The sequence below is a fragment of the Trachypithecus francoisi genome, unplaced genomic scaffold (genome assembly GCF_009764315.1).
Source record: "Trachypithecus francoisi isolate TF-2019V2 unplaced genomic scaffold, Tfra_2.0 Lachesis_group2, whole genome shotgun sequence".
NCBI classification, from domain to species: Eukaryota; Metazoa; Chordata; class Mammalia; order Primates; family Cercopithecidae; genus Trachypithecus; species Trachypithecus francoisi.
In genome coordinates this window covers 119676807-119747860 of record NW_022681465.1, presented here as the reverse complement: position 1 = coordinate 119747860, position 71054 = coordinate 119676807, and the positions used below count along the sequence as shown (strand labels likewise).

At 47.6% G+C, this 71054-nt stretch overlaps 1 protein-coding gene and 1 long non-coding RNA gene across 3 annotated transcripts; one reads left to right on the top strand and one right to left on the bottom strand.

The window, feature by feature from the left end:
- Positions 1–38794: 38794 nt before the first annotated feature.
- LOC117065463 lies at positions 38795–46345 on the bottom strand. Of its 2 annotated transcripts, none has more exons than XR_004429933.1 (3): positions 45221–46345; positions 41220–41286; positions 38795–40276 (listed from the first exon to the last, which is right to left on the bottom strand). It is a non-coding gene; the product is annotated as an uncharacterized LOC117065463 (long non-coding RNA). The 2 variants fall into 2 exon arrangements; XR_004429934.1 differs by lacking the exon at positions 45221–46345 and adding an exon at positions 44289–44486.
- A 123-nt stretch (positions 46346–46468) lies between these two features.
- On the top strand, positions 46469–49582 carry DUSP1 (dual specificity phosphatase 1). The gene is made up of 4 exons (XM_033180309.1): positions 46469–47135; positions 47419–47564; positions 47889–48108; positions 48542–49582. The coding sequence occupies exons 1-4, from the start codon at positions 46769–46771 to the stop codon at positions 48910–48912; spliced, it is 1104 nt and encodes a 367-aa protein (XP_033036200.1). The 5' UTR covers positions 46469–46768; the 3' UTR covers positions 48913–49582.
- The last annotated feature ends 21472 nt before the right edge of the window (positions 49583–71054 follow it).

Here is a 71054-nt window from a genome sequence, read left to right as displayed (position 1 = left end):
TTTTTCCAGGCTTTTTTCTATATATAGCATTTAAAAATAATTATGTGCTATCATTCAGATACCAAAAAGTGTATATAACATGTATGTATAAATTAAAGAATAAATATAGAATGAATATCCGTGTATCCATCACTGAGCTTAAGAAATAGACCATCATCAATATCCAAGAAACCCTCTCACGCCCCACTCTGATCATGCGCCTCTTCCTACCCACCCTGAGTAGCCACCATCTTGAATTTATGTGAATCATTCTATTTTTTTTTTTTTTTTTTGAGACGGAGTCTCGCTCTGTTGCCCAGGCTGGAGTGCAGTGGCACGATCTCGGCTCACTGCAAGCTCCAACTCCCAGGTTCACGCCATTCTCCTGCCTCAGCCTCCCGAGTAGCTGGGACTACAGGCACCTGCCACCACGCCCAGCTAATTTTTTGTATTTTTAGTAGAGACGGGGTTTCACCGTGTTAGCCAGGATGGTCTCGATCTCCTGACCTCGTGATCTGCCCGCCTCGGCCTCCCAAAGTGCTGGGATTACAGGTGTGAGCCACTGTGCCCGGCCTTTTTTTCTTTTTTTTTTAAGACAAGGTCTAGGCCGGGCATGGTGGCTCAAGCCTGTAATCCCAGCACTTTGGGAGGCCGAGGCGGGCAGATCATGAGGTCAGGAGATCGAGACCATCCTGGCTAACACGGTGAAACCCCGTCTCTACTAAAAAAATACAAAAAAAAAAAAAAAAAACTAGCTGGGCGAGGTGGTGGGCGCCTATAGTCCCAGCTACTTGGGAGGCTGAGGCAGGAGAATGGCGTGAACCCAGGAGGCGGAGCTTGCAGTGAGCTGAGATCCGGCCACTGCACTCCAGCCTGGGAGACAGAGCAAGACTCCGTCTCAAAAAAAAAAAAAAAAAAAAAGACAAGGTCTTGCTCTGCTGCCTTTGCTGGAGCGCAGTGGATGATCATGGCTCACTGCAGCCTCGGACTCCTGAGCTCAAGCAATCCTCCTGCCTCAGCCTCCTGAGTAGCTGGGACTACAGGCACGAACCACCATGCCTGGCTAATTTTTTATTTATTATAGAGACAGAGTTTCACCATGTTTCCCAGGCTGGTCTCACACTCCTGAACTCAAGCAATCCTCCCACCTTGGCCTCCCAAAGTGCTGGGATTACAGATGTGAGCCACCACACCTGGCCCCTTTGCTTTTCTTTATATAGTTTTACTGTAGATAGATAGATAGATAGATAGATAGATAGATAGATAGAGTCCCAAAATGATGTAATGTTTTTGACCTTTATATATAATTGGATTGCATTCTTTTGCAATTTGCCCTTTTCATGTATTATGTTTGTGTGATTTGTCCATGTTGACGGTGTAGGTTTAGATCCTTCATTGTCATTGCTGTAGAAGAATACATTGTATGAACACACTGCACTCTACCTCTGCTCCTGCTAATATACACGTGGGTGGTTTCCAGGAATTTTTTTTTTAATCTTTAAAACATTTTATTAAGTTAAATGATTATGAGTATTTTTCTATTGTGATATACACATGTACATACAGCATATACATGTGTATGTGTTGTATACACGTGTATATATGTCTATACTCTCTCTCGGTATATAAACATTTACCATTTTAGCATTTCTTTTCTTTCTTTCTTTCTTTTTTTTTTTTTGGAGACCGAGTTTCTCTCTTGTCTCCCAGACTGGAATGCAGAGGTGCAACCTCAGCTCACTGCAACCTCTGCCTCCCGGGTTCAATCGATTCTCCTGCCTCAGCCTTCCGAGTAGCTGGGACTACAGGCGCCTGCCACCACGCCCAGCTAATTTTTGTGTTTTTAGTAGAGATGGGATTTCTCCATGTTGGCCAGGCTGGTCTTAAACTCCGGACCTCGAGTGATCCGCCTGCCTCAGACTTCCAAAGTGCCAGGATTACAATTGTGAGCAACCACCCCCGGCCTCATTTTAGCCATTTTTAAGTGTATAGTTCAGTGGTATTAAGTACATTCACACTGTTGTGCAACCATTACCACCATCCATATCCAGAATTTTTTATCTTCCCAAACGAAAACTCCACACCCATTAAGCAATAACTCTCCATTCCTCTCTCCCTTCAACCTTTGGCAACCAGCATTCTACTTTCTGTCTCTATGAATTTGACGACTTTAGGAACCTCATATAAGCGGAATGATACAGTATTTATCTTTTTGTGAGTCTAGCTGATTTCACTTAGCATAATGTCCGCAAGGTTCATTCATGTTGTTGCATATGTCAGAATTTCCTTCCCTTTTGAGGCTGAAAGATACTCTATTGTATGTATATACCATATTTTGTTTATTTATTTATCCATTGATGGACATTTGGGTTGCTTCCACCTTTTTTAGCTATTGTGAAGAAAGCTGCTATGAACATCAGCATAAAATATCTGTTTGAGTCCCTGCTTTCAATTCTTCTTCTTTTTTTTTTTTTAACAGTCTCGCTCTGTCACTCAGGCTGGAGTGCAGTGACACAATCTCGGCTCACTGCAACCTCCACCTCTCAGGTTCAAGCGATTCTCTTGCCTCAGTCTCCCAAGTAGCTGGGATTACAGGTGCATACGACCACACCCGGCTAATTTTTATATTTTTAGTAGAGATGGGGTTTCACCATGTTCAGGCCAGGCTGGTCTCGAACTACTGGCCTCAAGTGAGCCACCTGCCGCAGTGTCAGGCCTCTGAGCCCAAGCTAAGCCATCATACCCCTTTGTGACCTGCACGTGTACATCCAGATGGCCCGAAGTAACTGAAGATCCACAAAAGAAGTGAAAATGGCCTTAACTGATGACATTCCACCATTGTGATTTGTTTCTCCCCCACCCTTAAGAAGGTTCTTTGTAATCTCCTCCACCCTTAAGAAGGTTCTTTGTAATCTCCCCCACCCTTAAGAAGGTTCTTTGTAATTCTCCCCACCCTTGAGAATGTACTTTGTGAGATCCACTCCCTGCCTGCAAAACATTTCTTCTAACTCCACTGCCTATCCCAAAACCTGTAAGAACTAATGATAATCCCACCACCCTTTGCTGACTCTCTTTTTGGACTCAGCCGCCCGCACCCAGGTGATTAAAAAGTTTTATTGCTCATGCAAAGCCTGTTTGGTGGTCTCTTCACACGGACGCATGAGACACTCGGCCTCCCAAAGTTCTGGGACTACAGGTGTGAGCCACCACACCAGACCCCTGCTTTCAGTTATTTTGGGTGTATTCCCAGAAGTGGAGTTGCTGGATCATATGGTAATTCTATGTTTAATTTGAGGATTCACCGTGTGTTTTCCACAGTCTCTGCACCACGCTACATTCCCACCAGTAGTGCACAAGAGTTCTAATTTCCCCACATGCTCACCAACACCTGTTATTTTCTGGTATTTTTATTAAAAAAAAAAATTTTTTTTTAATCATAGCCATCCTAATGTGTGTAAAATGGTCCCAGAATTTTATTTATGTTTTTGAGACGAAGTCTCAGTGTCACCCAGGCTGGAGTGCAGTGGCACAATCTTGGCTCACTGCAACTTCTGCCTTCCAGGTTTAAGTGATTCTCCCGCCTCAGCCTCCCAAGTAGGTGGAACTACAGGTGCGCACCACCATGCCTGGCTAATTTTTGTATTTTTAGTAGAAACGGGATTTCACCATGTTGGCCAGGCTTTTCTCAAACTCCTGACCTCAAGTGATCTGCCCGCCTCAGCCTCCCAAAGTGCTGGGATTACAGGTGTGAGCCACAATGCCCAGCTGTTCCCAGAATTTTTAATAAACAACAGCTATGACCATTCTTGTATATATACCCTGATGCACATGTACAAGAGTTTTTCTAGTTACGTAATTAGAATTGGAATCGCTGGGTCATAAGATGTGAGTGTTCTATTTCTAAAGTGGCAGCACCAACGCACAGTGTCATCAAGAGTAGTTGGTCATCACAGTTGCTCCACATCCTAACATTTACAATTGTCAGACTTTCAGTTTTTACCAGTTTGGTGGGTATAGAATGATATTTCATTGTGGTTTTATTTTGTATTTCCATGAATGATAATGAAATTGAGCATCTGGTCATAAGTTCCTTTCTCTCATTTGTTTCCTCTTATGTAAAATATCTGTTTAAGTCTTTTGCCTATTTTTCAATGAGATTATCTTAGTTTTATGAATTGGTAGGACTTTATTTTGGATACTAATCATTTATTGATTATATATTAAAATATCTTCTCTAAACTTATGGCTTATCATTTCATGTACTATGATGTATTTTAAATTATTATCTAAAACGATTTTTTTTTTTGAGATGGAATTTCGCTCTTGTTGCCCAGGCTGGAGTGCAATGGTGTGATCTCTGTTCACTGCAACCTCCACCTCCCGGGTTCAAGTGATTCTTCTTCCTCAGCCTCCCAAGTAGCTGGGATTACAGGTGTGTGCCACCATGCCTGGCTAATTTTGTGTTTTTAGTAGAGACAGGGTTTCGCCATGTTGGCCAGACTGGTCTCAAACTCCTGACTTCAGGTGATCCACCTGCCTTGGCCTCCCAAAGACTGGGATTATAGGCGTGAGCTACCGTGCCGAGCCAAAAACAATTTTTTTTAAGAGACAGTCTGGCTGTGTCACCCAGGCTGGAGTGCAGTGATGTAATCATGGCTCATTGCAGCCTCAACTTCTCAGGCTCAAGAGATCCTCCCATCTCAGACTCCTGAGTAACTGGGACTACGGGTGCATGCCACCACACACAGCTAATTTGTATTTTTTGTAGAGACAGGGTCTTGCTATGTTGCCTAGATTGGTCTTGAACTCTTGGCCACAAGCAATCCTCCCACCTAGGCCTCCCAAAGTGCTGGGATTACAGGTATGAGCCACTGTGCTTGACCTAGGATGTCTTTTAATGAACAGAAATTATTTTATCAAATGTGCCAGTTTTGTTTTTTTTTTTAATCACAAGCTTACTGTTTCAAAAAAAAAGTCAGTCTTTTTCTTTGTGGTTGCATTTTCTGTATTTTGCTTAAGAAATCTGTCTCTACCCTGAGATCATAAAAATATTCTACATTTTCTGCTAAGAGTTTTAGGGATTTATTTTCACATTTAGGACTTTGATCCATCTATAATTGAGTTTTTATGTGTTAAGGGGTATTGTCTTTCCAATTTGGATAGCCAATTGTCCCAGCTTTATTTATGAAATAAATTGTTCTTCGCCCATTAGTCTTCAGGGCATCCTCCACCAGAAATCAGGTATTCTGGATCCATATATGGATCCATTTTGAGGTCCTTCATTCTGTTCCATCATTTGTTTGTCAATCTCTATGTCATTTTCATACTGTCTTAATTGTGATTATTTACAGTACATCTCAATATTTGGAGGTCAATTACCTGCCCAGAATTCTGCTTTGGGCAAGTCTTAGTCTTTCTTGGTCCTTTGCTCCTTCATATAAATTGAAGTTTCAGCTTGTCAAATTATATTAAAAACTGCTTGGGGCTTTTGGTTGAAATGGCATTCGGACGCTGGGCGCAGTGGCTCACATCTCTAATCCCAGCACTTTGGGAAGCTGAGGCAGGCAGATCATGAGGTCAGGAGTTTGAGACCAGCCTAGCCAATATGGCAAAATCCCGTCTGTACTAAAAATACAAAACTTAGCCGGGCATGGTGGCACACACCTGTAGTCCCAGCTACTTGGGAGACTGAGGCAGAAGAATTTCTTGAACCCGGGAGATGGAGGTTGCAGTAAGCCGAAATCACACCACTGCACTCCAGCCTGGGTAACAGAGTGAGACTCCATCTCAAAAAAAAAAAAGAAGAAGAAGAAGAAAAAGAAATAGCATTAGGACAATTTGAAGATGATTGCCTTTCTGTCCATGAACATGGTATGCATCTCCATAGATTTAGGTTTTCTTACAATTTTCTTAAAGAGGTCTTGACAACTGCGCAGGGAAAAACTTTCTCAAACCATGTTTTTCTTCTGCTTTCACACCATCAAAACAATCACCAACATAGCAGAAGACTTCTGTGACCAAATAAATGTGTGGGATTTTCCCCATACACTAAGCAATGGACAAGAGCTGAGTGTCCTCCAATTCAATTTCAACACTATCTGCCTGGAGATAGTGTCAGATACCACAGGGTGAGGGCTCAGTTCCCAAGACTGGCCATCCTCCTGCAACCCAAGAAGAAGAGATGTGTAGGGTGAGGTATAGGGGAAGGGATGCAGGGTTTCCATGCCCTCCCTGGGTATGCTACCCTCTGGGAACCTCCACATGTTCAGCTACTTGAAAGTTCTCCAAACCTCGTCCTCTTGGGTTTTTATGGAAGCTTCATGATGTCAGTCAGCATTCCTTCCTCCAGGATATTGGGCAGGACCCTTTCTGGGGAGGGTCTTACAACCCACAGACAAAAAGATGGGGGAAGATTAGAGTTCTTCCTTGAAGTAAGTGAAATGGGGGCAGGAGAGTTGCTGTTTCCTGAGACCCAACTCACCCAACATCGTAATAAAACAATGTAACTAGGGCTATGGGATTATGAACCAGGAACTGTGGATGAAAATCAATACGGATCTTAACACCATAATGACTTACCTTGGAGACTTAATATTTGTGGTTGCTTTTGTAAATATTATCTTGTATCCGTGTATAGGTTTCCTAAAAATATGCTTATAGTCACACTGCCTGTAATGTGCTTTTCTTTTCCTTATGGTGACTAACCTGCGATTACTGGGCACCCACATTTCTGGTTCTCATTTTGTTGTAGTCTCACTAGGTGTTTAGTTTTCCCCTAACAACTTGAGGTTTGGGGGCTGGGCTCAATGGCTTATGCCTGTAATCCCAGCACCTCGGGAGGCTGAGTGGGAGGATAGCTTCAGCCCAGGAGTTTGAGATCAGCCTGGGCAACATAGCAAGACCCCATCTCTACAGAAAAATAAAAACTTGGCTGGGTGTGGTGGCACACACCTGTGGTCCCAGCTATTCAGGAGGCTGAGGCAGGAGGATTGCTTGAGCTTGGGAGGTTGAGGCTGCAGTGAGCCATTATATCACTACTGCACTCCAGCCTGGACAACACAGTGATATCCCACCTCAAAAAAGAAAAGAAAACAAAACAAAACAAAAATCAAATAAAAAAAGAATTTAGGGTTTTGGGCCTGACAACCTTGAATTGCAATCCTTGCTCTTAGACCACATCTTTAACCCCTCTATGCTTGTGTTTCTCATCTTTAACAAGGAAAGAACGAGGATACCTCCCTCGTGAGGTAACTGTGATGGTTAAATGAGATAATAGATCAAATGCCTAGTATGGTGCCTGGCATGCAGCAAGAGCTCAATGAAAGTGAGCAATATATTACCATTTCTCAACAAAAACTTTTCCTTTTCTTCTATTTTGCTATATATTGATTGTTCCAGCTGAAATCAGTATTCAAAAAATTGGGACAGAAAAATCAGGGTTTCTGTTTTCTTTTGTACCTTCTCTCCCTCTCACACACTATCCCTCCTTCCGCTCATTTGCCAGAGCTAAATACAGATGGTCAGTGCTGGCCTGAGGGCTTACAGACCCTCCAGTTGCTAGCAGAGTGGAGTGTGAGGACACCTCCTCCCTTGAGGATGCCACCTCCAGGCTGGGTCTTGAATCTGTTTCTTCTTCCCCAGCCACACTGCCCGAGTTCAGGTCTCATGGCTGTTCCCTGGTCTCCCTGCCTCCTACCTCGCCCTATCTTGCCACCTGAGCAAACCTTCCCATATCTCAACTATACCACCCAGTGGTGCCACCCTCTGATTAGAGCCTTCCATGGCTCCCTAGTGCCCTCAAGATGAAGTCTAAACTCATTAATCTGCTTGTTTAGGCCCTGTATAATCTGGCGTCCACCTGAATCCACCTTTGCAAAAATCATAACGGTGAGAAAATTATGACAGTAAAAGAGATCTGACCTAACCAACTCCGTCTTGCCTTTAATTTCCAAACTGCTCTTGATCATTCCCGGGTATGGACCAAGTTAACTTTGGGAGAAATTTAGTTTATAGTTTAAATCAAAGGTGTCCAATCTTTTGGCTTCTCTGGGCCGCATTGGAAGAAGAAGAATTGTCTTGGGCTACATATAAAATACATTAACACTAATAATAGCCGATGAACTTAAACAAAAAATGCAAAGAAAAAAAAAACCCTCACAATGTTGTAAGAAAGTTTACAAATTTGTATTGAGCAGTATTGAAAGCGGTTCGGGGCCACGTGTGGCCTGAGGGCTATGGGGTGGACAAGCTTGGTTTAAATGACAGTAGCCCTTCCCAAAAACTAAACCACTTTTGTAAAACTAATGAAAGGCCACTAGTTTAGGAGAATGAGAGGGGCCTGAATTCTGCTAAGGTGTAGACATCATTAAATGATTACCAGCCATTATTCCAGAGGTCACAAGATTTGCAACTTCCCCCCAATTACTCCAGTAAATAACATCACTATTGTAGAACCTAAGATTGGCCTTTTAAGATGTCTTTTCGGAGTTTTGCATTTCTGACAACTGGATGGCCCTACCTGGACCCCTGACTCTCCACTCACCTAGTCCTGAGGCCTCCACCCAGAAGTGGACTCAGTACACGAGGACCATTTTCCTCACCGCTATGATTGCATCCCCATCCAGTCAGCAGCACCCACACCCCAGCCTCCTAAACCGTCTTTAAAATACCCTAGCCTCCAGATTTTTTGGGAGGCTGATGTGCGCAATAAAAAAACTCCGGTTTCCTGTTCAGCAGGCTCTGCGTGTGTAAACTCTGTCTCTATTCCATTCCCCTGGGGAGCAGGCAAGATGAACCCATTGGGTGGTTACATACCTATCACTTACCAAACACCTATTCTGTGTCTTACACATGTTGGTGGTTTGATATACAAAATTGTTGGGTAGAAATCGATCATTCTCTCTCTCTCTCTCGCTCTTTTTTTTTTTTTTTTTAAAGAGACAGGGTCTTGCTCTGTCATTCAGGCTGGAGTGCAGTGGTGTGATCACATAGCTCACTGTAACATCGGACTCCTGGACTCAAGCAATCCTGCCGCCCCAGCCTCCCAAGCAGCTGGGACTGTGGATGGGAACTAACATACCCAGCTAATTTGTGTGTGTGTGTGGTGTGTGTGTGTGTGTTTGTAGAGATGGGATCTTGCTACATTGTCCAGGCTGGTGTGATCACATAGCTCACTGTAACATTGGATTCCTGGGCTCAAGCAATCCTGCCGCCCCAGCCTCCCAAGCAGCTGGGACTATGGGTGGGAACCAACATACTCAGCTAATTTGTGTGTGTGGTTTTTTTTTTTTTAGAGATGGGATCTTGCTACATTGCCCAGGCTGGTGTGATCACATAGCTCACTGTAACATCAAACTCCTGGGGCTCAAGCAATCCTGCTGCCCAAGCCTCCCAAGTAGCTGGGACTATGGGTGGGAACCAACATACCCAGCTAATCTGTGGGGTTTTTTTCGTAGAGATGGGATCTTGCTATGTTGCCCGGGCTGGTCCTGGACTCCTGGGCTCAAGCGATCCTCCCACCTCAGCCTCCCAAAGCATTGGACATTCTTCCATTTTATAAATGAGGACCCTGAGGTTCAGAGAGCTAAAGTAAGTCATCAGAGACCCCACAACTAGAAAGTACAGATGCAAGATTTAAATCCAAGTCTCTTGCTCCCAGGCTGGCTTTGTTTGCAGTGATACTTTGGCTTTCTCACCAGGGGACGAAACCTCAGTTTAAAAAGGAAATAACCCCGGGAAAGGTAACACACTGATTTGAGCTCTTTTACACGTCATCTGCAGAGGTGAGTAAGAGGGTCTGAAAGGGGGCAGGGAAAGGGTAAAGGTTCAAAGAGCGGCCGGAGGTAAAACAGAAAGTGTGCGGGCTGACACTTTTCACCTAAGGCTGAGATCTGGGCTGGGGGCTGGGCTAAACGTGGGGGCAGGCAGTGGTGACGCAGCTAATGGGAGGGGCAGGGCGGGCCGGTGGTGAGGTCAGGGCTGAGCATGACATAAGCCGGGGATGGAGGAAGTGATTATGACCAGGAAATAAGCCTGCTGAAACCACCCTTGGACGGCTGGCAGAATATTCCTGGCATCAATTGACATTTAAAAAATAGTAGTAACTACATCTTAAAATTTTCTGTGCCATTCACAGTGGTTATTATTATTCCTGCTTTACAGAGAAGGAGATTGAGGCTCAAGACAGCCAAGGGGACTTGCTCAGGGCACCCGGCTAAGATGTGACAAAATCCAGAATGCGTTACAGGCCTTCGTGATTCGTCAGGCCTCCCCTTCACTGTGCTTCACTATGTAGTCATCTTGATTCCTCCAAATGTGGCCGCACAATTTGGAGACCACACAAAGATCGTCAGGGTTCTGCTTGATAGAAAATACAGAATACAGAAGAGGCAGAAGGAGAAAGATGCTGGTAATCTTATCATCAGGTGGACACAGTATTAACCTCCCCTCTGTTCTGCCCTTCCACACCCCATGCTCTGGGCACCCAGGACATAATTCCCTGCTCAAATATCCCCAAATCTATTTCCAGGGCCTACCTAGGCCTCTTTCCACATCTGACCAAACAAGAGTAGACCTTGGGCTGAGGGATGACCAAAGGGCAGCTTTGGGGGTGAGGGTGTGGGCAAGGCAAGTTCAGGCTGGGCCGTCCACACAGCTTCCCAGAGGCTGGATCAGGGGCCGGAAGGGAAGGGGTAGGCAGGGCTTGAGGACCTCCTTTTGTTCTGTTTCCTTGTGTCCTAAACTGAGAATGACAGGCCTGGGTGGGGGTATGATGACTGTCTCTCTAAAACCAACATACCTCCAAGGAAGAAGTTGTTCAAAAGTGTGGCAAATGGTAAGCTAAAGCCCCTGAGCCTTCCCCGCAAGTAACCCCTGTAAAGAGTTTTTCGTGAGTCTGAGCAGCCTCCCAGGGACGTCCCGAAGGACCACAGCAATCCAGTTTGGCCCTCAGCCCACTGTTTGTTTTGCCCATTTCTCAGTCTCTTAGCTTTGGAACTGTTAGGAAGAGCAAAGAGAAGCAAGGCGGCCAGAATGCGGTGGAGCTGGGAGGGGCGTTTGACAGACAGCTCAGGGTGGGGCGCCAGGGATGCAGTGGAGAGAGGAGCTTGGGGAAAAGAGAAGGGGCATGTAAGTGGAGTTTTCAGAAGCCCTAATGGGCGTTGTGTGGTGTTACGCCCTCCTCCATCTCTAGAGGAAACCAGCAGTAAAATCTACGTGACCGAGACATCGGGTTCTGGCAATATGGTGGACCTGAATATATATACTCATTATATGTATATTTCATAATAAAGAAAATACTTTTTAAAATCCACACGTTTGGCAATGCTATAGGGTTGAATTTGTGGTTTAGAAGGAGATGGACTCTGGTGGGATTGACCTCAGTTCAGTAGGAGAGCAGCTGAAGGAGCTAGTACCAAGTGGGTATTGAGCGAGCCTGCCTGCCTGCCTGCCTTCCTTCCTTCCTTCCTCCCTCCCTCCCTTCCTTCCTCCCTCCCTCTTTCTTCCTCTCTCACTCTCTCTCTCTCTTCCTCCCTACCATCTACAGATTATCTGTCTATCATCTATCTATCTATCTGTCTATCTATCTATCTATCATCTATCTATCTATCTATGTGTCTATCTATCTATCTTCTATTATAATCTATCACCTACTCACTTTTCATGCACAAAATGGATTATGCTGTTCTGCAACCTAATTTTTAAATTCAGTGCTATCTCTTGGACAGCTACATCAGCCCGTGATGATCTACGACATCCCTTCCAAAGTTGGCTGCATGTGTTAGTAAACATATTCTTGAAGGTTGAAGAGATTCTATGTCCACATGTGGCTTCTGGGCTGGACAGGCCTGCAGTCAACCATTCAATCTTTTCAAAACGCATTTGTCGGATTCTTGAAGTAACCTCCCACCCGGTTTCCTTGTCTTCCTGTGAGAGTTTATTCTTGGTAAGCACTCAGAGTGATTGTGTCTCTCTCCTGCTCACAACCCTCCAGGGGTCCCCATATCACAGGTGCTCACAGGCCCTGCAGCATCCGCATCATCTTGGGGTCTTCACTCCAGTGTCATGTTCTCATTGACGTCTTCCCTGGCTGTCATGTTGAAAATGGCAACCCCTCTCCACCCAAGCGCCCTCCCCCATGCTCCCCTGCTTTATTTTCCCACCACACTCACCTGACATAGCCTATATCTTACGTGTTTGCCGTCTCCCAGCTCCCCTACACTCAGCCCAGAATGCCAGCTCCACAAGACAGATTTTTGTCTGCTGGTTTTGTTCTTTGTTTTTTAGGATTTTTTTTGTTTTTTTTTTTTGTTTTTTTGTTTTTTTGAGTCAGGGTTTCACTCTGTCAACCAGGCTGGAGTGCTGTGTCATAATCATAGCTCTTTGCATCCTTGAACCTCCAAGGCTCAAGCGATCTACTTCAGTCTCCTGAGTAACTGGGTGGGACTACAGGTGCATGCCACCACGCCTGGTTAATTTATAATCATAGCTCTTTGCATCCTTGAACCTCCAAGGCTCAAGTGATCCTCCTACCTCAGTCTCCTGAGTAGCTGGGACTACAGGTGCATGCCACCACACTTGCCTAATTTTTGTATTTTGTTTAGAGACAGGGTTTCGTTACATTGCCCAGGCTGGTTTTGAACTCCTGGGCTCAAGCAATCTTCCTGCCTCAGCCCCCCAAAGTGCTGGGATTACAGATGTGAGCCACTGCACCCAGACCGTCTGCTGTTTGTAAGTCTCGGTTATCCCCAGAACCTAGAACAAGCCTGGCACATCAGGAGTGGCTCACTGGATATCTGTTGAAGTGAATTGAATCTAGAAGCTGATTTCTGCAGGCGTATTGCCTCTTGGCTTGTTATAGAGGAAGAAGAACTTCCCATCATTAAACCATCTACCTCTGACTCTTCTGGTTCTAAGCTGGATTGTTCCCCCTTATTACCATTCTCCCAATTTCTCTCACATTTCATCATATTGAGAGCAGTTAACAGTTGGAATGCTCACCATCTCATTGGATCCCCACATAATATGGTAGAAGAAGAAATGATTATTGTTAAGCTCTATACTGTTACTCCCTGCTTAAAACTCTCCAAATGAAGGACATCCTGCTAAGTGAAATAAGCCAGGCGCAGAAGGATAAATTCTGTGTTCTTACTCAAAAGCCGGAGCTAATAAAGCTGATTCCATAGAGGTGGAGAGTAGCATAGTGGTTACCAGAGGCTGGGAAGAGAAGCGGGTAAGGAGGGTTAGGTTAATGGGTACAAATGGTTAGATAGAATAAATAAGTTCTGATGTTCTATGGCACAGCAGGGTGACTATAATTAACAGGAATTTATTATTTATTTTGAAGCAGCTAGAAGAGAAGATTTTGAAAATTCCCGGTACAAATAAATAATAACTGTTTGAGATGATGGATATGCCAGTTACCCTGATTTAATCATTACACGTTGTCTGCATATATTGAAATATCAAGTGTACCCCATAAATATGTACAATTATATATTAATACCGATGAAAAGTTTTTAATGAAAATATTAGAAAGATCACAAAAAAGTCATCTTAATAGGTCACAAATGAATTTAAAAGTAAAACCTCTCCAAATGGGTCACCAACTCACTTAAATGAAAACCAGGTACTCTAGCCAGGCACAGTGGTGTGTGGCTGTAGTCCCAGCTACTCGGGAGGCTGAGGTGGGAGGATTGCTTGAGCCCGGGAGTTTGAGTCAAGCCTGGGCAACCAAGCAAGATCCTGTCTCCACAAAAATTTTTTTTGAAAAGGTACTTTATCAAGGCCCCTCTTCCCAACAGTGCTCCAGGTGCACTGGCCTCCTTCCACATCCCCAGGCTGCTGACACTTGCTGTACCATCTACCTGGAATATGTCTCTATTAGCTTTCTAAGGTTGGCATAACAAAATCCCATACACTGGATAGTGTGTGATAGTGAAACAACAAAAGTTTATTCCTCACAGTTCTGGAGGCTGGAAGTCCAAGATCAAAGTGCCAGTAGGTTTGGTCTCTCCTTGGCTTGCAGATAACCATTTTCTCACTGTGTCCTCTTAGAGTCTTTTCTTTGTGCTCACGCATCCTTGGTGTCTGTCCTAATCTCTTCTTCTTATGAGGACACCAGTCATTGGATTAGGGCCCACCGTAACGACTCGTTCTAACTTAACTGCCTCTTTAAAGGCCTTATCTCCAAATACATTCACATGCTGAAGTACTGGGAGTTAGGGCTTACACATATGAATTTTGAGGGAGTAACAATTCAGTCTATAACACTGTCCCAAGTCTTCAAAAGCCTGGTTCTAGCTGGGCATGGTGGCTTACGCTTGTAATCCCAACACTTAGTGAGGCTGGGGTGTGAGGATTGCTTAAGCCCAGGAGTTTGATACTAGCCTGGGCAACAAAATGAGACCCTGTGTCTACACAAAAACATAAAACAAACAAACAAACAAAATAAAACAAAATAAAAGTCTGATTCCTTACTCCTCATGATCTAGATATTAGCCTCAGGTGACTTCGCTTCCTGGAAGTCTTCCCTGGTTACCCCCATCCCATCAGTCCCTCTGTACCATAAGGACCTGCTGATTTTTTCCCTTATGTACAATCTATTGTTACTACATTTGCCTATCTGCCTACCTGTTTACTGTCTGTCTCTCCTAGTGGTATCTTGGCAAATGTTTAGCAATCAGCTTTTGGGTGCAGGATGGTTGTGGGTAGCGGGGAGGCTGCCTTATAGCGTCTGCCAATTTCTGTGGTGCAAACATACCCACTGTGGCCAATTTCAAGCTACCAATGTGACGTCACATGGCTATCCAAATTCCTGAAAATCTAAAACAACCTGTTCTTGTGAGCAGGTGCAATCTGGCTCCAACTCTCCCACTACCAGGTAGACTCCCCTGAGGGAGGGGGCCTTGCCTTCTTTGTAGTCAAGTCTCTAAGGTCTAGAATATTTCCTAGGGCAGAAATATGGCTCAACAACTTGAATTCATTCTTGAATGAATAAGTTAAATTCTTAATCCCACTCTGAAGACCTTCCACGAGTTTGCCCTTTTGGCCACCCTCATCTCTTTGCTGGCGCTTTGGCTGCCTGGGCCCCTTTACCTCCTAGATGTTGTGGTGCACCCCTGGCTATGTCCAGGTTCCCCAAAGGCCACATGTCCTTTCACTCCTCTCTGCCCAGACAGCCCTGAACCTGGATAACTTCTATTAGCCTTTCAGATGTAGCTGATGGCAGGCAATGTTGTTCTTAGCCCTGTAGGGTGACACAACCCCTGGGCTCACCAATTCCCTTTGCCCCGATCATGGTGGCTGCTTCTTCCTCTGCCTCCCTTGGGGCTCCTGACCCAAGTTCCTGGTGCACAGCAGGGCTTATGTGAGTGAGTGAAGGCATACGGCAGAATATCAGCTATGGGGCAGGGGTAGAGTCGGTGGGGTGGGGAGGACTCACCTACGGCACAATTTGATCAAAGCCTGCACTTGCCCTGAAAGAATGAAGAAATTCTCCATTCATGAAAGTATGAAGAAACTGATGAGCAATTAAATGCCTGAGCCCAGAGTAATGATGATTAAGGAATGTTGGAAAAGGCATGATTACAAGGCTCTGACAGCATTTGAAAGTTCTAAGTTCCAGTGAGTTCAGGAGAGTGTTTTGGGTGGGTGGGGCCTGACTGTTATCAGAAGATGCCAGGCCCCTCGTTCCTGATCCATTAGATCACCAAGAGCTGAGAGTAAGGCGAGGTGTCACCATTTGTGCCCCACCTTACCTCACTGCCTCTTTTTTTTTTTTTTTTTTTGAGATGGAGTCTCGCTCTGTCACCCAAGCTGGAGCTCAGTGGCACGATCTTGGCTCACTGCAACCTCTGCCTCCCGGGTTCAAATGATTCTCCGGCTCAGCCTTCCGAATAGCTGGGATTACAGATGTGTGCCACCACGCCTGGCTAAATTTTTTACATTTTATTTTTAGTAGAGAGGGAGTTTCATCATGTTGGCCAGGATGGTTTTGAACTCCTGATCTCAAGTGTTCCACTCACCTCGACCTCCCAAAATGCTGGGATTATAGGTGTAAGTCACTGTGCTGGCACCTCACTGCCTTTTGAGAAGTAATTTGACCTGAAGGATGAGAAGGACCATGGGAAGATGTGGGGAAGGGGGTTCTTGCTGATGGGTTCTTAAGGCAGGAGAGTGTGTTCCGTAAAATAGGATAATAATAAGGATTGCCTCCTACAGTGACAGAGAGGATGGAATGAGATATCACCAGCACAGTGCTTGGGACAGAGCTCACTTTACGGTAAGCACTGAATGCAGGAGGACAGTGTTCACATGCATTTGTCCACCAGAATGTCACCTTCCTGAGGCAGGGCCTCTGTATCTGTCCCAGCTATATTTCCGGAGCCTAGAAACAGTGCCTGGCACCCGGTTGGCACTCAATACATGCTTGTTGAAGGCATGAGTGGGCCAATTACATAACCATCTTCTGGTAACAAACCCAGGGAGAGCGCTCCAGTACCCTGGCGCTTGGTTCCCACCGCTCAGTGCCGCAATCTGCTTATTTCCCCACTCGCCCTGCGCAGTCCTGGCAGGCAGTGACCGCATGCAGCTGATGACTCGGTACTTCTCTAAATGCTGCCTGGGGCTGGCGGAATCTCCAGGGCCCGGCTCATCGGGGTGAGCTGATGACTTGGGGCCCAGTGCGGCCCACTTTCCTGTTAGCTGAACCCGGGTCAGCGGGCTGGCTCAACCTTCAGGTTCTGTATGGGGAAGGGAACAGAACATTCGGCCCCAGGCAGGAAAGACGTTGCACAGGCCCCTGAGAAGCAGGAAACAAGCCCTGGCCTGTCCCACTCCACTGCCTCTCTTTGTTTGGAGCTCACTTCTCTCCTCCCTCTGACCCTGAGGCTGCCCTCATCCTGGAAGATGATGAGGCTGTCACAAGGAATATAGGCTTAGAGCTGGGGGCAAATTGATGGACGATCTAACAATAGCAACCTGTCGGACCCATGCTCAGTCACTTAACTGAGCACTTTCTCGGTGTCTGGTCCTATGCTAAATGAAAAGGCTTGATTTCACTTACTCTAAACAGACACCCAACTGCTTCCCAAATACTCTGTTCTTTGATGCCGCTGGGCCTTCACCTGGGTCGTTCTTGTTTAAAATGCCCTTCCTGGTAAATACTCATCCTTCAGCACCCAGCTCCTCTATCACCTCCTCTCAAAAGCCTTCCCCAGCTCACCCAAGACAGTAAAACCATAGTCTCTCCTGGGCCCCCCAACATTTGGGCTTGCGCATCTGTCTCTCACTGCGCTGTGGAACCTCCAAAGCCCAGGCGGGGCCCCATTCTCCTCCTGATCCTGGGGTCCTTCTCCACGCCCAGCACACAACAGGGGCACTGCAGATGTTGGCTTCTCCCTTCCCAGTCCCCGGCCACTTCCTCTCCATCTCTCGTACGCCCCTCATCCATTTGTCTGCTTATCATATTTTTGTTTTAAATCTTAGAACAATGCTTATCATCATGGTATAGTTATTTGTAAATGTAAGTCGAATGACACAGATGAATCAATGAGCTTCTGGCAGAACACCAGACTGGAGGTGTTCAATTAGTTGCCTATAGAATCCATGGTCACTTCCAGCAAGAAATCATCAGAAGAGGTAGAGAAGGAGAGGATGAGGCCAGGACAAGGAGGAGAATGGGAGAAGGTGCTGGAACTAACATTTTCTGAGCTATATGTGTCAGGCATGTTTTGTTTATTTCTCACCAGAATCCTGTGATGTGGATATTATGATCCGCTTTCTTATGGATGGAAAATGAAGGCACAGAGAGGTGAGGCGACTTGCCCAGCATCACATAGCAAGTGAGTGGCAGAGCTGGGGTTTGAGCCCCATCTACCAAGCTCCACCAGTTGGACAGCGAAGGTGGAGTGTGCCTGTCGCAGCAGAGCGCGCAGAGAAGCAAGGCAAGACTGCAAGACACTGCCCGGAGAATGAATGGGTTAGACGCAGACCCCGGGCTGCGCAGTCCCTGCCTTCCAGATGTTCTCTGTCATGGCTCCGCCCCAGACTCCTCCAACACGCTTAACCACTTTCCCTGGAGACCACTCTGCTTTTCAAGGAGCTTTTTTCTAATATTGACCCAACCTAAACACTTCCCTTTCACTTGCTGGACCAAGGTTTGGGTTACCTTGACCCCTCAGGATTGCACAACTCCCACTGAAAGCTTCAGGAACCCACAACTTCTCAATAATGCTGAACTGGGGGAAATTTCCCAGTAATGACCTCCTCCGCCTGACTAATGCTTCTTAGTTCAGCAATGCAATGTCCTATTTTTAAGGAACCCAGTCATTTGGTTTAGATTCTTTATTTGTTTTATTTTAATGACCTTCTGAATCATTCATTTTTCTACTTTTGAACTGATTCACTCTTCGCCACTTCCTTGTATAGAAATCCAACCCCTCCTTTAGGGCTCAGCACCAACACCCACCTTCTCCCGAAAATTATCCTCATACCACCCTCTCTCCAGGAAGAAGTATTCCCTCCCTCCCCCATTTCTGTGCCATTCATCTGGTATTATATTGTCATGATCATTATCATAATGATGATAATAGTAATAATAACGATATGCCAGCTATTTGGGTCATTGCTTTTCGTTTATATCATGACCCCAGGAAGAAAGTGAGTATTATTTACATTTTCCAGAAAATGAAACTAAGCCTCAGGGAGTTTATACCTTTTGCTCAAGGTCACACAAAGTAAGTGATGCAGCTGAGGTGCTAGCCAGGGGAACCTGACTCTGAAGAGAGTGTCTTGAAAGGCGGCTGTTTGCATGGGGTGCCTGGCACTATGACTGGGGCTTGGGGTGATTGCGCTTGCAATATGGATGACAGACAAGACAGAATTTGAGGAGACTGGGGCTTGGGGTGATTATGGTTTTGATGTCTGTCACCCCCCGCTGGAGAGTGTGAGCTCCACGAAGTGTTGTGTTTCCTGTTGCACTGTATGTAATCAATATCTGGGAGCAAATAGCTGATGTTCCATAGGCATCGACCCATGGCTGGAGGACTTCCTGTCCTTTCTATAGTGGTAGCAGCTGGAAGCCTTACACGGTTTTGCATTTCTTACATCAACTGCTTGGTAGCAATCTTGATCAATGCTCATTGAATGAAGGAAGTGAGGGACAGGCATGGGCTTAGGGGCTTCCAGTGAGCTTATTTTCTAGCTGAAAACATTCGGTAGGAAGTTTTCTAGAATGATCTCTATCGCTTAGGATGACTACTGTCAGATAAGACCTCCTCATCACTTTTTTCAAGTTAAAGTAACAAAATTTTATAGACTAAGGATTCATTTGAGTTTATGCAACACGCATTTATGGATATCTACTGTGGGCCAGGCCCTGCACTCAAAGACCAGTGCTGGAGACAGCTGTGTGAGCAAGCAGCCAGGCAGAGGGCCTTTGGGTGTCCACCCTCGCTCTCACTCCTTCGGGGAGGCAAGCTCCCCAGTGCCCTGAGAACAGGCAGAGTTGGAACCTCGGAAACGGAGAGAGAGGGGACAATGGCCCTGTCTGGTCAAAGAAGACCAAGCAGTAAAGATCTCAACCTCGTCTGGGCACAGTGGCTCACGCCTATAATCCCAACACTTTGGGAGGCTGAGGCGCGCAGATCACAAGGTCAGGAGTTCGAGTCCAGCCTGGCTAACAGGGTGAAACCCTGTCTCTACCAAAAATACAAAAATTAGCCGGGCATGGTGGCCCATGCCTGTAGTTCCAGCTACTCGGGAGGCTGAGGCAGGAGAATGGCTTGAACCCGGGAGGCGGAGCTTGCAGTGAGCCGAGATCGCGCCACTGTACTCCAGCCTGGGTGACAGAGCGAGACTCCATCTCAAAAAAAAAAAAAAAAAAAGATCTCAACCTCCCAGCAGTCCCTGAGAAAGGAAACCAAGCAGCAGTGGGAGGCCTGGAGGCTGGCTCATCTCTCGTGGGGCATGAAGAGGGCAGGCCTTCGCCATGAAGGGGTCACAGAAGAATTTGATGAGGTGGAACAGGTCTAGGAAGGATAATAAAAATGAGAGACCAGTTGGAGGTGGCACATGGAGACAAAGAGGTCCCCTTATCCCTCAATGTCATGCTTTTCTCCTCAAATTCTGTCTCGTCTGTCATCCATATTGCTAGCCCTGCTTTCTTCTTGTCTTTTCCTGATACTCCTGTACCCAGCCTTTCACTTGGAACCTCGAAGGGATGCTTTGTCTCTGGGAGGGCTTCTGTTCCCAGCATCTCATTGGCTTTTTGGTTTGGGGGCCCAAACTGCAAGCTTCACCTTTTGACAGGAGTGGTCTCTCGGGGAAGCAGAGAGCCCAGTGGTTAAACCTGGCCTCTTGGAGCCGAGCTGCCTGGGCTGGAGGGTCACCTGACAATCTGCTGACATCTGTGGGGCGGCAATATTCACCCAGCACTTCCTCTCCTGTTTCCACCCTAAGGACAAGGGAGAGCATCCCCCTTTGGCAGGCCACATGACAAGAACATTCCATTGGCATGCAAGGGACCCCCACATTTGGAGTGAGCAATTGGCCCTCTTTAACTCAAGAGCATCTTGACTGCTGGATTTGGCCAGAAGGGCAGGGATCCCTGCCCTGCTTCTTCTCGTGTGCAAGGAGAGACTCAGAAACGCTGGTGAAGTAATAGTAATAGCAGTAACAGTACTAGCAGCAAATACTTACTTGGAGTTCACTGTGGGCCCAGCACTGTGCCATGGCCTTCCCCATTTCGTCTTGTTTGCATTTCTCTGTATTGGGATTAAGAGCATGGACTCTGAAGCCAGACAGCCTGGCTGTGAATCTCAGCTGTGCCACTTACTGGTTCAGGCAAGCTACTTTACCACTCTGGGCCTCAGTTTCTTCACCTATAAAATGGGGTGAGTAATAACACCTGATAATAGATCCTTTACACATATTAAATGGCATATAAATATTACTATTCCATTTCAAAAAATCTAATATCAACTTTCTCTTTCCTTAGCTTATGAAAGGTAAATATTTAAAAGAGAAAGCTGATAGAGAGAATGGTTCAGTTTTCAGAGCTTCAGGCAAAAGGGAAGGGACTTTTGCAAGAAGGAAGACATCAGAGTGGATCATTGTGGTCTGCATTTCCAAATGGGGAAACAGAGGCTCAGAGAGGGTGAATTAGTTGCCTGAAATCACACAGCCAACAAGCAATAGAGAAGGATTTGAACTCGGACCTATCTGATGTCACAGCTCATGTCTTTGATTCCGATGCTATATAGCCAGTCCTGGTGGCCATGGAAAGATCGGGCTCCTGGCCCCACATTGAAAATGGAAATATGAGTCACTGGCCATCCCTAGGGGAAGCTGGGGAGTGAGAAGAGCTGAACTATGGGGCAGAATGTTCCGCCAGATGCTGGAGAATGGCTGCCAGCACCAGTCAGTCTCCTTCACGCTGAGGAAAGGGAGGAGGAGAGAGCATGGAGGAACAGGGGTCGCAATCCATCAGAGCGCAGCCTGGAATGGGGCCACGACTTGGTGGGTGATGTCAGCCTCACACATCTGGCCTCTGGAATGCTGGGCCTTGGAGGACGGGCCCAAGTTTCTGCTTCTCCATGCAGGAGGTTCCTCCTCTGAAATAACCCAGGCTGCTTTGTCGAGAAAAATCTCTGGCTTTCTAGGCTCTCCTAGACCAACGCAGATGATGATGTGTGAAATGTGCCTTCAGTGCCTGCTGATGAAGAGTAGGTCTCTGTAGAGAAAGCATCAAAAGAACAAAGGTTCGGGGTCAGCCACTCTGGGATGGATTCCTGGCTGTGTGAGCCAGGCCAGTCCCTTGGTTTTCTTTTCTTTTCTTTTTTTTTGAGACGGAGTCTCACTCTGTTGCCAGGCTGGAGTGCAGTGGTGTAATCCCGGCTCACTGCAACCTCCACTTCCTAGGTTCAAGCGATTCTCCTGCCTCGGCCTTCCAAGTAGCTGGCATTACGGGTGCCCGCCACCACACCTTGCTAATTTCGTATTTTTAGTAGAGACGGGGTTTCACCATGTTGGCCAGACTGGTCTCGAACTCCTAACCTCAGATGATCAGCCCGCCTCGACCTTCCAAAGTGCTGGGATTACAGGGGTGAGCCACTGCACCCAGTCACCTTTGTTTTCTTGTCTGTGAAATGAGGCTCCTCTTCCTCTTACGCAGGGTCTGGAGAAGAGATGGCGTGTAGAACACTGGCACCGGCTAGATGTCCTGTCAATGCTTGCTGACTACCTGTCTGAATCCATGAGCAAATGAGTGGGCGTGATGTAAGGCGTCCCAAAGCACTAGCGTGCCTGGGTAGGGGGCTACCCCCTTGCTGACTGGCCTTGTTTGAGATATCGTGCCTGACCTCCCTCTTCTGGGTCCAGTTACCACTTTTCTCCAAGGAAAACAAGGTCTTATCTGGCCTCTTGAGCGAGGAGAAGCTCAGCCTTTTTGCTCCTGTTCATGCCCATTGATGGGGCCTCACCTAAGATCTGATGCTTGCAGTGGTTCTACCCGGGAAAGTTGGGGACTGGCCGGTGTGACTTAATGAGATCAGTGATTCATTTTGGTCCCAAAAGGAACAAAAGCCCAGGTCTTCCCAAGGCCCCTCTGCTGTAGCTGGCCTGGTCCCTCCGTCAGGGAATGAGTCACCATCTTTCTCTTCGGTGCTCCTATTTTCACTTTGCCTGGGCCTTCGGAAAGCAAACAGCAGCTTCCTCTTTTCTTTGCTCTTGGGGGTAAAAGGTGATAGATAATAGAGGCCTGAAAAGAGCAAGTAAGTCGGCCTTCCATGGCGGCTGCTGGAAGGACAAGGCTTCTCGGTGAGGGACCTTTGACCCAGTGATCTCTCACGTGGTTCCATGATCTCTCACGTGGACCTTTGAACCACGCATCTCTCACGTGACCTTTTCCTCTGCCTGGCTGAAGGCAGGGCCTGCAGGCTGAAGTCCAAATTCCTTACCCAGAAGTGGAAAAACAACCCACCCTCTCCAGTCTGCTGGAATTTTAAAAAGCGTCCTTGATAATATTATCTGCCTGGGGCACCACTCAATGATTCCCAGCTTGGATAAACCATTTGACCTCAATTTCCTCATCTGCAAAACGAAGATCCTCATCCCGAGCCAGCAAATTGTCACAGGCCACAAAGAAGATAATGTGGGTGCAGCACAGAGCAGGTGACCCATGTGGGATGAAGCCCCTGCTTGGGTTTCAGGGAGGAAGGAGCAGTGGAGAGTGTATGGCCTTCCATGATCTGCGCCTTTCTTCCCTAGAGCTCAAGTTTATCTGGAGGTCAGACCTCTGGCCAAAGGCTAGACCCTTGGTTACCTGGAGTTCACTGTAGGCCCAGAGTAACTGAACAGGAATTCTGAGGAGGAACTGGGAGTCACAAAGCCCAGGCACATTTCTTTGAAGCCTCAGCTGAGACCATTGGCATCAAAGAAGATAGAGAGTAAAGGCAGAATGTCCTCAGAGGCCATCATCTCAAACAGTGGGATGTGGGCTGAGTCACTTCCCCTCCCTGGGCAGCGGGTTTTGGTTTTTCTTTAATCAGTAAATGGGAGATGAAAATTCCTCCCTCACAGAGCAGTGGGATTTGGGCATGGTTTGGTGATTACGTCCAAATTGGCAGAATGAGGGCATCTCATCATGTGGAACCTGCTTTGCTCATCCTTATGGCAGGGATGATCATAATTCCTCCCCAGAAGGGAGTTGTAATGATTAGGTAAGACGCTCGTGCCACGCGCTCATGGCTGGTGGATCCAAGCATGCAGTAACTGATAGCTACCGTGATACAAACCACCAAGTTCGGTCTCTGGCATGTAACAGGTGTTCAATAAATGCTCACTACTGTTGAGGATAACGATGCTATTAACGGAAGACACAAAAATAGAATAACGGAGTCTGTGCCATCAAAGAGGCAGTGGAGATCACAATCTTATTTTAGATCATCCCCTACCTTACCACGAGAATGTGGAGGCCCCGAGGGGAGAGATGCCCCGCCCGAGGCTGCTGCAAACTACAGGCAGAGCCAGGATGGAAGCCCTGCTCCACTCCCCAGGGCTCTTGGCTGACCCCACTTCACCCAGCAGACTGGGGCCATTTAGAGTAAGGAGGCTCATGGGCCTCAGTGCCCCCACCCCTGGGAACTGCTGGGTGCCCAGGACAGGAATGAAGGGGCTTCAGAAGGACTGGAGTCATCTGGAAAGATCCAGAGGGAATTAACTGTAGCAGCAGAGGCCAAATGCAACGACTTATGCCTGTAATCCCAGCACTTTGGGAGCCCAAGGTGGGAGGATTGCTTGAGGCCAGGACCATCCTGGGCAACATAGTGAGATCCTGTCTCTGCAAAAGACCAAAAAACCAAAAACATTAGCCAGGCATGGTGGTGCATACCTGTAGTCCCAGCTACTTGGGAGGCTGAGGCAGGAGGATTGTTTGAGCCCAGAAGTTTAAGGATGGAGTGAACTAGGATTGCCACTGCCCTCCAGCCTTGGTGACAAGAGCAAGGCCCTGTCTAATAAATAAATAAATAAAAATTAAAAAAACAGCAGCAGCAGGGAAGAGCTGATGCCCTTCAGAAAGCTCTGCCCCAGTGAGTCGAGGTAACAGCCCCTCTTTGGCAGTGTGGCTCTCTGGGACCGCACATGCATATACAGGCACGTGCATGGCTTGGAGCCAATGATGGTGGAGGGCAACAATGGCCACCACTGGGTGAGTGCTGACTGTACTCTGGGCCATGCCAAGTGCATACATCTCACTAATCCTCATGGCAACCCTATAGGGTCAGCACTCCAGGACCCAGCAAACTGAAGCACAGAGAGGCTAAGGCACTTTCCCAAGGCCCCACATTTGGTCCCTGGTAGAGCTGGGATTTAAACCTGGACAGTGTGGCCCAAAGCCCATGACCCTTTACACAAGCCTGCTACCCTAATAAATCACGCCTGTGCCACCCTCCTCACTGACTCACATGGTTTCCACCTCTGTGACCTCAAGCTTTCCTTGAGGGCAGCCCTGTGAGGCTCCAAGGGTCCTGCCCCCTGCGCCCAGCGCCAAGTAGGGTCTCACTTGCGCAGCAGGTATTTCCAAGCCCTACCACATGCCAGCGCCTGAACCAGGGAAGATCAGCTTGGTGCTGGCAATCATGGGGCAGAAATCAACCTGTCCACAGTCTGTCCTCTCTTGGGCACTGGAGGTGGGCAGGGTGGCCTCAGTTGGAGTCCCCAGCCAGGTGAGGGGCATGGCTGGGGTCAAGAGCCAGGCATCCTGGTCCCTGCCGAATGCCTGCTGGGCACCTTGGCCAGTCCCTGCCCCTCACTGGGCCTTGCTTTTCCCTATCAGGATGAAGCAGCTGGGTGTGGGTGGGGGTGGTCCTGGCAGGCTCTTTGAGCTGGCCAAGGCAGTGGGGCTGGGACCTGCCTGAAGCCCCTGACCTGGCTGGCATCAGCCTTGGGCTCTGGTCTGAGAATCCAGCGGGCAGCCCTTAGCGGGTTCTTCTGGGCCAGAGCAGGCAGCCTGCTCCCAGGCTGGCCCCACTCGAGTCTCAGGCCATGCCTCGGATCCTTGGTTGGCCCCATCACACGCTGGCTCACAAGGTGACATCAAATATCCCTACGAGTCCCTCCTCTGAGCTGAGGCCCTCACACCTTCATCCTGACCTAGGAAAGTTCTCCTTCTGTCTGTGAACTCAGGAAGTTCAATGGCAGCAGAACGTATCCGAAGACACTGGGTCTGCTCTTCAAGGTCCCTTTGCAGACACTTCCCCATTTCCAATTAATAATGGCAGGTACCATTTATTAAGCGTTGCAGGTGTAAGGGGACTTTATATGCGCCTCTTGCCCTTGAATCCTCACAATCCCCTTTGTGGTACTATTACTATGATTGTATTTTACAGATAAGGAGACGGAGGTTCCAAGAGGCAGAAGCAATCAGGCAGTAACAGAATGGAGAAGTGAGAGAGCTGGCAAACAGTGGGGATGGGGGGACGGAGGGGAGTCCTCACCCCAGAGCCCAGGGAATTTCCTTCCTATATCTGCACTGTTGTTCTCTTGCCATTCAGAGTACCGACTCTGCACCAGGCATCCTGCTAGATGCTGGTGCTAGGATGCACAGTGAATGGGCCAGGCCTGACCCCTGTGTGAGCCACAGTCTACCAGAAGCCCCTAAAGTGCTGAGAATACTAATCAGAGGCCAATGAGACTTATTTTTGCCTCTACTCAACTACCCTCAGCTCTACCATCCGCCAGCCGCATGACCTTGGACGGTTACCTTCCCTCTCTGTGCTTTAGTCCCGTGAAAATAAAAATGACAGAAATATTAATTTCCACCTCACTGGGTGATTGCAAGGAATGAATAGGAAATGCACGTCAATCAGTAATACCAGTGCCTGGCCCAGAGAAGGTGCTCTGTGCCCCATCTAGGTCTGTCTTTGTTCCAGCTGCAAGCATGCTCTACCAGGCTGCTGTCATTGCCAACTCCATTTGACAGCTGAAGAAACTCAGGCTCTGAAGGGTGAAGTGGCTCATCGAAGGCATAGGCTAAGAGGTGAAGCTGAAATAGAGCCCTCCAGGGACCCAGATGCATGCTTTCTTTCCCTGGAACCCCTGGGCATCTGTACACCTGTGACCCTTCCCTCTGGGTTCTGAGTCACCTCAGAAGGAGTGGGAGGTGAGGGGTTAAGCAGGCTGCTTGGCACTGAAGCAGAAATCTCAGGAAGTACCGGGCTGAGAGTACTTCTAAGAAAGAGGGAGGCAGAAAAGGACATACTCTTCCTGGCCTCCGTGGGCAGAGGTCAGCCTGGCTCCTGGCCCAGAGGCTTGCCCTCAAGGGGCCCCGGCCTACAGCCCAGCTTGGCTCAGCATACAAATGAAGTATTTGATGCCCCATGGTGGACCTCCTCCTTCCAGATTCTTCTCCAGGCCTGCCTCTCCTGGCCTTCCTGGGTAGATGCCTAAGGCTGAGGCCTGGGGCAAGATGACCAGGGCTGGGAAGAAAGCCCTCAGGCCCCTCCACCATTCAGGCGTTCTGAAAGCACTGTGAGGCCTGCACGTCGGGGTCAGGTGACTTGGCTCTGCTCCTTTTGCAGGGAGGGCCCTGGTCATGTGACCAAATGGCTCAACCCCATAGTTCTTGTCCATAAACAGGAGAAATAATAGTATTGCCTCCTGGGATTGGGGGAGGCCTTCATTTCTCTAAGTTCCTGGCCTGGCAGGTGCTACGCTTCTGGTTGGGGAAGCACTTGCTGGGACCCTGCTCCAACAGGCTTAGGGCTGGAGTGGGGATTTCCCACTGCTTTCCCATGCTTCAGGTTTCCAGGGGGTCTTCCTTAGGCTGTAGAGTTACCTGGCTCCTGCTCTGTGTCTAGCCAGGAGAGCCCGAGGCAGAGTCCCAGGACGGTGTGGGAGGGGAACTGAGCCTCAGGATGCCAGGAATTTCAGAGTCCTAAAATTCAGGAGCTTGTGTGACTTAGGACCAGCACTGAGGGACCCTGAGCCTGGCCTTGGTGTCCCTATCAGCAGCCCAAGGACCCTGATCTGGCCCTCACAGAGCGCCACATGTCTTTTACCCTAGATAACAGCCCTTGGAGCGTTCTCCGTACCCACTGCCTGGAGTTTTCTCTGGAACACCCAGAGGCGGGGCCTGGTGGCTGTGTCAGTGTGAGCTCACTAGAATGACTTGTCTCCATGACCTTGATCTAGTGGAGTACCAAGGCTAGCTGACTCAGGAACCCAGGACCACCCCCAACCCCCAACCCCCACCAGTGCCACCAGCCCCCAGGGCCTCCCCAGCTTTTCTGTTACCACAACCCACGGTGGGATCCAGGCTGCTTAGGGACTCTTGAAGGGGTTTTGGAGGGCGCAGCAGCTCAGCCCTGTGCGCTTCAGCTCACAGATTCAGCCCCTGCTGAAGTGTTTCCTTTCCATGGCTATTTATGAGCATTTCCTGTCCCTTGAATAGGGAAAGAAAAAGGAAGCAAAAGAAACTGACCTGTGGGTCCTTGAACAGCTGGCAAATCCTCTCCATTATCATTGATTTTAAAAAGCATACAAGTGGCTGGGAGCGGTGGCTCATGCCTTTAATTCCAGCACTTTGGGAGGTCAAGGTGGGCAGATCACCTGAGGTCAGGTGTTCGAGACCAGCCTGACCAACATGGAGAAACCCCGTCTCTACTACAAATACGAAATTAGCGGGGCATGGTAGCACATGCCTGTAATCCCAGCTACTTGGGAGGCTGAGGCAGGAGAATCGCTTGAACTCAGGAGGCGGAGGTTGCAGTGAGCCTGCAGTGTCCAGTCTACACTCCAGCCTGGACAATAAACGTGAAACTCTGTCTCAAAAAAAAAAAAAAAAAAGCATACAAGCTTGGAGTAAAGAATGCCAAAGCTAGACAGCATAAGCATGGAAAAGTGCAAGTCTAATAACAGGAAGGAATCCATGCTGATCCTTCAACCCTCCAGTGAACATATGCTGAGCACCTACTATTTGCCAACCACCGTGCAGATTCCTTGACTTGCTATTTTCACTCCATAATGTATGCTGGGCATGAAAGATAACCCTTTAAGTCAGTAGTTTGCAGCCCTGAGACTGTACATTGGGATCGTTGTGAAGATGTTTACAGTCCCCATGCCCAGGCCTCCCGCAGGTGAGTGACATCAGAAGTCTGGAGGTGGGACCCAGGTGGCAGGAATCATGAAAGGTCTTAGGTGAGGAGCCTGGGCTGGAGTATTGCTCTAGGCTTCTCCTGGCTGCTAGGGTCGGAGCCGGCCCTCCACGTGGCGTGTGAGGTGAAAACTGTGTCCTTGCATCTGAATCTCACTGTGCTGCTTTCTGCCTGGGAAAATGGGGGGAGAGAAGTCAAGGAAATATTCCTTTATTTTAATCATAATGGCATAGTCTCTCTCTTTCTCCATGGGAAGATTGTGACAGCTTGTCTTAGGAAGACCTTACCCAGGCCATTACTGAGTAGGTTAGCACCGGTGTCACCTCTTCTGTTCATTTCTACAGGAAGAGTTTCATCAACGCTTAGCTCATTCTGGAATTTGTTATTCCGACAATTTGGCAGTTCAGTTTACTAATGTATTATGTGTGCTTCCATGTGTGTGTCTGTGTGTGTGTATGAATGTGTGTGTCTGTGTGTGTGTGTGTCTCTGTATGCCTTTCTGTGTGTCTGTATAACTGTGTGTCTCTGTGTATGTATGGGTGTGTCTGTATGTCTGTGTGTCTCTGTGTCTCTAGAGGTCTCCCTGGATATCTGTGTGTGTGTGTGTGTGTCTCTAGATGTCTCTCTGTGTATCTGTGTGTGTCTGTGTGTGTGTGTATGTATGCGTGTCTCTGTATGTCTCTGTGTGTCTGTGTGTGTTTGTATGTGTGTCTCTGTCTGTCTCTGTGTGCGTCTGTGTGTTCTCTGTGTGTTTGTTTCTTTGTGTGTGTGTGTGTGCCACCTAAATGACTCATGTAGGAGGTGTCACTGCTACTCCCCTACCCCCTAGGTAAGGGACAGATTTAGAGGCCAACGGTGGCACGGTCGCCATGTACTCTGCCCATTCCTGCCCAGCAGCCAATCTCCCTCTGGACCTCCCGCTCGCTTAGCCCGGATCCCCACGGTCCTCTAGACAAATGTCTCTGTGTGTGTCTGTGTGTCTCTGTGGCTGTGACCTTGAGCAGGCGCTTTAACTCTCTAGGCCTGCAGGTATTGGGGGATAGAATAGGGCTCATGATATAAGTGGTGGGCTTGGTGCTTACTGTGTGTCACTGTGCTGAGGACTTTCCTGTGAACCCATCTCCTCCTCAACCTCCCAAATGAAGTGTGTCCTACTGTCCCGGTACCATACACGTCCATCCTGTCCTTGCTCTGCCCACTGTGTCCAGGGTTCCTGCTTCACTCAGGGGAGAAGCCCCCCATCCTTTTGATGGCCTGAGAGGCCCTGCAGAGTCTGGTCCCCTACCTTTCCGCACTCTTTCCTCCTTTCTGCCCCTTTCTCCCCCTCACTCATGCTGTCCCCCTACACTGGCCTCCTCTCTCTCTCCTTCCCACTCTTCATTCATTCTTCCTGTCTCTCTGTATCTTTCATATAACATGTTTTTATCATCCAGATACATCAGCTTCTCCAACCAAAGTGTTCATTTACCTATTTTTTTTCTTACTTTCTATTCTCTGCCAACCTGTTTTAGGGAAACAGTAGGTTGTTTGCTCACTTTGTTCACCTTAAGTGGGCTATTTTTCCTTTTGCCCAGCATTGTCTTATATCTAGGATAAAATCACATTAGGTTAAATATATTGTACTTTTACCATGCTAATTTTTTCTTTTTTATTGTTCTCACACTAATGTAAATCTCAATCAAAGACTTCCTTGATGAAATAAAATTCAGAAGTGGCATTCTCTTTCTGCTTGACTCTGGCTTTCCAAATCATGCTTATTAACTTTGTAAGCCTTTATTAAGTCCCATTTGTCCTCAGAAGTTTATACCGAAGTGGAGAGCTGACTATATAAATGAATATAAACCAGTACCCATCCTACATGGGGTGGGGAGGTGTCCATAATGCTACCACGCACAGCGAGGGTTCCATGGCAAAAAGAGTGGGTCCTATCCTTGCCTAGCACAGCCAGAAGGCCTTCTGGGTCAGGTGTTCAACATTTAATCCTTGAACTTGAACCTTGGTATCTGGACCCTGTGGTTCCCTGGCCAGAGCTGTGCTGAGAACAATGTGAACAACGTGCTGAGATTGTCCAAAGTCACAGGGAAAATGGTGGAAGGTTCACCCTTGCTATTGCCAGAAAGAGGCATTTATGGATTTTCTTTCCTTTTCTTTTTCTTTTGACAGGGCCTTGCTCTGTCATCCAGGCTGGAGTGCAGTGGCACAATCTTGCCTCACTGCAGCCTTGACCTCCTGGGCTCAAGCGAACCTCCCACCTCAGCCTCCTGAGTAGCTGGGACTAGAGGCGTGTGTCACAACACTCAGCTAAGTTTGGTATTTTTTATAGAGACGGGGTTTCGCCATGTGGCCCAGGCTGGTCTTTAAATCCTGGACTCAAGTGATCCTTCCACCTCAGCCTCCCAAAGTGCTGGGATTACAGGTGTGGCCACCGTTCCCAGCCTTGTTTTTTTTCTTATGTTTCCAGTTTAACTTCATACTGTATATTGTGTGGGCCTTTATTCCTGAATCATGGTTAAACTCCTTAGTCTTGGCCGGGCGCGGTGGCTCAAGCCTGTAATCCCAGCACTTTGGGGGGCCGAGACGGGTGGATCACGAGGTCAGAAGATCGAGACCATCCTGGCTAACACGGTGAAACCCTGTCTCTACTAAAAAAAAATACAAAAAACTAGCCGGGCAAGGTGGCGGGCGCCTGTAGTCCCAACTACTCAGGAGGCTGAAGCAGGAGAATGGCGTGGGCCCGGGAGGCGGAGCTTGCAGTGAGCTGAGATCTGGCCACTGCACTCCAGCCTGGGCGACAGAGCAAGACTTGGTCTCAAAAAAAAAAAAAAAAAAAAAGCTCCTTAGGCTTGACTTATGGGCCTCAAAATTATTGGGCAGTTACATTACTTGTCTACCTCCTTATTCCTTATTTTAGTAATCAGTTATTGTGTTAGGCCATTCTTGCATTGCTATAAAGAAATATCTGAGACCGAGTGCGGTGGCTCACACCTGTAATCCCAGCACTTTGGGAGGCCGAGGCAGGTGGATCACAAGGTCAGGAGTTTAAGACCAGCCTGGCCAATATGATGAAACCCCATCTCTACTAAAAATACAAAAATTAGCTGGGCACAGTGGCAGGAGCCTGTAATCCCAGCTACTTGGGAGTCTGAGGCAGGGGAATCGCTTGAACCAGGGTGGCAGAGGTTGTAGTGAGCTGAGACTGAGCCACTGCACTCCAGCCTGTGGGACACAGTGATACTCCATCTCAAAAAAAAAAAAAAAATCTGAGACTGGGAACTTTACAAGAAAAGAGGTTTAATTGGCTAATGGTTCTGCAGGCTATACAGGAGGTATGACACCAGCATCTGTTTCTGGGGAGGTCTCAGTCTCAGGAAGCTTCTAATCATAGCAGAAGGCGATGGGGAGCAGGCACATTACGTGGTGAAAGCCGGAACAAGAGAGACAGGGTGTGGGGGTGCCATATACTTTTATTTTATTTATTTTTTTGAGATGGAATCTCACTATGTCCCTCAGGCTCGAGTGCAGTGGCACAATCTTGGCTTGCTGCAGACTTCCTCTCCCAGGTTCCACTGATTCTCCTGCCTCAGTCTCTTGAGTAGCTGGGATTACAGGTGCCGACCATCACGCCTGGCTAATTTTTGTATTTTTAGTAGAGACGGGATTTTGCCATGTTGCCCAAACTGGTCTTGAACTCCTGGCCTCAAATGATCTCCTCGCCTTGGCCTTCCAAAGAGCTGGGATTACAGGTGTGACCAGATCTATCATGAACACAGCACCTAGCCATGAGGGATCTGCTCCCATGATCCAAACACCTCCCACCAGGCCCCACCTCCAACACTGGGGATTACAATTCAACATGAGATTTGGGTGGGGACAAATATCCAAACTGTGTAAGTTATGCACTCTTACTTGGAATTAACACAACAGATACCCCTCCACTCAACTCCATTCATACAGTCACAGATAACTAGCCAAAAACCAACAACAAAAGGAATACCGAAAGAGGCCATCCAAGGCATTAAGAGATACTTCCCGTACATCCAAGGCATTAAGAGATACTCCCCGTAGTGAAGTAAAACGAACATCCTTTCTTGCAGCCAAAAAGCTTTACGCCAAATACTGAGTTGTGTGTAGACATACTAATACGAAGCATTTGTTTTTAAGTTTTTGGCATAATTTTGACCATAATTATTTTGACTTTTTAAAAATTAATACCCAGTATTGAGATATTTAAAAAAATAAGTTGAATTTCTCTCAGATTAAGCTCCATTAATATTGTAAATGTTCTCAAATAATAGCTATTAATGGGCAGAACAAATACAATACTGGATTACCATAAAAAAAGAACCTTGAATCTTTTTTTAAAAAATAGATCTATTGAGGTACAATTTAAATATTGTAAAATTCAACCTATTCAAGTATACAATTCAATGTTTTTTGTAACTTTACCAAGTAGTGCAACCATCACTATAAATCAATTTTATAGCCAGGAGCAATTGCCTATGCCTTTAATCCCAGCTGAGGCTGGAGGACTGCTTGAGCCCAGCAGTTTAAGACTAGCCTGGGCAAAAGGCAAGACCCCATCTCTACAAAAAAAATTTTAAAAATTAATCAGGCACAGTTGTTCATGCGTACAGTCCCAGCTACTCAGGAAGCTAAGGTGGGAGGATTGATTGTGCCTGGGAGGTTGAGGCTACAGTGAGCCAGGATCACACCACCATACTCCAGCCTGGGCAACAGAGCAAGATCCAATCTCTTAAAAATTAATTAAAGGGCTGGGCTCACTGGCTCATGCCTGTAATCCCAGCACTTTGGGAGGCCGAGGCGGGAGGATCACGAGGTCAGGAGTTCAATACCAGCCTGGCTAACATTGTGAAACACTGTTTCTACTAAAAATACAAAAAATTAGCTGGGTGTGGTGGTGTGTGCCTGTAATCCCAGCTACTCGGGAGGCTGAGGCAGGAGAATCCCTTGAACTCGGGAGGTAGAGGTCATAGTGAGCCGAGATCGCACCATTGCACTCCAGTTCAGGCGACAGCGTGAGACTCCATCTCAAACAACAACAACAACAACAAAAAATTAATTAAAAATCAATTCTGCAGGCCGGGCGGGGTGGCTCATGCCTGTAATCCCAGCACTTTGGGAGGCCGAGGTGGGCGGATCACGAGGTCAGGAGATGGAGACCATCCTGGCTAACACAGTGAAACCCCATCTCTACTAAAAATGCAAAAAATTAGCCAGGTATGGCGGTGGGCGCCTGTAGTCCCAGCTACTTGGGAGGCTGAGGCAGGAGAATGGTGTGAACCCGGGAGGCAGAGCTTGCAGGGAGCCGAGATCGCGCCACTGCACTCTAGCCTGGGCGACTGAGTGAGACTTCATCTCAAAAATAAATAAATAAATAAATAAATAAATAAATTCTAGAACATTCTCATGATTCCCAGGAAGATTCCTCCCTGATGCCCACTTACAGATAATCATGTTCCCACCTCAGCCCCAGCCATTAACCTGTTTACTGTTTCTCTAAATTTGCCTTTCTGGACATTTAATGTAAGTGGACTCATACAATACAGTTTCTTGTGCCTGGTTCCTTTCGCTTTCCCACCTCTGAGGTTCATCCATACGGCAGCGTGTGTTAGCAGTTTGCTCCTTTCTGTTGTTGAATAGTGTTCCAGTGCATGGATAGAGCACATTTTGCCTATTCATTCATCAGTGGATGGATATTTAGGTAGTTCCCAGTGCTTGGCTATTATGGATTATGCTGTATGAACAGTGACTCACAAATCTTTGTATAGTACCTGTTTTCATTTCTCTTGGGTAGATACCTAGGGAGTGGAATTGCTGGGTCATATGGTAATTGTATGTTTAACTTTTTGAGGAACTTTCAAACTGTTTTCCAAAGAGGCTGCAACACTTTATATTCCCACCTGCAATGTATGAGGGTTCTCGTCTTAGTTTGTTTTCTGTTGCTATAACAGAATACCACAGACTGGGTAATTTATAAAGGTCCCACTACTTAATACTGCAAATGGCAATTACATTTCAATATGGGTTTTAGAGGGGACATTAAAACCATAGCAGTTCTGTTTCTCCACATCCTAGCCAACTTCTGTTATCTGTCTTTGATTAGTCATTTTAGTGTGTGTGAAGTAGTACCTCATGGTGATTTTAATCTGTATTTCCCTAATGACTAATGATATTGAGCATCTGTTCATATGTTTATTAGCTATTGGCATATTTCCTTTGGAGAAATATCTGTTCATGTATTTTGCTTCTTTTCTCTTTCTTTTTTAATCCTAACCGATAGACCACCAGGGATTTTGCTCCTTTGTTGTCGTTGTCGTTGTTATTAAGTTGTAGAAGTTCTTTGCAAATACTGGATACAAGTCTGTTATCAGATTTGGTTTTACAAATATTTTCTCCTAGTCTGCTGCTTCTCTTTTTGTTTTCTTAGTGGTGGCTTTCTTTAGCTTTATTGAGGTATAAATTGACAAATAAAATGATATAAATATAAGGTGTACTCGATCTTAACCCTAACCTTAATCCTTATTCATCCTCAATAACTGAAAGTTTGTACCCTTTGACCAACATCTCCCAGTGCTTTGCAACCACCATTCTATTCTTTGGTTTTATGAGTTCAACTTTTAAGATTCCACATGTAAATGAGACCACGTTCTGTGTCTGGCTTATTTTACTCACCATAATGCCCTCTGGGCTCAACAGCATTGCACATGAACACCCTTATGCCCATCACATAGACTCAACAATTGTTAATGCTTTGCCACATTTAATTGATTTGTGTGCATATTTTTCCTCCCCAAACCATTTGAGACCAAGTTGCCAACATCATGACCCTTCTCTGCTAAATACTTCAGCATGCATCTCTTAAGAACAAGATATTCTTCTAGGCACCCACCAAAGTTAACAATTCTATAATATCACCTAATATCCAGTCCATAGTCAGGTTTCCCTTGTCCCAGAGGGTGCTGTCAAGTTTTTGAATTTTGGCTAATCTGATGATGGATGAGAAACAGTCTCTCAAGTAATTTTCTTGTCTCTTATTATGATTAACAATGGGAATCTTGGTCAGGTGTGGTAGCTCATACCTGTAATCCCAGCACTTTGGGAGGCTGAGGTGGGCAGATCACCTGAGGTCAGGAGTTTGAGACCAGTATGGCCAACATGGTGAAACCTGGTGAAACCCTGTCTCTACTAAAATTACAAAATTAGCCAGGTGTGGTGGCAGGTGCCTATAGTCCCAGCTACTCGGGAGGCTGAGACAGGAGAATAGCTTGAACCTGAGAGAGAGACAGAGGTTGCAGTGAACTGAGATCATGCCACTGCACTCCAGCCTGAGTGACAGAGCGAGACTCTGTCTCAAAAAGGGAAAAAAAAAGAATAGGCATTTTACGTGTTCAGAAGGACTGTAGTTCTTTTTCTATAAACTATCTGCCCACGGTTTTTGTCTATTTTAAAATCATATTTTTGGCTTTTTCATCTCTGTAAGAACTCCTTTAATATTGGTGAAATTGGCCTTCATCTGTAAATTATAATTTTTTTTTCCCATTTGCCTTTATTTTTTATTTATTTATTTTTTTAAAGACAGAGTCTCCCTGTGTTGCCCAGGCTGCAGTGCCGTGGCATGATCTTGGCTCACTGCTCCTGGGTTCACGCCATTCTCTTGCCTCAGCCTCCCAAGTAGCTGGGACTACAGGTGCCCGCCACCACGCCTGGCTAATTTTTTTTTTTTTTTTTGTATTTTTAGTAGAGATGGGGTTTCACCATATTAGCCAGTATGGTTTCCATCTCCTGACCTTGTGATCTGCCCACCTCGGCCTCCCAAAGTGTTGGGATTACAGGCGTGAGCCACCACGCCCAGCCCCATTTGCCTTCTTTAAAAATAAAATTTAACTTTGCTTACAGAGCTTTAGGCACAAAAAGCTTTCTATAAATTTGGATTTTTGTTGTTGTTGTTGTTTGTTGTTGTTGTTGTTTTTGAGACGGAGTTTCACTCTTGTTGCCGAGGCTGGAGTGCAGTGGTATAATCTCGGCTCACTGCAACCTCCGCCTTCTGATTTCAAGCGATTCTCCTGCCTCAGCCTCCCAAGTACTGGGATTACAGGTGCCCACCACCACACCTGGCTAATTTTTGTATTTTTAGTAGAGATGGAGTTTCATCATGTTGGCCAGGCTGGTCTTGAACTCCTGACCTCGTGATCTGCCCTCCACAGCCTCCCAAGGTGCTGGGATTACAGGTGTGAGCCACTGCACCTAGCCAGCTTTAATTTTTATATAGTTGAATTTATCAAGATTTTCTTTTGCTGTTTGAGTCTTTTGAGTCCTAAATAAAAAATTTTCTAACTCCTGGGTTATAAATAAATTTCCCTCTGTTTTCTTTTAAAAGTTGTACACTGGGCAGCGTGGTGGCTCACACCTGTAATCCCAGCACTTTGGGAGGCCAAGGTGGATGGATCACTTGAGGTCAGGAGTTTGAGACCAGCCTGACCAACAATGGTGAAACCCCATTTCTACTAAAAATACAAAAATTAGCCAGGCAAGGTGGCAGGTGCCTGTAGTCTCAGCTACTCAGGAGGCTGAGGCAGGAGATTTTTGAACCCAGGAGGTGGAGGTTACAATGAGTGGAGATTGCTCCACGGCACTCCAGCCTAGGTGACAGAGTGAGACTCTGTCTCAAAAAAAAAAAAGAGTTGTCAACTTTCCTTGGCTGGTCCAAAGGTAGTGAGTTATCTCAATTAATTGTTGACTGTCAGTTACTGATCAAACTTCTTGTTGTACCCTTTCCCCTCTTCTCACTACTGTAGTTGACTAGTCTTTTTTTTTTTTTTTTGAGACGGAGTCTTGCTCTGTCGCCCAGGCTGGAGTGCAGTGGCCGGATCTCAGCTCACTGCAAGCTCCGCCTCCTGGGTTTATGCCATTCTCCTGCCTCAGCCTCCGGAGTAGCTGGGACAAAGGCGCCCGCCACCTCGCCCGGCTAGTTTTTTGTATTTTTAGTAGAGACGGGGTTTCACTGTGTTAGCCAGGATGGTCTCGATCTCCTGACCTCGTGATCCGCCCATCTCGGCCTCCCAAAGTGCTGGGATTACAGGCTTGAGCCACCGCGCCCGGCCACGACTAGTCTTAAAAAATGAAAAAATAAAAATAAAAAAGAAGTTGTAAGGTTTCATTTTTTAAAATCTGGATCTCTGGACCATTTGGTGTTTATTCTGATGTTTGGTGTGAGGTATGGATCCACTTTTATCTTTTTTCCAAATGGAATGTCATGGTTCCAGCACTGCTTATTAAGAAGTCTTATGTCCCAGTGATCTGAGATGCCACCTTGGCCATGCACCAAATCTTCACGTGTACTTGAATACATTTCTGGACTTTCTATTGTGTTCCATTGGTCTGTCTGGCTATTCGTTTCCAGGTACACCATTTTTATTACAGAAGCTTTAAAACATTAAAAAATACATATATATTTAGAGGCTGGGTGCGGTGGCTCACACCTGTAATCCCAGCAATTTGGGAGGCTGAGACAGCTGGATTATGAGGTCAGGAGTTCAAGACCAGCCTGGCCAAATGATGAAACCCCATCTCTCCTAAAAACTACAAAAATTAGCTGGGCACAGTGGCAGGCGCCTATAATCCCAGCTACTTGGGAGGCTGAGGAAGAAGAATTGCTTGAACCTGGGTGGCAGAGGTTGCAGTGAGCCGAAATCGCACCACGGCACTCCAGCTTGGGTGACAGAGTGAGACTCCATCTCAAAAAAATAAATAAATAAATAAAATTAGAGACACAGTCTCACTCCGTCCCCCAAGCTGAGTGCAGTGGTGTGATCTTAGCTCACTGCAGCCTCAGATTCCTTGGTTTAAGCAAGCCTTCCACCTCAGCTTCTGGAATAGCTGAGATTACCAGCGCACACCAGCACACTTGGCTAATTTTTAACTTTTTATTTTTGTAGAGATGGAGTCTCGCTATGTTTCTCAGGTTGGTTTGAAACTCCTGGGCTCAAGCAATCCTCCCATCACAGCCTCTCAAAGTGCTGGGGTTACAGGCATGAGCCACTGTGCCCTGCCAATTACAGAAGCTTTATGCTATGTTTTAATGTCTGGTAGGGCTTACCTCCACCCCACTGCCCTTTTAAAAAAAAAAATACAATTCTGGCTATTTTTGCTTGTTTATTATTTCATATCAACTCCAGAATCAACTTGTTTAACTCCAGAAAAAAACACCTACCCTCAATATTTTTGTGATGATCATGTTAAATGGATATATTTACCTGGGCCAATTGGACTGTTTGTGGTATTGAGTCATCCTATCCAAGAACAAGGGGTGTTTTCGTCTCATGTTTATAACTCACACCTTCATTGCACACAGAAGGAGGCTCTCTTTGGGGCACAGGCCCTCCGATGGGTTGAAGTGTGCCCCCCAAAAATATATGTTCAAGTCCTAATGCCCAGCACCTTGATCTCAGACTTTCAGGCTCCAGAACCACGAGATGATACATTTTTATTTAAGCTGCTCAGTCTGTGGCATTTTGTTGCGGAAGCCCTAGCAAACTAATTCAGGCCCCCCGGAGGATCTCCTAGGGAAGAACTGAGCAGCCCCGCAACAGTTTGAGGATATCCAGAAACACTTGTGTGCTTTCCTGTCCCTGATCCTGGGCAGGCTCACATAGGCCTGTTTCTTGCCTGCCATGAAGCTAGGTGAGTGGATCAATGAAGGCATCGCAGTGCTGGAGGTGTGACTTCACTCTCAATGGGTGGCCAAACCCACTGAGGTCAAGGCCAGTGAATAAATCATTTGTCCAACGCAGCTCAGACAGTCAGGCAGAGCCAGGCAGAAAGCCTGAGTTTGGGGCACATTTCTTTTTCTCTTTCCTTTGGAATCTAGAAGCAGCCCCCTATAAATTATTACTCCAAGAAACAAACAGTGAAATTGTGCAGCACACCACCCTCATACCATGCCTGCTATGTGCTGTGAAGAGATAAGAACAAAAAACTTAGAAAGTGAAGAGTCAGAGCCCTTGCTGTGTGTCTTTGGACAAGTTAGTTCACCTCTCTGGTCCTCAGTTTCCCCATTTCTTCACATGGAGATAGTAAGGGTACCCATTTCACAGGGTTAATGTCATGATAATACCAGGAAATGAATATAAAGCACCTAGCAAAGTACTGTGTCTTAGTAGAGATTGGCAATTATTAATAAGGACTGCCCCCACGTTACTTACAAAGGCAAAATTGGGATGAACAATTTTTGCATCTTCAGCTATGATTCTGAACATAGTGCCAAGAACTTTTCCTCCTCCTTTTCCCAGAGATGAGTTTGGAACAGACAAACTGTGTTCATATTTGCTTCCAACAACATTAGTTACTAAGTGTTTTCTCATTATGAAAATGAAATTATGTCTCAATTCATATTCTGTTTTAAAAAAAGAAAAAAAAGAATCAACAGAAAGCTGTCACTTCTCACCGCAGCATCAGTTCCCCCAGTGGCGGGTGCGGCTTGGGGCCATTGTTGGCAGCTGCATCCTTGCTTCAGGGATGAGGCTTGTGTGAGTCATGGAGGCCCTGCTGTTCCTGGTCCCTTTCCTGGGCTCCTGGGCTCGTCTTCATTTATTTGTTCAACAAGCCTTGCTTTGAGATTTGTACTGGGGACCAAGAGAGACAAGAAACTATGCTCTTGCTTCCAAGCTAGTGGGAGAGATAGAATGATCACTGACAGGCTGGTTGCAGTGGCTCACGCCTGTAACCCCAGCACGCTGGGAGCCAAGGCAGGTAGATCATGAGGTCAGGAGTTTGAGACCAGCCTGGCCAATATGGTGAAACCCTGTCTTTACTAAGGATACAAAAATTAGGCGGGCGTGGTGGCGGCGCCTGTAGTCCCAGCTACTCAGGAGGCTAAGGTAGCAGAATCGCTTGAACCCTGGAGGTGGAGGTTGCAGTGAGCTGAGATCGCGCCACTGTACTCCAGCCTGGGCGACAGAGCGAGACTCCATTTCAAAAAAAAAAAAGAAGGAAAGAAAGAAAAAAGAAAATGAAATGACAAAGTGGTCTTTAGGGGTTACTACTATTCTTATTTTATGGGGAGGTGAGGCTTCCAGGGGAAAGTGGTAGGTAACTGAGGCCCACCTCTCAAAGGCATTTCCTCCAGGTATTTCTATCCTACATCAGCCTTTACATCTCCAAGTAGACATCCCCTCCTCTGGGCATCTTTCCTGGGTACCCAGTTTCTATCCTGGCACTTAACAAGTCTGTCCCACCACTGGAACGGCTGTTGACTGAATGACTGTAGCACTCAACTCTTTTCCATCTTCAACCTTTTACACTTTACTGCATCTACTGGTCCTAAGATGTCATCAGTTCTGAGGCCCTTTCATTAATTTATGCACCATTAAGAAAGGAAAATGCTGTCAATTAACGATGACATGCTTCCAATTGTTACGCCCTGAGAAATGCTAAAATATGAAAACTGTGCCTTCAACACAATGAATTATATGATGAAAGCAATTACTGCTTTTAAAAACATCCGAGGGGAAGAAGATTTTATAAATATCTATATAATAATAATAACAAAGTTTTCTAAACACTTACTCTGTGCCAGGCATTGTTCTAAAGTACTTTTCATCCATGAGCTCCTATCAGGGTTGGCAAACTTTTCCTGTAAAGGGATAAGGGTAAATATTTGAGGCTTTGTGAGCCATACTGTCCCTGTCACAATATACACCTCCCATTGTAGTGTGAAAGCAGCCACAGATCCCACGTAAAGGAATGGGTGTGGCTGTGTTCCAATAAAACTTCATTTATGGACACTGAAGTTTGAATTTTATATGACATTCACATGTCATAAAATACGATTCTTCTTTTGATTTTTTCCCCCAACCATTTAAAATATAAAAACCAGTCTTAGCTTGTGGTTTGTACAAAAAGAGGTAGCGAGCTAGGTTTGGCTTACAGGCTATAGTTTGCCAATCACTGTCTTATATTAACCTTCCTATCAGCCCTACAAGATCAATACGATTATTATTCCCTCTTTAAAGATGAGAAAACTGAGTCTCACAGAGGTACAGCAACGTGTCCAAATACACACAGCTGGTGAGTAAGCAAGCTAGGATTCTAATCCAGGAGGTCTAACTCTGTAACTTGGTTTTAAGGACAATGCTGTTACCTTCATATGGTTGCCTTCTAATCTTATCTTTTATTCTTTGTTACAAAAGTGACACATATAAATTTAAAAAGTTCAAATCGTTCAGAGTCATAAGGAAGAAAAAGAGAGGAACTCCACCCTCCAAAGATAAACACTGTTAAGGGTTTGGACACGCAGCTCACACAATGCTGACTGGTTAGAATGTTCTGAACACTGTGTGACTTTGGACAGATTGCCTAACCTCTCTGGGCCCTTGTCTCTCAAATGAGGAGGTTGGACAGGATGACACAGTTCTGTGGGCCCTGCCAGGTCTGAGCATAGAGATCTGTTTGTAAGGATTGTGCAATGACAGCTAGCTCTGTCCCAACTGCCTGGGTGTAGAGGGTGATGTCAGCCCTTTGCCAGTCCCTCAAGGTAGGTCCGCGTGGCTACAGAGTCTCTTGAAGCAGGGGCACGAGGGCCTGAGTTGGGAGTCTTAGGAGGCTCCAGGCTCCCTGCCGGGCTGACACCAGGGACCACTCTGTCCAGTGAGAAGAGCTCCAGGAAGCTGGGAGGCAGAGGCTTCAGGCAGTGCTGCCGGACGTGGGGCTGGCAGACTGGCAGACGCAGAGGCCTCAACAGACCCAGGCCCAGCTCCCTCTCTCAAGTCAGACAGGTGCTGGGTTTGGATCTATGTCTGATGATTATCAGCTTTATGACCTTAGGCATGTGACCTTTGGCATGTCTCCTCTCTGAGCCTCTTTTCTTGCCTATAAAATGGGGACAACAAGCACCTCACATCACTGATAGATTCATGGAAAGATACCTGTAATGCACCTGGCCCAGAGGTGAGGCCTAATAAGTGTCAATGACCACCCTCCACCCTTCTGACACTTTTCAACAGTACCCTTTGAAACAATTCTACCGTTTCCCAAATTGTGAACCTACTATGTGCCAGGCACCACATCAAAGGTTGTAGGCTGGGGAGTGCAATGAGAAAAACACACCCTTGTCTTCAAGCTGACAAGCTTACACTCTGGGGGGAGTACAACAAAGATCTAGGTGACTTGTACACAATGAGAATACATGGACAATGTCCTCCAGGCCAAGAAGAGGGAGCAGTTGGAGAAACCCGAGGAGTCTTCACTTGGAAAGCCCAGAGGGGCGCCTGTCTGGCAGGGGTGGAGGAGGAATGTGAGCAAAGATGTGGGAGAGGACAAGAACATTCTAGGAACACAGGCCCACAGAATTTTCCTGGAGCACAAGAGAGAAAGCAAAGAGAGTGGGAAGCTGAACCATATAGATGGCGAGGCTCAGTAGCAGTGAGTTTTGGATTTGCTAAGAAATGGGGAGTTGTAGAAGGATATTGAGGGGAGGAATCCCCATACAGCACAGGGGAGACAGGAAAAAGGCCATGGGTTTTGAAAGAGGGAACATGAATGTGGGACCCTGCTCCCTCTCTTGAGAGCACCCCCTTTGGGTGTCATCCATATCAGGTTCTTACACACTATTTTACTTGGTCCTAAATGGATGTTACTCCCAGTTTACAAATGGGGAAACAGACGCTCAGAAATGGTAAGCTGCTTGCCCAAGGTCACCGAGCAGACAGTGATCGGGGGCCTCTTTCTGACTGTCATCGGGGGAGCTCCGCTCTTTTCAAACTGTGATCCCAAGAGAGATCCAAAGTCGCCTTTGAGAGCAGGATTAGGACAGGGACTATGAGCTAGGGCCAACCCTGGCTACACCCAGTCTCCTCAAAGTCCCTGGAGGTGTATGTTATTATTATTCTCTCCATCATGGGAAGGAGGGGGTGGAGCTCAGCACCATGGGAGGACTTACTCAAGGCCACACATTCAAGGTAGGGAATCCCGGCCAGCTTTTAGGGGAGTATGGAACTCTGAACCCTTCTTCCCGCTACTCCACACTGCCTCCAGGTTTATTCCTAAGCAGGGCTAGGTAGAACTGGGAACAGCCCAGGTCAGAAAGGCCCAATTCTCTCCCCTGAGTCAACATCCACTGATTTATCTGCTTTATTCCCTCTGGCAGCCAGGCCCACAAGGCCAGTCCCTCACTCCTGTGGTTACAGAGACCAGATTATGCTGAGCTCTCTTTGGCTCCATCCTCAGTCAGAAGCAGCCTCTCCACTGCCTGGATTGGAGGCCTAGGTGGCTACACGTTTACCACTTGCCTCCAGGCAGGTGACCCACCGACCTGAGCACTGTGTGGTAGTGGGTCCTAAACAGGAGCTCTCCCTGAGTTGGGCCCCTGTCCACTGATGTCTCTCATAAGCAGATGGCTTGCAGTGACCTTCTCCCTGGTTCTGAGGCAAGTCTCTGAAAGGCACAGGGACAGAACCATTCTGCTGGGAAGGGGAAACCCTAGAGATATGGTGAATCATAAAGAGCAGGGGTGGGGTAGGGCCTGGGTTCCCTAACCCCCCCATCTCTCACTTGGGCCTCAAACCATCTACAAAGTGGGTCAGTGTAGACCCACGGTACAGATGAGGGTTTGGAGGCTCAGCAGGGGTCGAGACTCACCTCTGACCATCCAGCAGCAAAATGACAGGGTTCAAGTCTACTCTTATACTCTTTCCAGCAAGGGAGGAGAGGCCAGAAGACACCTGGCTCTAGGGCCAGACTGTGCCACTACTACTGTGATAATGGCATTAAAGAGAGTCTTGCTCTGTCACCAAGCTAGAGTGCCGTGGCATGATCTTGGCTCACGGCAACCTCCGCCTCCCGGGGTTCAAGCGATTCTCCTGCCTCAGCCTCCCAAGTAACTGGGATTACAGGCGTCCACCACTACGCCCAGATAATTTTTGTATTTTTAGCAGAGACGGGCTTTCACCGTGTTAGCCAGGATGGTCTCGATCTCCTGACCTCGTGATCTGCCTGCCTCGGCCTCCCAAAGTGCTGGGATTACAGGTGTGAGCCACAGCACCCAGCCCTTAAAAGAGTTTTCTTGTTGAAAAATTTCAGTAGGGGAAGGTATAATGAATGCTCTTGGTGAGAGAAAAAAAATGGGACAAATCAAGTCGGTATGCAGTGAAAAGTCAGCAGCTGTAACATTCTATGATTCAACGCAAAAAGTATGTTGAGTTCCTCAGCTGAATAAGTAGTATAAACAAATAATTTCTTTTTCTTCTATCTCTCCATACAGGGAGGGTGTTGCTCTTATCTGAGGACCTCTTTGCTGTCCTCGACCAATGTTCAAATGAAGGTGGAAACGCCCTTTTTAAAAAAAGCACTCCATTCCCTGAACTCTTCTAGAAGAATCCAGGCAGAACGTTTGCGCAGGCGAAAACACACAAGCTAAGCGAGGCAAATGCAGAAGTTGCCTCTGGTGATACAGCTCGCACAGCGACGACAGAGGGGGGCCAGCGAAATCCCCTCCCCCAGGAGGGGAGGAAACCGCAGAATGTTCCTGACTCGGCACCCGGGCGGGTGGCGCAATGTTTATGTTTGTGTACCTAGCGCGTCGCGTCGCTGCAGCAAGCTGTGCTGTCCAGGGGGCCGTCACTGGGACTCAGGGCACGGATATCGCTGGGCGTTGGGGGCGGGGGGTTCTTCCCAAGCGTTGCGATCCATGTCCTGGCAATCCGCCCAGAACGGCCCGGGATTGGATTTTGCCTTCAGCCTATAACGGAAGCGACGACAGGGAGCGAGGGTTGGGGCCGGCTTCTGTTCCGGGTTGGAGCCCCCCAGCCCAGCGCTTAGTGGGCGCTCATTCAGTATACTGTCTATTTGTGTAATAAAGGGATGGAGAAGCTCGGTCTGGAGCCAAGGTGACAGAAAAGTGTCGGGCGGCCCCTGGGGGGCGCCGTCGAGTCGCGTGCGGGTCGCCCCTCACCCCCTCCAAACGTCAAACCCGGGAATCCACCGCGGGGCCTTGCGACCCCCCACCGGGATTTCAGCCCCTTGACCTGCCCTCCTTGGTTCCAAGTCTTCCGGGAGCCACAGACTAGGAATAGCATTATTCCCGGTGGGGGTTTGCTCGCTTACACTTTCATGGCAAATGTAGATATTTTAAAGCCACCTTAAAGAAAGTCTGGGAAACACGAAAGCATTGCTCTGAACCTCTCCGCTCCAACTCGCTCGAGTCGTTCTTGGTAGGAAGCACTTTTCTATCGGCAGAGTTGTTCATTTTCCTCTAAACTTCATCTTAGGCGCCTCTGTGCTGCCCCGCGCCGCCCCACCCCACACCCCAGTAGTGTGGTTCTGGGCAAGTCAGTAGCTTCGCTTGGGGAACCTCAGTTTCCCCGCCTGTTAGTGATGAGGAAATGAGAGAAAGGGGCACAAGAGTAAGCAAAAGCGCAGGAAGCCCCTTTCGGCTCAGGTCGAAGGCCGAGGGGCACGGGGAAGAGGTCTCGGAGAGGGAGAGACGGAGGAGCGGCGAGGCCAAGGCAGGTGGCACGTCGCCCATTCTCCCGGCCGCTCGCATCCCAGAGGTCAGCCTCAGCTGGCAGCGAGCCCTCCGCCTCCCCGCTGGGCCCGGAGCGCGGCGCGGGCCCAGTCCCTGGGGACTCGCCAAAAGCAGGCCGGACGGCAGGGCGGGGGCCCGGCCGCGAGCCAGCGCGCAGCGAGCGGACCCAGCTCCGAGGCTGATGACGTCTTCTCCTCTAGCTCGGCGGCGCCGGGCCGAGCCGGGCGGGTGACGTCACCACCCCGTCACGTGATCACCATTCAAACAAACACCCTCCTCCCCCTGCGCGCGGGTCTGGCCCGCCCCGTCCCCAAGAGGCCGCATATAAACGAGCTCCGCGGACCGGGCTCGCTGCGAAGGACATTCGGGCTGTGTGTCCGACGTGGTTCGAAGGGGCAGTCGGAGCAACAGCGAAGAAGCCGAGGAGCCCAGAGGCCCGCGTGACACTCCTTTCTCAGTCCAAAAACAGCTTTTGGTTCGGCGCAGAGAGACCCGGGGTCTAGCTTTTCCTCGAAAGGCGCCGCCCTGCCCTTGGCCCCGAGGATAGACAAAGAGCACCGCAGGGCCGATCACGCTGGGGGCGCTGAGGCCGGCCATGGTCATGGAAGTGGGCACCCTGGACGCTGGAGGCCTGCGGGCGCTGCTGAGGGAGCGCGCGGCGCAATGCCTGCTGCTGGACTGCCGCTCCTTCTTCGCCTTCAACGCCGGCCACATCGCCGGCTCTGTCAACGTGCGCTTCAGCACCATCGTGCGGCGCCGGGCCAAGGGCGCCATGGGCCTGGAGCACATCGTGCCCAACGCTGAGCTGCGCGGCCGCCTGCTGGCTGGCGCCTACCACGCCGTGGTGTTGCTGGACGAGCGCAGCGCCGCCCTGGACGGCGCCAAGCGCGACGGCACCCTGACTCTGGCGGCCGGCGCGCTCTGCCGCGAGGCGCGCGCCGCGCAAGTCTTCTTCCTCAAAGGTACGCCCTCGGGGAAGCTCGGGGCGGGCCGCACACCCCTGAGATTTTGCTCGGTACCCCCGGCTCTTGGCTCCCGGGGGGTCGCCCCACCTGCAGCGCGTGGGCGCTGGAGTACATTTATCTCTGGAACTTGTCATTGGCTTTGTTTGGCTCTGGGAACAAAGACTTGCCTGGGCCTTTCCGCTGTAAAGAAACTTCCAGCCCTTGGTGGGTGGGGGAGTCGTATGAAGGTGCCCTGTCCCGGCGTCACTAATGAGGAAAAAAAATGTCTTTGTATTCCCAGGAGGATACGAAGCGTTTTCGGCTTCCTGCCCGGAGCTGTGCAGCAAACAGTCGACCCCCATGGGGCTCAGCCTTCCCCTGAGTACTAGCGTCCCTGACAGCGCGGAATCTGGGTGCAGTTCCTGCAGTACCCCACTCTATGATCAGGTTAGTAGGTGTCCCTGCCACAGGGGAGAAGTAAGAACTGGCAAAGGCATGGAGGAGTAATGCCAGGGAGAATATAGAAAGTGACCTGCAGCATTATTTATAACGGAGGGGACACAGGGATATGATTGTAGGCTCTACAGAAATGAATTTGCTGGTCCTGCCCAGGCAAATGGGCTTAGTCCCCTATTTATTTATCCTCCAGCAACAGAACTGAGTTCACTCGGTATCTGAAATTGACTTTTCCAGCAGAAAGTTTTTGTGGGTGTGGGCACTGGCCTTGGCTTTGAGCAAGCTTGATGAATGTTGGATATTTCTGGATTTCAGGGTGGCCCGGTGGAAATCCTGCCCTTTCTGTACCTGGGCAGTGCATATCACGCTTCCCGCAAGGACATGCTGGATGCCTTGGGCATCACTGCCTTGATCAACGTCTCAGCCAATTGTCCCAACCATTTTGAGGGTCACTACCAGTACAAGAGCATCCCTGTGGAGGACAACCACAAAGCAGACATCAGCTCCTGGTTCAACGAGGCCATTGACTTCATAGGTAAATGGAATGGATGCCTGGGGCTTTTCTGCCTCTCTCCTCATTTTAGCCCCTAAGCCCAACCTTTGTGGCAAGAGCTTGAAGTCTTCTGAGCCTTCTTCCAGACATTCAGTATCAGTCTGGTGTGGGTAACATTCCTGCAAAATGTGAATTTGATTCGATGTCCCACTTTACAGATTTGCAAACTGGGGCTCACAAAGTTGAATTGACTGGTCTATCTGCTGAGTGGAAATCCCCAGTCTGAGTTTAAATCCTGTGCCATCCTTTGCACAGTGCCCACGTTGCCTCCATGAACAGTAGCCATGTGATGGCATGTGGTGATGTTGACCATTTCTAGACAAGACACACATGACCTTTCTCAGATATACTGTACCTGGGCTTGGGGTGGTTCTCCTGAGCTCTCGAGTAACCAGCCGCTCCTTTTGTTTTCCAGACTCCATCAAGAATGCTGGAGGAAGGGTGTTTGTTCACTGCCAGGCAGGCATTTCCCGGTCAGCTACTATCTGCCTTGCTTACCTCATGAGGACTAACCGAGTCAAGCTAGACGAGGCCTTTGAGTTTGTGAAGCAGAGGCGAAGCATCATCTCCCCCAACTTCAGCTTCATGGGCCAGCTGCTGCAGTTTGAGTCCCAGGTGCTGGCCCCACACTGCTCGGCAGAGGCTGGGAGCCCTGCCATGGCTGTGCTGGACCGAGGCACCTCCACCACCACCGTGTTCAATTTCCCCGTCTCCATCCCTGTCCACTCCACGAACAGTGCGCTGAGCTACCTTCAGAGTCCCATCACGACCTCTCCCAGCTGCTGAAAGGCTGTGGGAGGTGAGGCTCTTCACATCCCACTGGGACTCCAGGCTCCTTGAGAGGAGAAATGCAGTAACTCTGGGAGGGGCTTGAGAGGGCTGGTCCTTATTTATTTAATTTCACCTGAGTTCCACTGGGTTCCTAAGCAGTCGTTGTGATGACTTAGCGTCAAGACATCTGCTGAACTCAGCACATTCGGGACCAATATGTAGTGGGTACATCAAGTCCCTCTGACAGAATGGGGCAGAAGAGAAAGGACTCTGTGTGTGAGCTGGTTTCTTTTTGCTCGCCCCTGTTTTTTGTAGAATCTCTTCATGCTTGACATACCTACCAGTATTATCATTCCCGACGACACATATACATATGAGAATATACGTTATTTATTTTTGTGGAGGTGTGTGCCTCCACAAATGTCATTGTCTACTCCTAGAAGAACCAAATACCTCAATTTTTGTTTTTGAGTACTGTACTATCCTGTAAATATATCGTAAGCAGGTTTGTTTTCAGCACTGATGGAAAATACCAGTGTTGGGGTTTTTTTTTAGTTGCCAACAGTTGTATGTTTGCTGATTATTTATGACCTGAAATAATATATTTCTTCTTCTAAGAAGACATTTTGTTACATAAGGATAACTTTTTTATACAATGGAATAAATTATGGCATTTCTATTGAAATTTCAATGCTTTTATTTCTTTGGCAACCACACCCAGTCCCTCTCCCACTAGTGAACTAGGGAAGAATTTCAACAAGGGCCTGCAGAATGTGTTGAGATCTGATCCCATGCCCTGTGGTGGCCCATTGGTCCCGTGAAATGGCTGGGTTGCAAGGGAGGAAGACAAGTGAGTATCATGAAACACCAGACGCTACAACTGAACTCTTAGTATTGGATCAGTGTGTCTACCCATGCCCATTTTAGCAGCTCTGTAACCTACCATGTCACCCAGGATGCTAAGGTGTCCCCAGAGCTAAAGCTAGGAGGAAATCGCCACTTGCCTGGATTGCCTTTTTCATTTAATACCCTCCTCAGGTTAATATAAAAAGTCGCCTGACCATCTCTGAGCTGTGCTGGAGTTATGAAGAGACAAAAGTTTTTCCAAACACATGATATAAGGCAGTGTGTGCTACCTGCCCCCAGATAAACTCAGCAAGGCCTTTTGCAGATGAGATGCTGAGACCCAGCATGGCTAAGTGGCAGAAACGGGAATTGGAATCTACATCTGTTCTGGACTTTCATTTGCCCATCTCATGGCACTCTTTTTGCTTTTTTTTTTTTTTTTAGACGGAGTCTCACTCTGTTGCCCAGGCTGGAGTGCAATGGCGTGAGCTCGGCTCACTGCAACCTCCGCCTCCCAGGTTCAAGCCATTCTCCAGCCTCAGCTTCCTAAGTAGCTGGGATTACAGGTGCACATCACCATGCCCGGCTAATTTTTGTATTTTTAGTAGAGACGGGGTTTCACCATGTTGGTCAGGCTGGTCTTGAACTCCTGACCTATCTTTTTGCTTTTGAAAAGGCTTTTGTTATTGTGAAAATAATACATTGAATGGCAAAAAAAAAAAAAAAAAAAAAATTCAAGCACTATAAGCAAATACCCATGCAAATACATCACCTGCAACAGCCTGTCCCCAACCTGACCATTGCTAACATTGCGGAGGACATTTACGCTGGTGTTTCTGCATATAGACATGGCATTTTTGCTAGATGTCTCCTTCAGGTCACCTGATTTCATAATTTTATTGAAGATAAGCAATTAAACCTAACTTGATCTAGGATAATATTCTGAATTTGTACTCCTTTGCCAAGCAGGCAAAAAACAGAAAAGATGTAATTGCTAACAACCTGTAATCCAGTCTACAATGTTGCGTTAAGAAACTGTGAAGTTCTTGGATTACTGGCCCCTTAGCGCCCCACCCCACTCTGTTTCTGGACAAAGTGCTATGGGAAGCAGAAAAGGAAATACCCCATTTGCCTTATCCAGGAGCACCCTGTGCTATGGTTCTGGTCCTGTCCTGTTGTTCAAGGTCTTTACACAGAATCAGTGTCCTTGACTTTGCCCCTCTGGCTCACTGTCTGCCACTTGACTCCCAGGGTCTGAAAGATCCCTGTGTTCTAAGTTTTAAGATTCCCTGGGCTGGCAAACTCATTTCCTCAGCTGGGTTTCCGATTACAAGTATATTCATGTCTATCAAAACAAATCGTACCCAGTGTTTTTATCAAAGCCTAGAAATTTACTATTGTAAATATCTCTCTGTGGAAATGTACCAGCGACATCGAGTCTGTGACAGATGCCATGGCTGAGTTCCCCGTGGGTTAGGGCCTTCACTTTTTGCTTGGCAGGCACTGGCTGAACCAAAATTAATCTCCAGTGTGATCCACGCAGTGGAAAAATACAGCGGCTGCCTAAGGGAGCTGCCAGTGAAAACAAGTCACTCACTTCTCCCAGCTCAAGCCACTCTGCCTCATGCCAGCCCTGAGAGCCAGGGATGATAACCCCTGATCCCCATGTACTGGAGTCACTGTGTTCAGACCCTCCAGAAAATGTCATATTTGGCCTCAGACTGCTTTCCTTGGGGAAAAAAAAATGCCTCCTGATGAAAAGAAAGACACTTAAAGTCTATTAACATGTTTGTTTCCCAGGAAGAGATTGAAATAAGACTTCTAATACTGATAATGTGGCAGTGATGGTTGCCAGTTTTAGAGTGAGCACTGTGTGCCAGGTACTGCTAAGGTTAAGTAACCTTTGACAGTAATACCCATTTTACAGAGGACAAAGCTGAGGCTCACTTGTGAGAAAGACATGGGCCAATGAATGTAAAGTGCCTGGCACACAATGGGCCATGGAGAAATGTTTCCATCCCCTTGTCTCTGTCCTAATGACTTCTGGCAGTTCTCCTGGTTCAGTTTTCCCACCTCCTAAAATGACCAGTTTGCACTGGATCTCAGTACTGTTCTTCCCATCTCTCTAATTCTGGGATGCAGAAAATGCATCAATGCATACTTTATGCTTTTCTGTGGTTTCCAGGCACCCATTATTTCATTATAATACCTCCAATCCCCCCACCCGCCACCTCCACCGCATCCTCTCCTTTCCTTGGAATTTTGCAAATCGTAGCTAATTTGCTTTGGACTTGCAGCCTCTGGCGTCCCCTTCCCTCCCTCCCCTGGCCCGTCGGAGGATGACATCATTGACATCATTGTGTGTACACCTTTAAGATTATATAAATCTGTGATCCTACAGTGGCCTCCATCCCCATGGTAACGCGGAGGAGTTTCCCTTTTGTGAGGAAAGCTGTCATGTCACTTCCTGCTGCTGACAAATCAGTTTAGGAGATTAAAATAAAGGGGGGCGGGGTGCCTCTGAGAAGTGCTGGCTGCAGTGGTTTCTGGTTGCCATACACAGAGGCAAACAATGCTGCTGCGGCCCCGCCCCACGCCCGACGGGTGGATCCAGGTCACTCCGGGCTGTTTTTCTCTGCAGGTTGCTTTCTGGAGAGCAGGTGGGAGGGCTGCTCATCTCTTTTCCGGAGCTCTGCGGGGCGAGTCTGTTTGAGAACAGCCTGTAGTTGCAGACCAGCAGCCCTGCTCCCCTCTGACGGCCGAGGAGGTGTCTTCCACCCTGTGGAGAACAAAGGGTGTGCTCTCTGTGCTAGCGACACAGTGGACTAAACTGTGCTCTGCCAAGGAAGATAACCTTATAGCCACCTTTTCCTTGACTGTGACTTTTAAAGCTAGGCAGGAGACCCACACATTCATTCACTCATTCATTCATTCATTCATTCGTTCAACAAATATTGATAAATATAGTCTCAGGGGATACTTTGGTGCAAGAAAAATTCCTACTCATAAGTAGCTAAAATTACTTTTTTTTTTTTTTTTTTTTGAGATGGAGTCTCGCTCTGCCGCCCGGGCTGGAGTGCAGTGGCCGGATCTCAGCTCACTTCAGCTCACTGCAAGCTCCGCCTCCCGGGTTCACGCCATTCTCCTGCCTCAGCCTCCCGAGTAGCTGGGACTACAGGCGCCCGCCACCACGTCCTGCTAGTTTTTTGTATTTTTTAGTAGAGACGGGTTTCACCATGTTAGCCAGGATAGTCTCGATCTCCTGACCTCGTGATCCACCCGTCTTGGCCTCCCAAAGTGCTGGGATTACAGGCGTGAGCCACCGCGCCCGGCCTAAAATTACTTTTACTATTTTCGCTAAACAGCAAAAGTAATTTTACTTTGTCACTTGCCATCTCATGGCACTATATATGGTGGAGGGGGTATATAAATAAGATATTCACAAAATAAGGATGAAGGCTATGAAGGTAGGATAAACTAAGACCTGAATTATATAACCCAGTTGCCCATTTGAGAGGTGAACTGGAAAGAGGGCTCCAAGGCCAGGAGAGCAGCGAAGACCTGAGGTTTGAGAGGTATGTTTGTGGACTAGTGGATACAGTACATGATTTGGAGTTGACTAGACCTGCGTTCAAGTCCTGACTCTGCCACTTATTAGTGGTGTGTAAGCTATCAAACTCTTTTTTTTTTTTTTTTTTTTTTGAGATGGAGTCTCACTCTGCCGCTAGGCTGGAGTGCAGTGGCGGGATCTCAGCTCACTGCAACCTCCGACTCCCTGGTTCAAGTGATTCTCCTGCCTCAGCCTCCTGAGTAGCTGGGATTATAGGCACGCGCCACCACGCCCAGCTAATTTTTGTATTTTTAGTAAAGACAGGGTTTTACCAGATTGGCCAGGATGGTCTCGATCTCCTGACCTCGTGATCCGCCCTGCCTCAGCCTCCCAAAGTGGTGGGATTACAGGCATGAACCAAGGCGCCCGGCCTGCTATCAAACTCTTTAACCTCAGTTTTCCCAATCTGTAATATGGCCCAGTAATATTGTTCTCTTGTGACTCAGCTGCTCCCCATTCTGTCCCTCAAGCAGGAGCGCACCCCCCGCCCCCCCCCCCCCCCCCCCCGGCCCGAGTGTCTGGCAAAGGAAAACAAAAGTGGGCTGCCTCGCCAAAGTGACACCCTGGGCCCGCATCATACAATGCTTTTCCCTGGGCCATCAGAGCTTTGGAGAAGTGGCCTCTGTTCTGAGCCCATCTAGCCCTGCCCCACTAACCTGGGGCAAGCTGCTTCCCCTTTCGGGGCCTCAGTTCCCTCATGTGTAAGGAGCACCTGCAGTGAACCTCATCTATTCTCCTCTCCCACCCTTCTGCTAGTGCTAAGTCCCTTCCATACCCAAGCTTGGGAGGGTCCTGGAATCCCCAGAGTTCCTGAAGGCTGGTTCAGGGAGACAAAATGGGGAGGAAATAGACACTTTCTGGGAAGAGGTAGTGAGGGGTCCTGGACCTTCAGAAGGTTGGTTGGTGTTACGGAGATGTGACTGGTTCTTGCAGGAATGGGTTCCCTACAAGGGCCTGTGGGGTCATTGCATACTTCTGACCCCTGGGCCCTCCTTCCTTCCCAGCCTGCACAGCCCTCTGCAGTGCAGCACACTGCAAAGATGGGATTTAAAAATTTCACCAAGATCGACACCATTCACTCATCCAATAAACATATTTTAAGTACCCATGGTTTGTAAAACACCCAGTAGATGTGAAAATCATACCACCAAAGGGAATTTCGAGATTCTATTCCAAACACCTGGGACAAAACTGATAGGTACAACTACTGTCTGTATGACTTTGAGTGGATTATTTCTCCTCTCAAACCCTCAGTTTGACATCTCTAAAAAGGGAGTTAAAGTATTTGCTTCATGACCGGGTGCGGTAGCTCACACCTGTTAATCCCAGCACTTCGGGAGGCTGAGGCAGGCGGATCACCTGAGGTCAGGAGTTCGAGACCAGCCTAACCAACATGGTGAAACCCTGTCTCTACTAAAAATATAAAATTAGCCAGGCATGTTGACGCATGCCTGTAATCCTAGCTACTTGGGAGGCTGAGGCAGGAGAATTGATTAAACTTGGGAGGTGGAGGTTGCAGTGAGCTGAGATTGTGCCTTTATACTCTAGCCTGGGCAATAAGAGCGAAACTCTGTCTCAAAAAAAAAAAAAAAAAAAAATTATTTGCTTCACATGGTATGAAATGTGAAATGAAACGGTATATATAAAATGTTTTGCATAGTACCTGACACATAGGTAACAATAAATGTTAGCTATTTTAACCATCATTGTCATTATCATCATCATTATAAGGGAAATACGAAAAAAGGGAACAAACCCATATCTCTAGCCTAGACCTCTCCCCTAACTGCAGACTTGAATAGCCAATAGCTTCCTTGACATTTCCATTTGTTTGTCAAATAGACTCCCAAATTTGGCAATTCCAAAAACAAACCTTTGAGTCACCCAAAACCAGCTCCTTCTGCGGTCTTCCCACCTTTGTTAATAGCAACTTCATTCTTCCATTAGTTCAGGTCAAAAACTTTGGAGACATCCTTGACTCCTCCCTTTCCTTCATACCCTATATTTAATTCAAAGGCAAATTGAGGTCCACTTTCAAACACATCCATTTCCCAAATATATCACTTCTCGTCACTTCCAAAACTACTTCTCTGAGCTAGGCATGGTGACTCATGCCTGTAACCCTAGCACTTTGGGAGGCTGTGGTAGGAGGATCACTTGACGCCAGGAGTTTGAGACCAAACCTACCTCTCTGGTCCAGCCACCATCATATCTTGCCTACCGTACTGAAGCTTCCAAGCTGGCTTCCTTGCTTCAGCACTGCCCCTCTATGTCTATTCTCAACCAGCAGGCAAAGCTCTCCTTTTAGTACTGTGTTTAGGGCATTAGCTTCTGAGGACAAATTCTAGTTTCTACTTCCTACAAATGTTTTTATCTTCATTATTGAAGAAATTTTTTTTTTTTTTTTTTTAGATGGAGTCTTGCTCTGTCACCCAGGCTGGAGTGCAGTGGCAGTGTGATCTTGGCTCACTGCAACCTCCACCCCGCTGGGTTCAAGTGATTCTCCTACCTTAGCCTCCTGAGTAGCTGGGATTACAGGTGTCTGCCACCCTGCCCGGCTAATTTTTGTATTTTTAGTAGAGACAGGGTTTCACCATGTTGGCCAGGGTGGTCTCAAACTCCTGACCTCAGGTGATCCACCTGCTTTGGCCTCCCAAAGAGTTGGGATTACAGTCATGAGCCACTGTGCCCGGCCTCATTATTGAAGAATTTTTCCTGGGTAAAGAATTCAAGTTTTGACCTTATTTAATAACTTCGAAGATATGGTCCATTGTCTTCTGACTTGTGACATCTGCTGAGAAGTCAGCTAACTGCCTTGTTGTCCATGTGATGGTGATCTGTCTTTTTTCTGTACTTTAGGAATTTCTCTTTGTTTTTGATTTTTAGCAGTTTTATTTATAATATGCCTATAGTTTTTTTTTCCTGTATATATTACTTGTGATTCATGAGGTTTTTGAATCTGTGGTTTGATGCCTTTCATTTGCCTTGGATAATTTTCAGTTATTATTTCTCCATCTATATACTTTAGCATATTAAACAGAATTATTTTAATGAGTGTAACCAATAACTATCTATATCCTTGTGTTTATTTCTGTTGCCTATTTTTTCTCTTGATTTTTGATTATGTTTCATTTTCTCATATTTTTGGTTGATTGTCAGGCATTGTATATGAAAAATTTTAGAGATTATTTGAAGCTTAAGATAATGTTATTTTCCATTTGTAGAAGGTGTCTAGGGGTGTTAGGAACCCCACATCACCTTAATCCAATCAGAGATTGAGATGGGTTGAGATGACTTGAAGCTGGGCTTTTGATCCTGTTATGACTGGTTCATTCTTAGTCCAAGGGTGTGCCCCTTTGGAGTTTCAACTAAAAGCTTGGTGGGTTTACCAGACCCTCCAGCCTGGATTATTTTTTTGGGTAATACTCCCAAAAGCATAGGGGTGTGCCAGGTTCCCCCTTGGTGTGCCCTGAGCTTTAACTTTCATCCCATTAGACCCATGAGTCTTTTAAAAGCTCCACTCAACTTCTTAACCTCTGATCCTTTTATTTCAGAATTGGCAGATACCCTTTGGGGAAAAGAGGCCCCAAGGGCTGTGTTCTTCCTTCGGATCTTTCTTTCTTTCTTTCTTTCTTTCTTTCTTCTTTCCTTCCTTCCTTCCTTCCTTCCTTCCTTCCTTCCTTCCTTCCTTTCTTTCCTTCCTTCCTTCCTTCCTTCCTTCCTTCCTTCCTTCCTTCCCTCTCTCTACCTTGAGGCACAGCTTCACTCTTGTTGTCCAGGCTGGACTGCAATGGTGTGATCTTGGCTCACCGCAACCTCGGCCTCCCGGGTTCAAGCCATTCTCCTGCCTCAGCCTCTCAGTAGCTGGAATTACAAGCATGCGCCACCACGCCCAGCTAATTTTGTATTTTTAGTAGAGATGGGGTTTCTCCGTGTTAGTCAGGCTGGTCTCGAACTCCTGAATTCAGGTGATCCACCTGCGTCGACCTCCCAGTGTGCTGGGATTAAAGGCGTGAGCCACTGCGCCCAGCTCATCCTTCTGACTTTTCTTCTCCCAGGTCTTGATCCCAAAGTTCCTCACTGCCTTTTAGTGTCATAATGCCTTTAAACGAAAATATGTTAATATTTTGTCCAACTTACCTTGTCCTCACCAGTAGAATTGTTCTGAATTACATGCTCTGCCATGACTGGAAGGGAGTCAGGCTTTTAAAAATCCAGAGGGAAACTTTTAGCGCATCAGATAATTTTTCTCCTCTATTCAAACCCTCTCATGGCTCTCATCTCACTCAGACTAAAAGACACATCCTAACAAAGGCTACGAGACCTGATATTTGTCTTGCTGCACATCTCTGACTGCATCTTTGCCACTCCTCTCCCTCACTCATCTCTTCTAGCCAGCCCGGCTTCATTGCTTTATCTAGCACTGGCAACGTTCACTCCTGCGTTGGACCCCATGCTCTTCTTTCTGCTTGGACCTTGGCCATCCTGCCCTTAGAACAGTGCCTGGTATGCAGGGGAGTGCTCAATGAATGTGATGGATAAGTGAAAGATCTTTGCAGGCTGTGGACAATTCCCATCCCTTCTGACTGGGTCCTGGGCCCAAGCTAGGGGGAAGTGATTCTCTTCTGTTCGACCAGCCTCTTTCCCTTCCTCATAAAGCAATTTGGAGACCTTCCCATAACACACAGTGGTGTGCAGATGAAATAAAGTGTGTGAAAGCACTTTGTAAGCAGGAAGCCACACGAGGGTCCTGGCTATTCAAGACCGGGGCCATCCTGGGGCTCAGCTTCTGGGGTCAGGGCTTTGTGTCTAGAAAGATAACGGGAAAATCTACCTCGGGGACTCCACTCTGAGCCCTGTCCTCCCACCACTTCCCCCATATTTCCTCCCTCCCGTCTGAAGTAGAATTCCCCATGGCGTGTGCTTCCAATGAAGAGAAGAGAGCAGTGAGTGATTCATGGGGAAGTCTGTAGGGCTGCTTGGGGCTTATGACTCACAGCTTCTCCTCCAATAGGAAGATTCGATATCCATGCTGAGTCTCCTGGAAAGCTCCTTCGCCAAGGCCTCTAGTGACCGCTGGGGATTCTTCTCGGGACTCCCGCAGAGCTCTCAATAGCCACCTTCCTGGCACTTGTCACTCTGCATAGTTGTGCGTCTCTTGCCCAATAAATACATATGTAAAGGAAAAGGAAGACAGTCAAAGAGGGAGGGAGGCAGGGGAGAGGATATTGGCCTCCCTCACCTGACTGTGAGCCACCTGAGGGCAAGATCGTGCCTTTTTCATTTCTGTGTGCCCAGCCCCCACTGCAGGGCTAGGCACATTGTGAGGAAGTGAATGGTTGAATACAGGAAAGAACACTTTGTGGGTGAGGGACCTCCTTCTAGGATCTGACCAGCCCAGCACAGCCTCAAGGCAGCGGCAGGGTTTGGGGTCCTGTTCTGGGTGTTCCTAGGGAGGCTTTGGAAGACAGTTCTGATGGAGACACATGCTTTAGCCCCTGCCCACAGTTCAGTCAGGGAACCAACCATACTAAGCTCTTAGTAGTGCCGGGCCCTGCATGGGACGCTGGGTGCACAGGAATGCAGGAGACACGGTTTCTGACTTCCGGCTCTCCTGGCAAATGGTGGAGATGGATACATTGGCCCATGATTTCAGCACAGTGATCTGGGGCTGCAGGTGAGGTGTGGGCAGAGCAAGGGGGTGAAGAAATGCAGGGAGGAGTGTGCAGATGAGAGAACAATACAGGAAGGCTTCCTGGAAGAGGTGACCCTTGAGCCCTAGAAGGGTGAGCACATGGCACAGGAAGGACTCCCATCTCAAGTGTTGAGGGATGACCTGAAGCCAATTTACTGCTGTTCCGTAGATTTTAAGAGGAATAAAGGCCCCAGTACTTGTTCCAGGCCCAACCTTCTTCCCTAGAATTGAATTCCCAAGAGCCCTCATAAGGGTCACTGCCCTTATCCTACTATTTTACGCAAAAAGGATCAGAGCCCCGTGACCTCTCTGGTGGGCGTTTCAGAGTGTGGGCACCGTGCTGCTCTGAAGCCAAGGAAATGACCAGCCGGGAAGAAGGACTGGAAAGAACTAGCCTGGCCGCTGGCCCCAGCTCCCCTCAATGTCATCATCGGATGAGCAGTTTAGGCTGTTCTCCCTTTACCACAAGCCAGAGGAGGGGTCTGTTGTAGGTTTCACTGGCCACTCTCCTTCCTCATATCCTCATCATCACTAGCGACTTAACACTTTCTAAGCCATCACCAAAGACTTCAGGCAACAGCTTTGTGTTCTAGCCCCAAGTGTAGCATTTCCTTGCTGTGTGAATCTCAGCAAGTTGTATCACCTCTCTGGGCTTCAGATTCCTACTTATCTGTTTTATTTTGTGTTTTAAGACAGAGTCTCACCCAGCATATGCTTTACATATGTGACTTATTTAGTACATCCATTTAGCCTGCTGGACGGGCTGCTTCTTATTGCTGCGTTTACCAAACCGCTGATAGGGTTTGGATGTTTTGTCCTCTCCAAATCTCACCTTGAAATGTCACCTCCAGTATTGGAGGTGCGGACTAGTGGGAGGTGTTTGGGCCGTGGGGATGGCTTCGTCCCTCATGAATGGCTTGGTGCTGTCCTCAGGGTAATGAGTGAATGAGTGAGTTCCTTTTTTTTCTTTTTTTGAGACAGAGTCTTGCTCTGTCACCCAGGCTGGAGAGTGCAGTGGTGTGATCTTGGCTCACTGCAACCTCTGCTACTGGGTTCAAATGATTCTCCTGCCTCAGCCTTCTGAGTAGCTGGGACTACAGGCACCCACCACCACACCGGGCTAATTTTTGTATTTTTAGTAGAGACAGGGTTTCACCATATTGACCAAGCTGGTCTTAAACTCCTGACCTCAAGTGATCTGCCTGCCTTGGCCTTCCAAAGTGTGGGTTACAGGCATAAGCCACTGTGCCCAGCCAAGTGACCTCTCACTGTATGAGTTCATATGTGATGTGGCTGTTTATTTATTTATTTATTTATTTATTTTTAAAGATGGAGTCTCACTCTATTGCCTAGGCTGAAGTGCAGTGGTGCAATCTCGGCTCACTGCAACATCTGCCTCCCAGGTTCAAGGAATTCTCCTGCCTCAGCCTCTTGAGTAGCTGGGATTATAGGCACCTGCCACCATGCCAGGCTAATTTTTGTATATTTACTACAGACGGGGTTTCACCATGTTGGCCAGGCTGGTCTTGAACTCCTGACCTCAAGTGATCTGCCCGCCTCAGCCTCCCAAAGTGCTGGGATTACAGGTATGAGCCATTGCACCTGCCAAGATCTGGCTGTTTAAAAGAGCCTGGCCCTTCCTCCCTCTCCCTCTTGCACCCTCTCACCATTTGATACACAGGCTCCTTTCTTTATCTTCCACCATGACTAGAAGCTTCCAGAGGCCTCACCAGAAGCTGGGCAGATGCTGGCACCATGCTGCCTCTACAGTCTGCAGAGCCGCGAGCCAAATAAACCTCTTTTCTTTATAAATTACCCAGTCTCAGGTATCCTTTTATAGCAATGCAAAACAAACTAATACACCATGTCATCTGGAATAAGTAGCTGAGGCCTGAAGAAGGAGAGGACTTGCCCACACCTCAGGTTTAACAGAGTGTGTGTTCCAAGACCCAAGCCTGGCAGGGCCTTCCACTGTGCTGGGCAAGACAAGGGTGAATCCCACCCTCACTCAGGGGCCTAACATCCTCTTTAAGGTTGGGGAAGGTAGGAAGTGCCAAGGATGGCTACTAAATGAGAAGCTCCCCCACGGACTCCTGGAATAAAGGTTCATGTGTCCTCAGCACTTGATAGACCACTCACAGACCATTGTGACAGACCATTGTGACGCTGACTATGTAGAGATTCGCAGACCACTGTGACACTGACTATGTAGAGCAGAAAGGCTGGTTGTTCCCCAGGCTCTAGTCTTCCTTAGTAATAGGCTTTTAGCCAGGTATATGTCCCATATTCCCCAGCCTCTCTTGCAGCCAGGCATAGCTATTTGAATAAGTCAAACCTAATGTGTGTGCAACTTCCAGGGAGTGTCCTTAAAGAGAGGGCTGATACATTTCCTCCCTGTTTTGTCCTTCCTGTGGTCTGGAATACAGAGTGATGGCTGGAGCTGAGGCAGCCATTTTTAACCATGAAGTGATGTTGGGAATGTTGGCAGAGCAGTAAGACAGAAGGAGTCTCCTTCCCTTAGGACTGTTGAGGGGCAATTCTCCGTGGCATTCTTATACCTCTTGTGACACCTTTTGTGTGGAACCATCTTTTCAAGGATGTTGTATGGCAAATAGCCTAGGGGAGCAGGAATAGTGTCTCACTCTGGAGCAGAGGACAGATTTATTTCCTGACCAGGATTATAAAGATAATGCCTTTCCCCAGGTCGAATGTTGACCAGGTTTGTTATCAGCCTCTTACGCTTATAAGATTAGGAGTTTCCTAAACTCAGTATATCTCAGCTCTGACATGAGCCCACTGTGTGTATGGCATCCACCTGGGCCTCCTGCTCCAGCCCCATGGAACTTAGGGGGCAAGTAAACCAGAGCAAAGATAAAGCTTGTGCTGCCTACTGTGTTGTGAGTAATAAAGTCCTTTGTCTCTGACCTAAGAGTCCTGTGTCTTCTGCTAGCATCTGTGCAATTGTGATAAGCTCAGTTGTTAGTTTGCAAGTGGGAGAAAATAAATCTCAGATTCTTCGTATGTCTGACAAGGACTTCATGGAGCAGAGCACTATCATTAGCTCTGGTGCACTTTTTAAAGTTTTCCTTTTTCTAACTTCATTGAGCTAGTATTTATTTTAATAAATATATCTCACTTAAGCCTACAGTTCTGACAGATTTATACAATTTTATATGTTTTTAAATTTCAACAAATGCTTACAGAGTGTATTATACCTACCAATACATTCAAGATATGGAACATATCCATCATCAAAAATTCCTTTGTGCTCCTTCCCAATCAATCCCTAACCTCCCCACCTTAGTCAACTAGCGTTGTGCTTTCTGTCACTGTAGATTAAAGCTGTGTTTTCTAGAGTTTTCTATAAATGGAATTATATAGGATTCCTTCATCGTGTCTATTTCAATTAGCATGCTTTTTTTGATTAATCCATGTTTTTGTGTGCATCATTGACTCTTTTTAAAAAAATTTTTTCAATGGACTCCATTTCTTAGAGCAGTTTTGGCTCACAGCAAAACTGAGGAGAAGGTACAGAGATTTCGCATATACTCCCTGTCCTCACGTACACTTAGACTCCTCCACTATCAGCATTCCCCACCAGAGTGAGTGGTGCATTTGTTACAGTCTGTTAACAACACTGACACATCAGTATCACCCGAAGTCCATAGTTTACATTAGGGTTCGCCCTTGGTATTGGACATTCTGTGGGTTTGGACAAATGTGTAGTGATAGGTATCCCCCATTGCAGTATCAAACAGAGGAGTTTCGCTGCCTTCAAAATCCTCTGTACTCTGCCTGTTCAGCCCTCCCTCCCCATAACTCCTGGCAACCACTGTCTCCGTAGTTTTGCCTTTTCAGAATGTCATATGGTATGCAGCCTTTTCAGATCAATGTCTTTCACTTAGTAGTATGCATTTGAGATTCATCCATGTCTCTTCTATGGCTTTGATAGCTCATTTCTTTTTAACACAGAATATTTCATTCTCTGGATGTATTACAGTTTATTCACTTACCTACTGAAGGACATCATGCTTACTTCCAAGTTTTGGCAATTGTGAATTTGGATGCTATAAACATCCACGTGCAGGTTTTTGCGTGGAAATATTTTCAATTCCCTTAGGCAAATGCCAAGAAGTGCGATTGCTGAGTTGCATGGCAAGAGTATGTTTAGTTTTGAAAAAAGCTGTCAAACTGTCTTCTAAAGTGGCCGTAGCATTTTTCATTTTCACCAGCCCTGGGTGAGACTTCCTATTGCCCCACATCCTCTCCAGCATTTGGTGCCATCAGAGTTTTGGATTTTGGCCATTTAACTAAGTGTGTAATTGTTGCTTTAATTTGTATTTCTCTGATGATACATAATGCTGAGCATTTTTTCACAGGCTCATCTGCCATCTGTGTATCTTCTTTGTAAAGTATCTAAGGTATGTTTTATTCATTTTTAAGGTGGGTTGTTTGTTTTCTTACTGTTGAATTTTAAGAGCTCTATGTGCATTTTGGACGACAGCTCTTTATCAGATATATCTTTTGCAAATATTTTCTCCCAGTCTGTGGCTTGTCTTCTTATTCCCTTGAATCTGGTGGGCTTTTTGTGTGTGTGAGCAAACTATATTTTTATCTTCCTATGTTGTTTAAGCCAGTATGATGCTGGGCTTTTATTGGAAATGAACCTAATTCTAATACATGAAGTCATATTTCTGCTTAGAACCTTCCGGTGGCTTGCCATCATATCCAGAATAAAGCCCAACTCTTTCTGTGTCCTCCATAGGCCCAGCTAGTCTGGGTCTCTGGCAGAGTGGTTAAGAGCAAGGCTTGTGGTTGAAATTCTAGTGGTGTTGCTTCCGATGTCTGTGACCTTGGGCAAGTTATTTAACTTCTCAGTGTCTCAGGTTCCTCATCTGTAAAATGGGTTAGTAATAGAACATAGCTCATCAGGTTGTGGAGAGAGCCAAATGGGTTACTGTAGTAAGCACAGGGCCAGGCACATGGCGAGCCCTCACTATGTATCACTATGGATAGTGTCCCTTCCACTGACCACTGCAAACAACACATGGGTTTTCTTTCATTTCTTCAAGAAACTGAGCTTACTCCCACCGCAGAGTGTTTGCACCTTTCCCTCTGCCTAGAACTCTACCCCTCCACCCAACAAACACACACCATGCATGCTCACATACACGCTCAAATACATGCACTCATGCATGCTCACGCTCACACATGCTCACACCCACCCGCACATTCCTGAACACTAACACACGCACACGCTCACAAGCAACCACACACACACCCACACACACGTAATATTCACACTCAAATACGTTTGCTCACACAATACTCATTCTCATACACACTCATGTGCAGTCACAAACATGCACACTCACACCCAACACATTCCCACCCCTCTCCACACCCTTTTGTGAGGCTGACTTCTCCCCCTACTCAGAAGGTCTTATAGACCGCATTACCTCCTGTGACCTACGTTGCTCTGTCTGGGCATCCGTTCCTTGGTTCCATAGCACCCTCAGCCGTGGCTGTCCCATGCAGCCCGCATTCCCTGAGCACACGATGGCCCAGGCACTGCTCCAGCTTCTGTTAAAGGGTGACTGTGGCTTCGTGTTGTCTCCCTGACTGCCCTGTAGGCACTTGTAGGGCAGGGACCTTGGCAGTCTTGTTCACAGTTGTTTCTCCCAGTGCCAGCCCAGGACTAGAACATAGTGGGTACCCAAGAAATGTGTTTTGGAATAAATGGATGAGTAGATGAACAGGAAGGACCATGGGCTGTCTGCACAGGAAGGTGCCCTGTGTACACCACCTGCCAGTGGGAGCTGAAGCTTAGTGAAGGGAAAGTTCCCAGCGCAGGTCAGAATGTGAGTGGGAGGGTCCTGACCGGAACTCCACTTCCTGCCCCCTGCTGGGGTCTTGTCAGACCCTGGCAGGCAGTTCTTCTTTCTCTGCTTTTCCACAGGGCAAGGATGTGGCCTCCACATTTTTGGTGGGCTAGTTCCAGTATAGATCTCTCTTCTTCCTCTTCTGTTTCCCCTTCAGAGAGCAGGCAGGCAGCCTGGGGCTGAATCTAGGCAGAAGCACCAGCAAATGCTTCTGCTCCTGCGTGTAGCAATGACCCCCAGGTGTCCTGGCCTCCTAGCCCTGGTTCCTCACCCTGGGCAGGGCACCTTCCCACCTTCTCCCTCCCCAGGCTGTGAGGGTCAAGCCTCAAGGCTGAGCTGAGCATGTGGAACCCCATGGGTGCTCCCCAGGGATTTCCTTCCTTCCTTCCTCTCTTTCTTTCTTTCCTTCCTTTCTTTTTTCTTTCTTTCTTCCCTCCCTCTTTGCCTCCCTCCTTTCTTTTCTTTTCTTCCTTCCTTTCTTTCCCTCTTTCTTTTCTTTTCTTTTCTTTCTTTCTTTCTTTTTCTTTTTCTTCCTTTCTTTCTTCTTTCTTTCTCTCTCTTTCTTCCCTCCCTCCCTCCCTCCTCCCTCCCTCCCTCCTCCCTCCCTCCCTCCTTCCTTTCTTTCTTCTTTTCTTTCTTTTCTTTCTTCTTCTTTCTTTTTCTTTTCTTTTCTTTCTTTTTTAAAACAGAGTCTTGCTCTGTTGCCCAGGCTGGAATGCAGTGGCACAATCTCAGCTCACTGCAACCTCCACCTCCTGGGTTCAAGCGATTCTCCTGCCTCAGCCTCTCAAGTAGCTGGGATTACAGGTTCCTGCCACCACGCCCAGCTAATTTTTGTATTTTTAGTACAGACAGGGTTTCACTGTGTTGGCCAGGCTGGTCTCAAACTCCTGACTTCAAGTGATCCATCTGCCTTGGCCTCCCAAAGTGTTGGGATTACAAGCATGAGCCACAGCACCTGGCCGGATCCTCTTTCTTTATTGGCCTTGGATTCTCATTGATTTGATAGGAGGCAGATAGAGGACAGATGTCAGATTGGGGGGAGCAGCAGACAGTTTGAAAATATTTTGAGAATGTATATTCAAACTTCTTGTTTTTTCATTCTCAAGCTCCAGGTCCCAACAGAAAAATGCAAATTTAACAAAAATCTTCCTGGGATGGAGTGGGAGTTGTGTAGGAATAGATGCAAAGATAGAGAAGTTTGGAACCATTGTGTTAGGAATGCAGAGGACAGCTTGACATTTATGTAGTGAAAATGATATGTTAGCCATGAATGCATGTGTGTGGCTGTTTTGTGTATGTTGAAGTGTACAGAAGGCAGGGAGAGTGTGGCTGCATGTTCCCGTTTGTATGGACGCCCGTGAGGCTGTGGGTGATTGTCCAGGTGTGGACGCATGCGACGGTGCCGCGCTTGCCTGAGTCAAGGACATAAGCACGCCAGCGGGTGGAGGAGGGGATGGCTCTGGGTGGGCGGCCCGGGTGGTCCTGGCCTGATAGCCGGTTTGAGGAAGCTGAGTGGGAGCTGACCTCCTCTGCGCCCTTGGTCAGCCAGACCAGCAGAACTCTTGGTCATTTAAGGAGCTGGCCCAGGCAGGCAGCTCAGTAGGCCGTCTGGGGTCGAGATGGCCCAGGCCTTCCGGGGGGCAATGAAAGATATTTTTAGTGGCCTGGGCTAACTCCCAAATCCTGCTGACTATTTCTGGCACCAAAAGATTGCCCTGAAGGATGTGGAAAATTTTCATGTCAAGAATGTCTGGTTTCCCTTTGGCTAAGAAAGGGTGGAGCAGGGAGAGCAGGACAAAGGGCTCGAGGCCCAAGGAATTCTGGGAAAATCTCAATAGTGAGAGCATGAAATGGCCCTCGTCCTGTCCTTTAGAGAGGAGCATGGACTTTTAAAAACAGCTTCGTTACTTGGGAGGTTGAGGCGGGAGAATCGATTGAACCTGGGAGGTGGAGGTTTCAGTGAGCTGAGATCGTACCACTGCATTCCAGCCTGGGCAACAGAGTGAGACTCTGTCTTAAAAGCAAAACAAAACAAAACAAAAACAAAAACAAACAAACAAAAAACACCAACAGCTTTGTTATGTTATGGGTGACCATCTGTCTTGGTCTGCCAGGGACTGTCTTGGTTTTATCATGGAAATTCCTGTGTGCAGGGCTCTCAGCTCCAGCAAACTGGGACAATCAGTCACTCCGGCTCCATTTCACAGGTTTTAAAGTTCTAGAAGCTAAATTACAACAATAGCTTGAACTACATGTATCGTTTTCCAGAATGTTCACAATAACCCTATCAGTATGGACTGTTATCATCTCCATTTTACATGTAAGAAACCGAGGCACAGAGAAATGCTGCAACTTGCCTTTGCCAGGCCACTAGCTGAGTGATGAAGCCAGGATTTAAGTTCTGTTGTGCTGGTGTCAGAGTCCACCATTGTGCTGTATGGAGAAATGATGTCTTTGGACCCTGGAAAACCTGGATTCAGTTACTTCCTAGAAAGACACTGTATTTGGCCAGGTTGTCAGGAGGATGAAAGGAGAAAAGTAGGTGCTTAGGAGGTACTGGCGCGATCTTTCTCGCTCTCTCTCTCTCTCTCTCTCTCTCTCCACGGTCTTGCTCTGTCACAGAGGCTGGAGTGCAGCGGTGCGATCATGGCTCACTGCAGCCTCGGGCTCCCTGGCTCAAGCGATCTTCCCACCTCAGCCTCCAAAGTAGCTGGGACTACAGGCTTGCGCCATCATAACAGGCAAATTTTTGTATTTTTGTAGAGACAAAGTTTCACCATGTTGGCCAGGCTGGTCTCGACTCCTGGGCTCAAGCGATCTGCCCGCCTTGGCCTCCCAAAGAACTGGGATTACAGGAGTGAGCTCCCGCACCCGGCCTCTGGGCTCCACATTTCTTAGAATGGGCTCATGTGCCCATCCTCGCAGGGCTCCGGGAGGGAGGGTTCGGGAGATCAAGTGGGATCTACTCCTCTGACTTCTCCGAAAAAGTCTCTCTCTCCCTAAGCAGGTCGGGCCCCGATCGCCAGTGAGCCTGTGCGCTGGGAGCGGAGGTGCGGACGTGCGTGCGGCCGGCCGGGGCATGAATGGAATGCGTTTGGTCCCGAGAGACGCGCTGTTCCTTCCGCAGGCCGCGCGTCAGCGACGGAGCAGGAAGGGCCGGGGCCTCCTCGCGTTCCCTACGGCCCCCTTCGGGCTGGGAAATTGGCTGAACAATAGGGCTGCCCGGCTGGCTACCGGGGCTGCTGGGAGGGACTGATGCCCGGTGTGTGTGTGTGTGTGTGTGTGTGTGTGTGCGCGCGCGCGCGCGCGCGCGTGCGATCCTTAGGGTAGGAGGGCCCTAGAGCCCTCTGCTTCCTGAGGGGGAAAGGGGAGGACTCCTTACTGGGTTTCCCCAAGTGTCAGGCCCTTTGGCATTATCTCGTGTGGTACCCACAACCACCCTGGGAGGGAGGCACTGGCATTCTCATCTGCAGAGCGGGCCACAGAGGCAAACTGGATTTGTGTCTTGCTTAGAATTTGTGCATTGCTTAGGGAGGGTCCTACTGGCATTGGCCATCTTTCAACAGTGGGTTTGGGGCTGAGGCTGGGGCCAGGGAAGAGGCTGGGAAACTTTGCCAGGTGCCCTGGAAAGCATGCATATGCACACAGGATTTGCTAAGAGAATGAGCTCTCCCCAGATACCAGGATAAAGCTGTGAGGTCACCAGCACCTCCAGTTTACACCTGTGGAGACAGGCTCAGAGGAACCTGCCCACTCACACTGCAAGCTCATATTCACTGTGCCAAAAATGATTTGAATAATTAATTCTGCCTTTTCTATATAAACGGCACCTCCAGGTAGTCAAATGGTTGATGAATGGAAGTTTCTATTTCTGCTTAAAAATGTAGAAGGGATGATAGACTAGAAAGTCATTGTTCCACTCCTGATGGGATAATGGAACTAGGCATTAGGCAACTATGGCTGCTCACATCACAAAGAGACAGAGAAGCAGGTAGTATGAGCCTCTGGATGGAACAACGTGGCACCACCCATGGAGCAGTCTTGCCCAAAACTGTAACCTGAATCTGAACAAGTCCCTAGATTCAACCAGGTTACAGAAGCTACAGGGGACAGAGGAACATGTTAAGTGGCACCACAGGGATATAGTCAGCACTCTTCAGATGTGGGCCATTCTATAGATAAACAACTGGTCTTTTGTACAAATAAAATGCAAGAAAAAAGAGAGACAAATAATAAACAGTAAATAAATAAACACGGGGCGGGGGGGATTCTCTAGAGTAAAGCAGATTAGGAGACATGTCAACCAGTCGCCATGTCTGGACCTCATTAGGACTCTGATCTAAACAAACTGTAAAGCAAACTCACCAATCAAACAAATGAAAAACATTATGATACAATCAGGAAATTCAAATAGATCCCTAAGAACCACCTGTCTGGGGCCTAGTGATCTGTTCTGAGCTGATGGTTCCAGATGGAATTCTTAGGATCAGGCAGCTTTGAGACTTGGGTAAAATGGGAACTGCCCCCAAGGCAGTGATATCTGCCTGTCTCCTGCTCCTTGGAGCTCCTGGAGGATAGGTACTTGCTGGAGAAGTCGGTCTGTGGGAGGAGAAAGGTAGGAGGGAGAGACTGTTTTCTCTTTTCCGTTATCTGCCCTCAGTCACCTTTTGTTTTTTTCAGTACATGTGTCTTATAGGTAGCCAGGGTCTGGCCTTTTTATTCTGTCTGCCCAGAACCCAGTGTTTAAAATTAGGCCCCTTGAGCCAGGGGCTGCTGTAATCCTGCTCCCTGGAAACGGTGTAAGCAACAAGCTTCTGTTATTGGGACATAAATTGTGTGCTTGAATCTGGAGTGGCTCAGGATGGCTGATGTCCCATTCCCTCTGAGGACAAACCTGCCTTGATTGGTTTGGTCCCACTGAAATGCAATGTTCTGCCCAGGCCCACAGCCTGGGTGCTGGGACTCAGGAATGGGTCTCTGATGTGGAGCCTGCATTTCTTCTTGAGACAGTCTTTTCATTTCAAAGATGGAGATATGGAGTCCCCATGAGTCCCACCCAAGGTCAAACAGCAAGTTATTATTATTTCATACATATGGGCCTTACAAAATCCTTATTTAAAATGGTTTGCTTTCATTTTTACAGGTTAAATCACATCCATAGCAAAATACTTAAAACTACTCAAGGGTCTGATCTGTGACAAGTGACTTCTTTGCAAACCTACCCCCAGTCACCTCATTCTCTATTCCAGGAACTGATGTTATCAGTTTCTTGCATGTCCTACCAGAGATGGTCTAGCCAGGCTTTCTCAGGGGGCTTCCACAAGAGAACTAGGTCTCAATGCCCCATGGCATCTGTTGGTGTGTAAGGAATTAACTTCTCTCCTCTACATCCTGACAGTACCAGGTCTGCACCATCTTTGGGCAAACTGAGCATTAGTCCCTCATGCCATTTTCTCTGTTCTGTGGTTAGACACTGACCCCCAGCTGCTCAATCCAACAAATTATTCCATATCTTTCTTTTTCTCTTACGTTATCCGGGAGTTGACTTACTGTGAGTTTGTAGAGAGCTGCCTCTTTGTTACGACTGTGTGGCACCCACTGCATGCATGCAAGCAATTCATTGATCTCTTTCTTCTAATGGGCATGGAGGTTGTTTCCAGTCTTGGGCCTCTATTCACAATACTTCAGTGCACATTCTCATGCACATATGTGAGGGCACCGGTGAGAAATTCCTGGAGGAATAGGACCTTACTAATTTGTGTCAGAACTGGACCTATTGCCAAAGCTTAGAGGAGCAAGGACACAAAAGGTATTGCAGCTGGTCTAGGAAGAGCCTGGCTTAGGATATCTCATTTGCATCCTAGACATGCAAACAATCTGGAAGTTAGGGAAGAAGAACAGGAATTCCAGATGTTCAAGGAGGGGAATGAACACTTATTGTGGACCTGCTACATGTTAGACATTTTCTATTGACTTATATAACTCTAGCAGAAGCTCTGTGAGATGGGTGCCTGTTCCCAGAAGCTCAGAGAGGTTAAGTCATTTGTCTGGGAGCACACAGTAGGGAAGTGGCAAAACTGAGATTTGAACCCAAGTAAGTCTGAATGCAATGCCTGTGCCC

What these genes read in the sequence shown, in the direction of transcription:
- DUSP1 (XM_033180309.1), top strand. Translation starts at nt 46,769, where the DNA reads ATGGTCATGGAAGTGGGCACCCTGGACGCTGGAGGCCTGCGGGCGCTG. An exon ending in GTACCCCACTCTATGATCAG is followed by an intron (nt 47,565 to 47,888) that starts GTTAGTAGGTGT and finishes TCTGGATTTCAG; the next exon opens with GGTGGCCCGGTGGAAATCCT. An exon ending in CGAGGCCATTGACTTCATAG is followed by an intron (nt 48,109 to 48,541) that starts GTAAATGGAATG and finishes TTTGTTTTCCAG; the next exon opens with ACTCCATCAAGAATGCTGGA.